At 58.8% G+C, this 64,828-nt stretch overlaps 3 protein-coding genes across 4 annotated transcripts; 1 reads left to right on the top strand and 2 right to left on the bottom strand.

Annotated features, from left to right (window-relative positions):
- Nucleotides 1–4,168: 4,168 nt before the first annotated feature.
- Rrp1 (ribosomal RNA processing 1) lies at nt 4,169–19,431 on the bottom strand. 2 transcript variants are annotated; one of them, XM_070030788.1, is made up of 14 exons: nt 19,215–19,431; nt 15,255–15,369; nt 13,665–13,747; nt 12,642–12,699; nt 11,216–11,301; nt 10,366–10,427; nt 8,999–9,128; nt 8,851–8,915; nt 8,543–8,754; nt 7,089–7,168; nt 6,362–6,459; nt 6,123–6,142; nt 5,220–5,339; nt 4,169–4,703 (listed from the first exon to the last, which is right to left on the bottom strand). In XM_070030788.1, exons 3-14 carry the CDS (start codon nt 13,692–13,694, stop codon nt 4,411–4,413), a joined length of 1,254 nt encoding a protein of 417 aa, XP_069886889.1. In that variant the 5' UTR covers nt 13,695–13,747; nt 15,255–15,369; nt 19,215–19,431; the 3' UTR covers nt 4,169–4,410. The 2 variants fall into 2 exon arrangements, with proteins under 2 accessions (XP_069886889.1, XP_069886888.1); XM_070030787.1 differs by lacking the exon at nt 19,215–19,431 and having other exon boundaries at nt 15,255–15,411.
- A 111-nt stretch (nt 19,432–19,542) lies between these two features.
- Nucleotides 19,543–22,935, top strand: Cstb (cystatin B). The gene is made up of 3 exons (XM_070030786.1): nt 19,543–19,711; nt 22,313–22,414; nt 22,637–22,935. The coding sequence occupies exons 1-3, from the start codon at nt 19,643–19,645 to the stop codon at nt 22,763–22,765; spliced, it is 300 nt and encodes a 99-aa protein (XP_069886887.1). The 5' UTR covers nt 19,543–19,642; the 3' UTR covers nt 22,766–22,935.
- Nucleotides 22,936–25,624: 2,689 nt separating this feature from the next.
- Pdxk (pyridoxal kinase) lies at nt 25,625–58,096 on the bottom strand. The gene is made up of 11 exons (XM_070030784.1): nt 57,905–58,096; nt 44,013–44,067; nt 42,213–42,317; nt 40,580–40,663; nt 38,138–38,184; nt 35,894–35,979; nt 35,079–35,124; nt 34,038–34,149; nt 32,981–33,117; nt 29,897–29,963; nt 25,625–29,728 (listed from the first exon to the last, which is right to left on the bottom strand). The coding sequence occupies exons 1-11, from the start codon at nt 57,989–57,991 to the stop codon at nt 29,616–29,618; spliced, it is 939 nt and encodes a 312-aa protein (XP_069886885.1). The 5' UTR covers nt 57,992–58,096; the 3' UTR covers nt 25,625–29,615.
- Nucleotides 58,097–64,828: the final 6,732 nt, after the last annotated feature.

Here is a 64,828-nt window from a genome sequence, read left to right as displayed (position 1 = left end):
CGCACACACACACACACGGCAGCGCTGAGGAGAGAGGCTGCAGCCAGCTTCCCACCGCGGCCCACCCGTGACCTCCACCTGCTCCGCAGTCAGGCCATGCCAGGGGCACCAGCCAGGGGCCTGGACTTTGGTCTGGGGTGCACAGCTGCTCCTCAGTGGGTGAGCCTGGCGCTGCGGTCAGGAGGGAGACCCCATGAGCAGTTTGGCAGAGCTCACCTACACCCCTGGAGGCGGTAAACTCCCTCTGCCCCTGGACCCTGGGTCTTGCAGATCCTGGCACATCTAGCACATTAGGGCAGGCTTGGCCTCAAGAGTGGTTATGGTGATAAAGCAGGCCCCTGCCTGTCCTGGGCTGGTGGGAAGGCGGCGATGAGGGGCTGCTGGCCCCTCTTTCAAACCACCAGCACGCAGACCAACGTGGCCAGGCACCAGGCGTGCCGCTCCACCCCGTCTTCTCTCCCAGGGAGATCGCGGCTGAATGAATGCAGGGGCCAGGCCCCATTCCCCTCCCATAGGGGCCTCAGACTGGGCCAGACGGTGAGGGTGGCGTCCCTGCTGGGGGAGAGGCAGGCCAGGAATCAGAGCAGGGGAGAGGGTCCCAGCCCAGGAAGGGAAGCCACAGACAAGAGGGCCACAGAGACCAGGGATGGAGAGGGAGGCGAGGCCAGGGCGGCACAGCACTGGGGAGGGCCTTGGCTCCAGGAGACCCACGGAAGAGATGATGGGGAACCAAGCCGGCATCTGAGTGCCAGGGACAGTGCAGGCACCCTCCGTGGGCACACGGACTCGGACCACAGAAACAGAGACAGACCCTAAGTTAAGTCACAGCGACTACTACTCATTTTGTGTCCACCTGCCTAGGCTGTGGCACCAGGTTCTGGCAAACCCCAGTGGTTTCTGGAAGACACTCAGAGCTGAGGTGCACGTCAGTAGACCCTTAGCCAAGTGTGGCAGGAGACTGTCAGAGAAAGAACGGGAGTCCTGAAGATAGGCAGTGTGAGCCAGAGATGGTGCCAGGCAAGGCGCTAGCTGCAAGGAAGCATGCCTGCCGGAAGGGTGGGCTCAAGGCTGCCTACACGCTGGGCTGCACCGTCACCGCCTCCAGCTTTATCCTTACTGTCCGCTTTTGGCTGTGCAGTCGTTGCCGCCTTTATTCTCATTCTGGCTATTCTTCTATTGACCCGCGAACAGGGCACTCCTTTCCAGTCCACAGAGCCGGCTTCTCTGAATAATAAAGACCAGGGCTGAAGATTAGATGTGCGCAATGCCCCAATCAATCTATCACCTGATGTGACGCTGCCTCCAGAAGCTCCTGCAATTTCACAAGCAGTTTTGCGGTTCACTCATAGTAAATACAGAAATTTGAAATTTCCAGATACGTTACAACAGGCAGAATTAATGAATTAAACCACCAGGAGTTATCCCAGAAGCACAGAGTTCTAGAAAAAGGGACCCCTAATAATGAAAGGAAAAATTCCAACAGTTACGACTAAGTTTGGTCTAGCTTACATTATAGGGAATAGATGGTGGTTTCCCACAAGATATAAAGTTAGTGACATCACATTTCCTGAGCCGACCGATGAACCTTTGCCTTATACAGGCGTTTATAAAGATGAAAATAGATAAATGTAAAAGAAAAAAAGACTATCTTGGTACTCATTAGATTTTATGTAAAGATTAGGTAGATCTAGACCATTGTGGTGTTTATTATCAAAACAACAAGATAGTTTAAAATAACAATTAGAAATTCATGTGAAAAAATATTAGGATCAAAATCATAGGAAACAGAATGCCTGGCTTAACCTGGAAGTAGTTTTTAGGATGGTTTCAATGGGCCTTGAAAATATATGGAAAAAAATAAAAAGAGTACAATATAAGTACAGCCCTATCTTAGGTTTGTTAATTATTAAACATAAAAGGCTGAATAGAAGATGCATTGTATTAAACAATGTGCTAGACTTGTCTTGCACTGCTTAAACAGCTGGTGGGATAGTCATCATTTCCATGTAACCCATTTAATGCTTTGCTTTTCTTAAAAATTATGTGCTTATCAATAGGAAGTGTACTCATTACCTTGCTCATGTAACTGTAACCTCTGTATAGTATCTTTACAATAAAAAATTAAAAAAAAAATAAACGGTGCTGCAGTCTTGAGCTGCAGACCTCCCGACCCCCACCCCCAAAAAATTATGTGCTTAAAGAATCTATGTCGCGGGGCTGGGAAGGTGGCTCAGTGGTAGAGCGCTTGCCTTGCATGCCTGAGGCCCTGGGTTCGATTCCTCAGCACCACATAAGCAAAAAGAAAAAAAAAGCCGGAAGTGGCGCTGTGGCTCAAGCGGTAGAGCGCTAGCCCTGGGCTGAAGAGCTGAGGGACAGCGCCCAGGCCCAGAGTTCAGGACCCACGACTGGACCCAAAAAAAAAAAAAAAAGAATCTATGTTGCAATCACACAGTGTATAAAAATGTTAACTCTCCTCAGTGAAGATACACTCCGATGCAACTCTGTGAGTCTGTGTCTGTCACTTCGCCGACTCCTTGCCGCCTGTCCCGCCGGTCCCAGTGCCCCGGCCCAGCTGCTCCGTCGCAGTGGAGCACTCACAGCTGCAGCCGTGCCTACTGCTGGCCTGCGGGTCACAGCTGGACAGCTGTGTCCGGTGCAGCCGCTGTCAGGGAGTTCTTTAGTGAAACTGTTCCCAGCAATTCCACCCCTGGAAAACCAATGTCCACACTCAGACTCCTGAGAGGCTCCAGCGGACGCAGCTTACCCTGTGTCTGGACGGGCAGTGTGCAAACGCCACGGTGCCGCGGAGGCGGCCAGGGATGAGGCTTTACCACGCCGGGTGGAAGGAGCTGGGCGGAGCCATGTCCTGGGTGACACCGTGACCGCCACCAGCAGAGCGGGAGCTGCAGGAGGAACAGACGAGAGGCTGCGGGCGGCAGGGTGGCAGGCTTCTTCTGGGTAAAATGTCCCAGAGTGGACAACGGCAGCAGCTGCGCACTCCTGAAAATGTCCTGAAGGCTCAAGCACTGGCCACTGAAGGCCGCCAGTGAGCCAGTGGGCGGGGGGGACGCCCACCTCACCCGCGTGCCCGTGGGCTGGCTGGCCCCGCTCTTCAGGCAGCTGTCGGTCACCAGGCTGCCCAAAGCCGCAAGCAATGGTGACCAGTGAGCCAGCCCAACATGGGACAAGGGACGTGTCTCCCAGGCACCACAGTTGCTGGAGAGGTTCTGTACAGAGAAGACACGTGCACGGCACAGCCGGGACAGTCAGCAGAGGCACCAAGGGCCTGGCACGCGAGTCATGGTGCCAAGCTTCGAACCACGATCCTCAGCTCAGCCTCCTGAGTAGCTAGGGTTACAGGTGTGAGCACCAGCGCCAGGCAACCTGTCATCTGTCTGTACCCAGTGGCAGGGGTCGCGGGCATGCACTGCCTTGTCCACCTGTTTTTCTCCACTCCTGCGGCTTGAACTTGGCCTGAGCGCTGTCCCTGAGCTTCTGCTGCTCAAGGCTGGCGCTCCACCACCTGAGCAGCAGCGCCACTTCCTGCCTTCATCATGTATGTGGGACTGAGGAATCAAACCCAGGGCTTCACGCAAAGCACCATACCACTGAGCCACCTTCCCACCCCACCTCCTCACTTTCTGACACACATCACTGTCCCAGTGTGAGTGCCCCAAGAGCGGCCGTCCAGGGTGGGCAGGGGGCAGCCCCGCAGGACAGGGGCATGCGCACTCACGGCACTTTCCTTCGGCAGGTGGGTGGACCAGAGTTCTCACAAGTTGCACTGGGTCATCTGTAACCTCGGGACACAGCACGACCCTCCTCCCCTCGGCCTCTGGTCTATACCCAGGGGAGACGCGGGGACAGCAGCAGGGCCCAGGGACCCAGCCCCACCGACGGAGTGAGAGCAGAGCCCACCTCGCGCTCCGGCGCCCACCAGACCCCCAACCTCAGCCACGGCCCCAAGAGAACAGATCAGCAGCAGCTACACTCTCCGGCAACAAGCCTGGGAACCCTCCACCTCAGAGCCCCAGCCGGCCCACGGAGGGACCAGGCCAGGCCGCCCGGAAGGCGCACACTCCACTCCCACAAAGCCAGACACAGCACAGGCTCTGCTCCAGAGCTGCCCGCCACCTCACGCACACTCCACCAACAGCAGAAACAATGCTGCTCTTGTAAGGCGTTTATTTTGTGGGGAGCTCAAGGTGGGTGATCTTGAATTCATGATCCTTCTGTCTCATGTAGCTGGGATTACAGGCGTGCATCACCACACCCACTGTGGGTAGAATTCCACCTCAGGAGTGTCAATTTCTGATCCAACAGTCATCATACACAGGCCTTAGCTCAAGGAAGGAATACTCTCGAAGCTAGCAGAGAGCTCAGGAGCATGCCCAGGTACTCTGCCTTTATTCAGCCCAATGCAGATGAGCCGTGCAGCCCGGCTCCAGCTTGTCCAGGACTGGCCTGGTGGCCTGGTCCCTCCCTGCCTTCCAGTGTGCGCTTCCGCTTCCTCTCTGGCTGCTGCACGCCGGCCTTCTTCGCTCTGGCACCTAGCAGCTGCCGAGGCTTCTTCCTCCTTTCCCCGTGAGCCCCTCTCCGGCGGCCAGCCTCTGCCTGCTCTGCAGGCCTGCTCCTCTTCCCGCTCCTCTTCCTCTTGGTCTCCATGCCTGGGTCAGGACTCAGAGCCTCCTCCTCTCCTTCCCCTGGTGAAGCCGCCCAGCTGTGAGCGCACGCCAGCCCCCAGCCAGAGCAGTGGGCAAGGGTGCTCACGCCAGGGTGGACAACGTGGACAGTGCCGTGCCCCCAAGCCCAGGCCCCAGGGAGGACTGAGACTCCAGAAAGAGGACAGACCGGGGCGGGGGGGGGGGGGGGGGGGCGTGGAACCAGTGTGGTCCAGGGAGTGGCTGAGGTGACTGGCCAGAGCCCAGGCGCTGACTCCCAGGCCCCCAGAGGGACCCAGCAGCTCTCCACGGGGGGGGGGGGGGGGGGGGGGGGCAGGGAAGACTTTCCGACCCGGCCAGGGGCACCCCCCCCCCCACCGCCTGGGCAGAACACACCCCCCTCCACACAGAGGGCGGGACGCCGCCAGGCAGAGCACAGGCCCCTGCAGGGCAGTTCCAGCGGTGGCAGCCTCCAACCCATGAGTGGTGGGAGCCCCCAGGTGCCCACCAGGGGGGACAGCGAGGCTGCTCCCCTGCCTCCCCTGCCTCCAGGCCTACCTCCCTCCGGGGGGGATCTGGGCAAACTCTTCTTCTTCTTCTTCTTCTGCTTCCGCTTACGCCTCCCTTCTAGTAGCTTCTTGTAGGCTCTCTCCGGGACGTCGTCCTCAGGGAAGCTGCCTGGGAAGGCGAGGTGGGCTGGGCGCATGTGCACAGGGCCGCAGCACTGCACAGGGTGACCCAGGCCAGAACCAACCCGTCCAGTACCCATCCTTCACACCACGCCACCCCAAGGCCAATTCCTGGAGCTATATAAGGCCAAGGTCTACAACGGCCTGGGCTGGGCGTGAGGAGACGCAGGCAGGAATGAGGCCACACCCTGGCAGGCCCCTGTGCCCTGAGAAGCCAGGCCAACAGGCACACGTGCGACCACCTGCACCCACAGATGCTCATGTTTGCCTTGTGTGATTGTGGCTAAGAATCCCAGGCTTCTCTGCCATGCTGGCTTTGAACAGGCCTCCTCAGAGCTCAGCCTGCCGAGTAGCTACGCTTACGGGCATGCGCCACTGGCAGGCGGCATCGTACATGTATTTTAGGCATCAGGATAGGTGAGCTGGGGGGTGGGCGTAACAGACAAGGTGTCATCCATGGCATCTGCAGCTGCTGCATAAATGCCCTTCGGCTTGGCTGCAAAACCTGCCAAAACCTCCAGGGAGCTTGTGCACGTCAAGTAAGTATACACCACACCAGAACCTCGACACCTTCCCTCCCCACCCCCCAGGCCTGTGATGGATGCATGCCTGTGACACCTCTGTGCAAATGGAGAAGGCTGGTGGCATCCCGCGGCCCCACCCTGCTCCCCCAGAGACCATTCGCACCATGATACGATGTGCATTCGCGCACGCGCACACACACACACACACCCCCGTGGGTGGCCACTCAAGTGTCCAACCCGATCCTCACCTCCAGCCAGCTCCTGAAACCTGTAAGAGAAGACAGACACTGTGAGCAATAGCCGGGCTCTGCGGGGGGACACACGGGGGGACACACGAGTGGCAGTGGACAGAGCTGCGGGGCCTGCAGACACCCCCTGCAGAGGGCAAGCAGCCTGCGCTCCCGCCCACCCCACTGCCGCCACTGGAGGACAGCGCCCAGAAAGCGTGCGAGGCACAGGCAGCCGGCCTGCACCGGCTTCAACTCACTTCCGGATCACTTTGTAGAGCCGCTTCCTGTTCTGGGAAGGGATGCTCTCCTGACTGGCCAGCTCGAACAGTCTGTTAGCAACTGCCTCGTAGTCAAACTGTTTCAGAGAGACGTGGCGTGGGGGGGAGCGGGGGGAGGGGGAGCGGGGCGCGAGGTCAGCCGCCTCCCCAGACCATGACCATGCAGGCCTCCCAGGTGGGAAGGTCCTGGGTCCAGCACTGGCTTCTCTGCTCAACCATGATGCCATGTGCTGTCCTAACCCTTCTGGACAAATGGCACTGCAGCCGGGACGCGCCACGCTGCTGCAGGGCAGCACAGCCTAGCCCAGCCCACAGGCACGGCACCTACGGCCTCAGCCCGCCTAACCTCTGCCAGAAACGGCAGCACCAGCGCAGTCACGGGCACATTTAAAGCCCCGTAACACAACCCGACAGGGAGAGGGGGAAGGTAACCCAATGCCGCCGTTTCAGCCAAGGGACCAAACCTTCCTTGACGGGCGTGACAATTCCCACCTGCCGCGTCACGTACTGGCCACTTAACACAGCCACCTCACTGAAGCCCAGCGTGCCCACGAGGGGCCAAATGCCAGGGGAGGAGGCACCAGACGCCGCAGGAAGCACAGGATGCCACGAGGCGAAGTCGGGCCTGGCTTCTGTGCACCTCAACATCTGGCTCCCGTGGACAAACAGACGGAGGGACCCCCCTCCCCTCCGCCCCTTGGCCTACCTGAAGTACGGGGCCGGTGTTCTCCCCGTCCTCTCCCGTCTGCCCCTTGCCCACCTCAGGGTCAGCCCTACGGGTGGAGCCTAGAACAAGAGACCAAGGAACCCACAGCTGCATCGTGTATGCGACTCCAGAGCCAGCCTGGGCACCCAAGGCCCCGTGTGCCTTGCGTGTCAGGGAGCATGGCCAGATGGCCCAGGATGTCTTGCAAGGTGCCTGTGCCATCGGAGGCCTTCATGAAGGCAGCAGAGTGAGGGCCGAAAGCCCAGCCTCAGGTAGACCCTTTTGGCACCAGATCCAACAGTGAACAGAGGACCTGAGTCAAGGCTCCAGACACAGCCAGGCCACGGCCACCGCTGCTGGCCCTGTACAGCCATTTAGAAGCAGTGCATTTGGCTGTGCCTTTACCCTCCCCGCTGAGTCAGGCACGACCGCGGCCTGGGGCAGAGCGGCCATCAGAGCACAGCTTCCATCCCAAAGGGGTGGGGCCAGGAAGGAGGACCAGAGAAGTGACTTATGGAAGGCAACAAGGCAGAAGGCTGTGGTACAGCACTCGCCTTGCACGCGCAAAGCCCTGGGGTCCAGGCCCAGGCCCCAAAAGCAGAAATATGTACGTTAGGTGTCCAGAGAATGACAGGGAGACAGAGACCCAGGGGCAAGGTACCCAGGCTGCTGGGTACCCGAGCAGCCCGTGCCATGTGTGGGAGCTGCGAGTGGCGAGCACGCACAGCGGGGCTGAGACAGGTTCAGGGAGCAGAGGAGACGTGCGCTGTCAAGTACTGTGAGCCAGGCACCGGCGGCTCACTCCTGTAATCCCAGCTGCTCAAGAGGCTGAGATATAGAGGCTCAGTTTGAAGCCAGCCTGGGCAGAAAAGTCCTCAAAATTAAATCTCCACTTAACCAGCCAACATGTTAGACTGGAGGTGTGGCTAAGTGGCAGAGCATAGCCATGAGCAAGGAAGCAGAGCAAGAGCTCAAGGCCCGCATTCAAGCTTCATTTACCAGTACACACAGGCGTACACACACACACACACACACACACAAAGCTTCATTACCAGTACACACAGGCGTACACACACACACACACACAAAGCTTCATTACCAGTACACACAGGCGTACACACACACACACACACACACACAAAGCTTCATTACCAGTACACACAGGCGTATACACACACACACAGGCGTATACACACACACACACACAAAGCTTCATTACCAGTACACACAGGTGTACACACACACACACACACACACACACACACACACACACACACACACACACACACACACACACACACACACACACACACGCGCAGTCTTCCGCTTCTGGGCCACAGTGGACTACGGGTAGAAGAGCCGCAGGACTGGCGGGAGGCAGTGAGACCCACCATCGGGAGCTCCGGGGCTGGCCGGGCCGGTCCTGGAGGCGGTGTGTGTGCTGGGGTCCTCACCTGCAGACAGGCTCCTGGATGGCGTGTCCTGTCCACGCTCAGCCTCAGCACCATCATCATCATCATCGTCATCGTCGTCGTCATCGCCAGCCGAGCCCTCATCCTCTCTGCTCTGCGCATCCAACTCGCTCATCAGGTCTTCGATGGCCAGCGGGGCCTGCTCCACGATCGCCTCCAAGATGCCCCGGGTGATGTTGTGCAAGACCAGGGAACTGAGGGCAGGCAGCGCACACGGCCCGTCGTGCGGGGCTCAGATCCCCGGGCAGCACCACCCCACCACGCCCCACAGCCCCGGCGGCCACACTCACTCCTGCGTGCAGGCGGCAATCCTGCAGAAGGGGTCGATGAGCTGCAGGTTCTGGTCCGCGGTGAGCTGAGGGGAAGGACACAGGAGAGGTGGGCGGGGTCAGCCCTGGGCACAAGCACGGGGCCCGCCGGCCGCGGTCGGCGCCTCACCTCTGCAGCGCCCACTTTGCTCAGCTCCTCCAGGAAGATCTCCAGGAAGTGGCTCTTCACCCCATTGGGGGCCTCGCTGTCCGGGTGCAGGATCTCAGTGGTCAGCAGATCTAGCAGCTGCTCAACCAGTCTGAGGAAGAGAGAGGACAAGTACAGAAGCAGGCGTGGGGGACACAGGTCCCGGGAGCCCCTGCTCCCTACGACCCAGGGCCTGGGGAGAACACACCGCCCCTTCCACACTGCAGGTGAACCCCGTGGATCGTCCCTGCAGCACAGAGAAGTCCCGCAGCCACAGGGTTATGAGGCCACACTGCACCCTGCGCAATCACACAGTTTGTCCCTGTCCCATGGAGAAAGGCTCCACCCCCTGCAAGTGGTCCTCTCTGTCCCTGGGGGCAGGTACCGCCTGGGCAGACGTGTTGGGTGAGGACAGTGTCCAGCAGGGTTGATGCCACAGGCCACCTGACATATCCCAGGACCGCTGCACGGAGCCCTGGCTCCACTCCATGCAGGCAGTAGAGGTACGCCACTGCTCTTCCGGGCACCCAGGGCTGGGTCGGAGCCCAGAGAGCACTAGATAGGAAGCAATCTAGGTGCACCCCAAACTAGAGTGCTGACAGTGCAAACTCCCACCTGGGACTGGGAAGGGCTTTTCCCAAAGCCCCTCAACGGCATCTACAACAGAAAACACCGAGGTGCTATCAGCCTCAGAAAGAAGGAACAGAGGCCAATCTGGTGCAAAACCAAGAGACAGATGCCCAAAGGCCAGCAGGAGACACCCCTGGGGGAGGGAAGAGACCAAGGGTCTTCCCAAGACTCTCATGGCAGCTACTCAGGAGGCTGAGATCTAATGGATCACGGTTCAAAGCCAGCCCAGGCAGAAAAGTCCATGAAACTCTTATCTCCAATAAACCACAGAAAACCGGAAGTGGTGCTGTAGTTCAAATGGTAGAGTACTCGCCTTGAGCTGAAGAGCGCAGGGACAGTGCCCAGGCCCAGAGTTCAAGCCCCACAACCGACCAAAAAAAAAAAAAAAGCCTTCACTGCCCTGCACTGGTGCTCACAGCTACACTTTAGCTACTCAGAGAGCTGAGATCTAAGGAGGACAGTTTGAAGCCAGCCTGGGGCAGAAAAGTCCACGAGACTCTCATTTCCAATTAACCAGTAAAAAGCTGGAAATGGAAGTAGAACACCAGCCTTCAGTAGAAAAACCCAAGTGAGAGCAAAAAGCCCTGAGTTCAAGCCCCAGTGCCGACACAAAAAGAAACAAATGCTTTCACTTCCAGTATCTTTAGAGGTACAACATCTCCCTACAAGAGAAAGTGTGTGCTTCCGCACTGCCTGAGCCCCCTCGCTGGGCGACTCACCGCTCTTCCCATCCTCCACTCTTCACAGCCTTGAAGGACTCGTTCAGGACCATCCGCATGAGCTTGGGCACAGAAGGACTCAGTTAGTAGCAGCACAGCACAGCCTACCAAAGCCTTTGGGAAGGGAGGGGAGGGGAGGGAAGTGGAAGGGGGGGAAGGAGGGAGGGGAGGGAAGTAGAGTGAAGAGGAGGGAAGGACGTGAAGTAGAGGGGAGGGGTTTTCCTTCCTCCACAGATAAACACCACATGTCCACTGCAGGTCAGATCACAGGAAAAAGGGACAACAAGGACATGCAGCCTGGCAGCCTGTGTAGGAGCTCGTGCGCAGCCGGAGCCCCGCTCCTGGCACCCTGTGGGCCTGCAGTGTGCCCCGTCCCGTTCCTCAGAGGGTCAACCCAGAACCAGGCCCAGTGGCTGAACTGGGCTACAGAGGGACAGGGACAGGTCTTGCAGATCAACAGCTTTTGCTGGACCCCAGCATTCACCCAGCTATGCCATCTCAGCATGGGGACTTTGCTCAGGACCACGTCTTGCAGAATGACACGCATACAGGTGGCACCTGGCTGGGCCCACCTCGTGTCCCCCTGACACTCCACAGCCTGCGCCTCTCACGCCAGGCAGGCCTTACTCTGAGAGTGAGTACCCGTGCACCCACCCTGGCCACCCAGGCCTGGTCTGGGGAGGCACCTTGTGCCCTGGTGTTGCTGGCCACAGCCCCTCAGGCATTGTCCCCAAGGTTCACTGCCGACTCCACCAGGAGGCGCTGTCAACTCCACTTATGCACTTTGGGGACGACACCTGCTGGGCTTGGACGGGGACCACTGAGCTCAGGCCTGGGTGTACGCCCTCACCATGTAGAACTTGTCCAGGCGCAGTCTGTCGATGCCGGCCCACTCTCGGTTCATGGTCTGCCAAAAGGCCTGTAAGAACAGGTGCCCTAGAAAGAGAGCCCAGTTAACACCATAGCGGGCGGGTGGTGGGGGGAGATGGGCGTGGTGCTATGGAGAGACGCAGTCACCGATGGGATGGGGGCAACGTTCCCCAAGAAGTGCCAGCTTCTCAGAAGGCAGGCAGCCTGGCCTTTCCCAGCTTGTGCACTGGGCTAGACATGAGGCCAGCAATGGGGCTGGGGCTGGGGGTTAACGGCACAGCACTCCCCCTAGCACGCACAAGGCTCTGCGTTCAATCTCTAGTACTTCAAGTAACAAATCAGTAACCTAAGTCTTGCTTTAGGCATTGCAGAGAGAACACAGCATAGCTCAGCAAAATTGCCACGGTGTTTTCCCAAAAAGGCTCAGCGGAGCTAGGCACCTGTCATCCTAGCTGCTCAGAAGGTTGAGATCTGAGGATCTCACTTCAATGCCAGCCTGAGTAGTAAAATCCATGAGACTCATCTCCAATTAACCACCAGAAATCTGGAAGTGGAACTGTGGCTCAAGTGGTAGAGTACTTGCCTTGAGCTGAAGAGCTCAGGAGCAGTGCCCAGGCCCAGAGTTCAGGACCACTGACAAAAAAAAAAAAAAAAAAAACAGGCACAGAGGGAACAATATGGACAGCAAGAGAAGTGGGAACGGGGCCGTGTGCCCCGGCGGGCTGGGCTGAGGCCCCCGGCTGCAGCGGGACTGGCAGGAGGGGTCATGGAGGCAGCATGACTGATTGCTCCTACCCCAGATACAGAATCAACAATCAGACAAAGACCACCAGGGGCCTGTGCGAGGCCCCAGCTTCTATCCCTCACATCTCAAACACCCAAAAAGAGAGACTGAGACAGATTCTCACAAACTGTGTGCTCACCACTGTCTACGATGCAAGGAGAAGCCACACCCACAGCACGGGCCCACTGTCCCTCATCAGGGCTGCCCTCAGCCCAAGATGCAGCCCCACAGCTGGGCTTCACTGGACCAGCGTATGGACATCAGGACATTTAAAGGCTGCCGGAGGAGTCCAACGACTGGGCAAGGTGAGAACTACTCATCTTGGTCAGAAAAAAACGAAGGAGTTACGCCCAATACTCACGGCTACCAGGTCTAAAATGCAGTCTAATTCTACACTACCACACTAGCTTTTCCTTTGCACTGTAGAATGCAGGACCCCGCCTGTCATTCCAAAGCTGAATCTATATCTAAGCAAGCACAGGCAGAGCACTGGGAGTACATTCTACCCAGGATGTGCAACTCCAGGTCTTGGAACATAAAGGTCTGTGTTGTGTGCCTTTGAGCCTAGGAGACTCTGGCCACTCACAAAGGAACTTGCTTAATTTCAGCTGTGTGTACTCACGTGCCTCAGTGGTCTGAAATGCATGAATGAGCTGGGCAATGGTCTTTCCCAGTTCTTCCTGTGCAAGAAAGAACAAAAACTCCCTCAGATCCTGAAGCATGTTGCACACAGTGGGTCAACACACCACTGTCCATTCACTCAGCAAAGAGAACTGGCCTCTCAGGGCTCGGCCTAAGGAACCAGTTTTCTGCTTCTCCACTAAAGCCAGGACAATGACCACCCCATAAACAACAGCAGTCACCACCAGCCCGGGTCACTCAGGCTGTGTCCTGTCCCAGGAGCTGTGGGATAGCAGGGGCATGGGAGAAATGGAAGCCATGGGACACAGCCACCTCGCATCAGGAAGCAAGGCTAACCACATCCAGGTGTGCATGTCTCCTGGTATCAAGCATCACTGGAAACATTTGCTACAAGGAAGGCTCCAGAACCTCCTCTTGAGACAGTTGTTTAGCCGGCCTAGAACATGGCTTCTCTTTGTATGTAAGTTCCCCAGAAGCCTTTTATTCTGTCCCTTGAATTCTGTTATTTCAAGACTGTTTTCTCCAGGTTCTATAATCTCCATGCCTGTAACCCTAGCTACTCGGGTGGCTGAGATCTAAGACGAAGTCTGGAGCCTGTCCAGGCAGATAAATCCATGAAACTATGTCCAGTTAACCAGCAGAATGCCAGAAGAAAAGGTACGGCTCATGTAGTAGAGTGCCAGCCTTAAGCGGAAAAAGCCAAACAAGAGAGGGGTCCTGAGTTCAAGTCCCAGTAACAGCATGCACACAGGCAGGCACGCACACACAACTGGATTTCAACCAAATCAGGACACTCATGAAACCCACCTGACCTGCAGGGCCTGCTGCCACTGTCACCATGGTAACAAGCCATGCTAGTCCTCAGCCAGTGCCACCAAAGGCAGGACCCTGGCAGCTGCCAGAACAGGCAGGTTCTGTTGCGCGGCCCTCTCCAGCACCGCTGGCCCTGCTATGTGGTCAGCCATGTGCTCGAGTCCTCCATCCACTCTTCCCCGATGCTCACCTGCAAGAGCGGCTTGTCCTGCATCCACATGCAGTAGAACAGCCCCTTCCATATCTTCAGCAACTCGTCGTGTGTGAAGCCACCTGCACGGTAACAGCAACGTTAGACTAGAGGACTCCTGAGCGTGACCGGGGGAACTCTGGACCTGGCAGGCCGCGGGGGACACTGCGCCCCCCCCGCAGGCCTGCAGCTCTTCCCCATGCCTTCACACCCCGACAATAGGCAGAACCCAGGCGGGGTGAGTGAGCAGGGCAGCGAAGGCAGTGGCAACTGGCAGCAGAGGGCCTCTGCCCACGGCTTCGCGTCAGGCGGCCGATCAGCTAGGCTAGCCAAGGAGGGAGGTAGCCGAGATCCCTGCTGAGCTTCCCGATGCCAGGTGGAGGCCCTGTTTCCAGGGGCTTGGACCGGACTGTGTGTGGCGAGAACGCGCAGATGACTGGGGCTGAGAACCGAGGGCGCAATGCGCACGGAGCCCGGAGCCCGTTCTCGGCCCGCGTGGGGCTGGGGCGAATTCGAGAGCTAGCGCCAAGCTACCAACGGCGGTGAGGGCCAGGGCGGACTGCTGGGGTGCGGGCTGAGGGGCGGGCTCCAGGAGGTGTGCGCGCGCGGGGAGGGAGGTGTGCGTGCGTGGGGAGGGAGGTGTGCGCGCGCGGGGAGGGAGGTGTGCGTGCGTGGGGAGGGAGGTGTGCGCGTGCGTGGGGAGGTGTGCGCGCGTGGGGAGGGAGGTGTGCGCGCGGGGAGGGAGGTGTGCGCGCAGGGAGGGAGGTGTGCACGCGGGGAGGGAGGTATATGCGCGTGGGGAGGGAGGTGTGCTCGCGTGGGGAGGGAGGTGTATGCGCGTGAGGAGGGCGGTGTGCGCGCGTGGGGAGGGAGGTGAGCGCGCGTGGGGAGGGAGGTGTGCGTGCGTGGGGAGGGCGGTGTGCGCGCCGGGGAGGGAGGTGTGCGCGCGTGGGGAGGTGTGCGCGCGTGGGGAGGGAGGTGTGCGCGCGTGGGGAGGGAGGTGTGCGTGCGTGGGGAGGGCGGTGTGCGCGCGTGGGGAGGGCGGTGTGCGCGCGTGGGGAGGGAGGTGTGTGCGTGGGGAGGGAGGTGTGTGCGTGGGGATGTGTGCGCGCGTGGGGAGGGATGTGTGCGCGCGTGGGGAGGGAGGTGTGCGCGCGTGGGGACGTGTGCGCGCGTGGGGAGGGAGGTGTGCGCGTGGGGAGGGAGGTGTGCGCGTGGGGAGGGAGGTGTGTGCGTGGGGAGGTGTGCGCGCGTGGAGAGGGAGGTGCGCGCGTGGGGAGGGAGGTGTGCGCGCGTGGGGAGGGAGGTGCGCGCGTGGGGAGGGAGGTGTGCGCGCGTGGGGAGGGAGGAGCGCGCGTGGGGAGGGAGGTGTGCGCGCGTGGGGAGGGAGGTGTGCGCGTGGGGAGGGAGGAGCGCGCGTGGGGAGGGAGGTGCGCGCGCGTGGGGAGGGCGGTGTGCGCGCGTGGGGAGGGAGGAGCGCGCGTGGGGAGGGAGATGCGCGCGCGCAGCGGAGGAAGGTGCGCGCACGCGGCGGGCCTGGCAGCAGGACCCGCCCGCCCGCCCGCCGGCCCGGCTCCGGCCTCGGCCTACCTGCGGCCCGCTGGGTCCGGGCGACGATGTACTTCCGAAGCTTGCGCACCGCGCGGTCCCGGGTCACCTGCTCGTTCCCCGCCAGGCGCTGCGCCAGCTGGATCTCGGGCGGGAGCTGCACTCGCGACACCATGGCGTCGGCGCGGGGCCCACGGGACCCGACGCTCCGGTGACGTCACGCGCGCGGCGTCACAGGCCCGCGACGCCGCCGGCGTGCGCGCCACCGCCGCCCCGCGGCTGCGCCTCGCTACGGCGGCCCCGCGGGGAGGCGCGCGGCTGAGGCCGCCTCGGGGCGCCGCCGCCCGCCCGGAGCGAGCCCCAGCTCCATTTCCAGCCTTTTCTGTGTATGTGGTACTGAGGAATGGAACCTGGGCTTCATGCATGCTAGGCAAGCACCCTCCGTTAAGCCACATTCACAGCCTGACCATTTTATTTTTGAAGTCTTGGTTTACTGAGACAGGCAAGGAATTGTGCTCTGGGCGACCTTCTCTTTGCCAGGCACAGGGATGAGAGCTGGCAAGCAGCTTCCCCTCGCCTGCCTGTCTCAGCTTTGCCCACACAGCTAACCCGCAGTACACAGCCTTGCCCATTCTTACTGAGGTGGCTTTGTCTGCCTCCACAGGTGTTCCCCTCCTACTAGTAACACGGGGGCACCTGTGACTCAGCTCCAACAGGCAGCAACCTGACTTCCAGGGACTTTCACCCAGGGCGTTAGAAGATATGGCCACACAGCCTGAGTCAGGATCTTGTATAGCAGGTGTACCCAGAAATCAGCTGCCCCAGTGTGGCACAAAAAAACTGCTGGATGAACATGGCTGAGGTGTTTCCTTTTTTCTTTTTCTTTTGGTTGGTTGTGGGGCTTGAACTCTGGACCTGGGCACTGTTCCTGCACTCTTCAGCTCAAAGCGAACACTCTACCACTTGAGCCACAGCACCACTTCTGGTTTTCTGGTGGTTAACTCGAGATAACCTGCCCGGGCTGGCTTTGAACCGAGATCGGCCCGGAGCGGCCTGCACACCTCCTTCCGGACGGCGGCCTCGCTGCGCCTGAGATTGGAGGATCGCGGTTCAAAGCCAGCCCGGGCAGGAAACGCCGCGAGACTCATCCACGAACACCAGAAAACCGGAAGTGGATGGGCTGGGAAGGTGGCTCAGTGGTAGAGCACTTGCCTTGCGTGCTCGAGGCCCTGGGTTCGATTCCTCAGCACCACATAAGCAAAAAGAAACCTGGAAGTGGCGCTGTGGCTCAGTGGTAGAGCGCTCGCCTTGAGCTGAAGAGCTGAGGGACAGCACCCAGGCCCAGAGTTCGGGCCCCACGACCGATGAGAGCTACGGGGAGGGAGGGGTGAGAGATGCCCGACCACGCACAGAACACCAGGCAGACGGAGCTCCTGCACCCCGCCGTGAAAGTCGCTTGGGGGACATAGCGAAGAGAGGTTAGACGGTAGGGCAGAAAGGTCGGGCGGTGTGGGCCTGTTGAAGACGGCCCCAGGCTTGCCGACCTGCTAGAAGTGCTCACAGGCTCTTTGTTACTGGACCCTGCTGGCCTCCGGCCAGGGCAGGCCACGGGAGACGGAGGACAGTCGTCCAAAGTTGAAGTTGCCCCGTGGGTGGAAGATGGGTGGCAGTGGCTTGTGGCCAAATGAGCAAATCTGATCCTAATCAGCTTGTCTATTCAGGAATTGTCAGTTCTGGAAATCTTAAGGCTCATTATTAGTCATAAGACACTGTTCATTTCTGCAGATCAGAAACAGATGAGGGGGAAATAGAAAGTAGCTGCTGTTAACTCGTGTAGTTTTTAAATTTTTATTTTTATTGTTATTATAAAGGTGATGTTCAGAGGAGTTAGTTATGTAAGTCAGATGTTTCGTTTTTTTTTTTTTTTGTTTTTTGGTCGGTCATGGGGCTTGAACTCTGGGACTGAGCGCTGTACCTCAGCTCTTCAGCTCAAGGCCAGTGGTATACCACTTGAGCCACAGCATCACTTCTGGTTTTCTGGTGGTTTATTGGAGATCAGAGTCTCACAGCATTTCCTGACCGGGCTGGCTTTGAACTGTGATCCTCAGATCTCAGCCTCCTGAGTAGCTAGATCGATAGGCGTGAGCCACCAGTGCCCGGCTAATGAGTAATTTCTTTGTGGACAATGTCACCCCTTCCCTTGCTTTCTCCCAGCTTTTCTCTCCCATCCCAACCTACAAGTTGTATAGTTTATTTTCAACATAGTGTCTAGTGAGTACCACTGGATAGTTCTTTAATTAGCATATATTAGTTACAGGAGGAATTTCATTAGGATATTTTCATCCATGTATACAATGTATTCCAACCAATCTTTATCATGTTCCCTACTCTACTTTCACTTTTTTTTTGGGGGGGTCTGGTCATGGGGCCTGAACTCTGGGCCTGGGCGCTGTCCCTTAGCTCTTCAGCTCAAGGCTAGTGCTCTACCATTTGAGCCACAGTGCCACTTCCGGCTTTTTTCTTTTTGCGTATGTGGTGCTGAGGAATCAAACCCAGGGCCCCAGGCATGCAAGGCAAGCGCTCTACCACTGAGCCACCTTCCCAGCCCCTTTTTCACTTTCTAAATCTTTTTTTTTTTTTCTGGTCCTGGGGTTTGAACTATATGCTTGGGTGCAGTACCTGAGCTTCTTTTGCTCAAAGCAAGTGTTCTACCACAGCACCATTCCTGGCTTTTTGAGTAGATTCTTGGAGATAAGAGTCTTTCCTTCCCAGGCTGGCTTGGAACCATGATCCTTAGATCTCAACCTCCTAAGTAGCTAGGGTCACAGGTCTAAGCCACCAGCACCTAGCTCCTAAAACAATTTCAATAGGTATAAGGCATTTTCACACATGAAAACACTTCAGCTGCCAGGCACCGGTGGCTCACATCTGTCATCCTAGCTACTCAGGAGGCTGAGATCTGAGGATCTCGGTTCAAAGCCAGCCCGGGCAGGTTATCTCGAATTAACCACCAGAAAACCAAAAGTGGTGCTGTGGCTCAAGTGGTAGAGTGTTCGCTTTGAGCTGAAGAGTGCAGGAACAGTGCCCAGGTCCAGAGTTCAAGCCCCACAACCAACCAAAAGAAAAAGAAAAAAGGAAACACCTCAGCCATGTTCATCCAGCAGTTTTTTTGTGCCACACTGGGGCAGTTGATTTCTGGGTACACCTGCTATACAAGATCCTGACTCAGGCTGTGTGGCCATATCTTCTAACGCCCTGGGTGAAAGTCCCTGGAAGTCAGGTTGCTGCCTGTTGGAGCTGAGTCACAGGTGCCCCTGTGTTACTAGTAGGAGGGGAACACCTGTGGAAGCAGACAAAGCCACCTCAGTAAGAATGGGCAAGGCTGTGTACTGCGGGTTAGCTGTGTGGGCAAAAGCTGAGACAGGCAGGCGAGGGGAAGCTGCTTGCCAGCTCTCATCCCCGTGCCTGGCAAAGAGAAGGTCGCCCAGAGCACAATTCCTTGCCTGTCTCAGTAAACCAAGACTTCAAAAATAAAATGGTCAGGCTGTGAATGTGGCTTAACGGAGGGTGCTTGCCTAGCATGCATGAAGCCCAGGTTCCATTCCTCAGTACCACATACACAGAAAAGGTTGGAAATGGAGCTGGGGCTCAAGTGGTAGAGTGCTGGCCTTGAGCAAAGGGCAGCTTGGGGACTGCGTCCATGCCCCGAGACTGGCAAAAATAAATAAATGGTCAATTCAAAGATCTTTTTTTTTTTTGGGTTGGTCAGTCGTGGGTCTTGAACTCTGGGCCTGGGCGCTGTCCCTCAGCTCTTCAGCTCAAGGCTAGCGCTCTACCACTTGAGCTACAGCGCCACTTCTGGTTTTCTGGTGGTTTATTGGAGATAGGAGTCTCACGGTCTCTCCTGCCCGGGCTGGCTTTGAACCGCGATCCTCAGATCTCAGCCTCCTGAGTAGCTAGGATGACAGGCGTGAGCCACCGGCGCCCAGTCCAAGAAGTTACCTTAAGGAAAGTGAATGCCCGGACAGATGTGTCAGAATGTCCCTCACGGAGTTTCGAAGCAGCTTCCCGGCCCCGCGTCCACCCACAGCGGCTGGAAACCAGCAGGGGTCGGAGGGGGGCGCTACAGGCGCTCACGGGGTAAGAGGACAGCAGGCCGGCCCCCGGGGCCCCGGAGCTGGGCCCGGCCCCCCGCGCCCGCCCTGGGCCCGGGCACACCGAGGGCCTCCGCCCGAGGAGCCGCCCCAGCGGGGAGCCGCCCGGGGCCGGAAGCGCGGGCGGGCCCCGCCCCGACGGAAGCCCCGCCCCGGGGCGTGGCCGGCAAGGGGTCTTGCGGCCCCGCGTCCCCGCGCCACTGTCACGGGTTCTGCTCCGCCCGGGTCTGAGTCCGCGCCGCCGCCCCGCCGCCGCCCCGCCGCCCCGCCGCCGCCATGATGATGTGCGGAGCGCCCTCCGCCACCCGGCCGGCCACCGCCGAGACCCAGAAGCTCGCCGACCAGGTGAGCGAGGCCCGGGCCCGCCGGGCCGGGGCGGACGCTCGCCCTGCGCTGCGCTCCCGGCCCGCGCCGCGTCCGCCCCGGCCGGGAAGGCAGCCCAGCCCGGCACTTCCGCCGGAGTCGGTGGGGCCCGGGAGACGGGGTGGGGGGAGGAAGAGGAAGAGGGGAGACGGACGGACGGACAGACGGTCGGTCTCAGGCGGTCCGCAGGGGTATCGCGGGAGTCCTCTGCTGTTCTTACTCCCTTGACATCCCCTCCAAAGGCAAGCCCGTCACCCCAGCACCTGGGAATCTGACGCGGGAGATCCAGAAACCCAGGACAGCCGAGCTACAGGAGAGACCTTGTCTCAAGATGTAAGAAGGCCGGGCGCCGGTGGCTCACGCCTGTCAGCCCAGCTACTCAGCAGGCTGAGATCTGAGGATCGCGGTTCAAAGCCAGCCAGGGCAGGAAAGCTCGTGAGACTCTTACCTCCACTAAACCGCTAGAAAACTGGAAGTGGCGCTGTGTCTCTAGCGGTAGAGCGCTCGCCTGGAGCTAAAGAGCACAAGGACAGCACCCAAGCCCAGAGTTCAAGTCCCACAACAAAAAAAGTCAAGATGAGTAAGATAGGACAGGCTGGGTGTGTGGCAGCGTGGAGGAACGTCTGCTTTCACAGAGTTAAAAACAACAAAAAACAAAACCAGCCGGGCGCTGGTGGCTCACGCCTGTAATCCTAGCTACTCAGGAGGCTGAGATCTGAGGATCGCGGTTCAAAGCCAACCCAGGCAGGAGAGACTGTGAGACTCCTATCTCCAATAAACCACTAGAAAACCGGAAGTGGCGCTGTAGCTCAAGTGGTAGAGCACTCGCCTTGAGCTGAAGAGCTGAGGGACAGTGCCCAGGCCCAGAGTTCAAGCCCCATGACCGACAAAAAAAAAAAAACAAAACAAAACAAAAAAAACCAGGCCAGATTGCAGAACCAGGTTCTGCCTCAGTTTCCCCATTTGCAACACAGTATCCTTATAGGTTGGATAAGTGGAAGGGGCTAGCAAGAGTTCCCAGAGTCAGCATACCACACTCCCTGTGATACTGTTGATTAACAAGGTTGAGATTCTTGGGCTGGGAAGGTGGCTTTGTGGTAGAGTGCTTGCCTAGCATGCATGAAGCCCTGGGTTCCATTCCTCAGTACTACAGACACAGAAAAAGCCAGAAGTGGCACTGTGGCTCAACGTGGTAGAGTGCTAGCCCTGAGTAAAAGAGGCTCAGGGACAGTGCCCAGGCCCTGAGTTCAAGCCATAACACTGGCAAAAAATAAAATTAAAAAAGAAAGCCAGGCCCACCAGTGGCCTATAGCAGCTACTCAGGAGGCTGAGACCTGAGGATCTTGAAGTTGATCATCTCCTCAAAGACAAAGATTCTAGAAAACAGAACTGGGTCAAAAATAAGTTTACTATTTGATTCAGAGTGAGTCAGCCTCTCTGTTGTAAAGAAGCCACCCTTTCCACCCCTACACATCCTGCCTACACCCCACCCACAAAGATCAACCTGCACACTGCATCATTGGAGGTAAGAGTCTCTCAGACTTTCCTACCTAGGCTGGCTTTGAATCGAGATCCTTAGATCTCAGCCTCATGAATAACTAGGATTATTGGTGTGGGCCACCAGCACCGGGCTTGAGATGCAGCTTTGAAAGGTGAAAGCTAAGAGTGTAGGTCAGTGGTAGAGCATGTGCTTTGAATGTACAAGGGATTGGATTCAATCCCTGACACAAAAAACCTAAACTGGACACCAGTAGCTCACATCTATACCCTACCTACTTAGGAGGCTGAGATTTGAGGATCATGGTTCAAAGCCAGCCTCAGCAGCAAAGTCTATGAAACTCTCCAATAAACTTCCAAAAAAGCCAGAGGTAGAACAGTAGCTCAAGTGGTAGAGCATTAGCCTTAAGCAAAAAAAGCTCAGGAACAGCACCTGAGCCCTGAGTTCAAACTGGCACCACACATTCACCAAAAGATGAGTTAAAAATGATACTCCGTGGGCTGGGAAAGTGGCTTAGTGGTAGAGTGCTTGCCTAGCATGCCTGAAGCCCTGGGTTCAATTCCTCAGTACCACATTCATAGAAAAGGCCGGAAGTGGCGCTGTGGCTCAATAGATAAAAGAGAACTAGCCTTGAGTACAGAGAGGCTCCGGGACAGTGCCTGAGTTCAAGCCCAGGACTGGTAAAAAAAATAAAAGTAAGTGGTACACAGTTCCAAATAAACTGCATGGTAAGTGAAAAAACACTAGTTATACGGTGATACCGTAAGAGAAAGGGTGAAGAACTAGTGGCACTAAACTTGGGTAGAACAGACATCTGTGGTTCACGCCTGTAATCATAGCTACTGAGGATGTGGAGATTGAGGATCGCTGTTGGAAGCCAGCCAGGGCAAGAAAGACCAGGAGACCCTATCCCCAGTTAACCACCAAAAAGCCAAAGTGGAGCAGTAGCCCAAGCGGCACAGTGCCAGCCTCGAGAGCAAAGCGCAGGGCCAGCGCCCGTAGGGGTGGAACTGGGAGGGGCCTGTTTGTCCTCCGTCACTGCGAGGTCACTGAGTCCCAGTCCTTGTCCTTCCGCACTCCCCCAGGTGAAACAAGAGCTGGAAGAGAAAGAAAACCGCAAGTTCTCCGTTTTCAAAGCTCTGTCTTTCAAGAGCCAGGTGGTGTCAGGGACGAACTACTTCATCAAGGTGGGTCTGGGGTTCTGGCCTGCCCTGGAGTGTGGTGCTCCAGGCACAGTGCCCATGGGCACTGTCCTTACAGGAGGAGCTGGGCGGGGCCCGGGGTGGGTGAGCTGGCCGCGCTGCGCACCGGCTTCCCGGGCAGGGGTGCCGTTACAGCTGAGCAGAGGTCTGTGGCAGCGGCCCCAGCCCTCCCAGGACTGAGACTCCTCTGCACCTGTCTCCCACCAGGTTGACGTGGGGGGTGAAGAATTTGTGCACCTGAAGGTGTTCCAGAGCCTGCCTCATGAAAACAAGCCCCCAGCCTTGTCCGCCTACCAGAGCAACAAGAGCCAGCAGGATGAGCTGGCCTATTTCTAGTCCCGCCATGCCAGGGGACCGGAAGGCAGTGTCGGGGTTGACCTCTGGGGTGCGGGCACCTGGCTGAGCAGCGTCTCTTACTTCTGTCCTGTCCTCAATTTCACTATTGATTTTCTTTCTCACAGTTAATGATCATTATTTTCAAAGTCAAATATATTTTTTAAAGTCAATACTGCCTTTTTTGGGGGGGGAGTAGAGTAGGGGGTTTGCACAGGGCTTGAACTCAGGGTCTGGGTGCTGTCTCTGAGCTTTTCTGCTCAAAGCTAGAGCTCCACCACTTGAGCCACAGGTCTACTTCCAGCTTTTTGGTGGTTAGTTGGATAGACTTTCCTTCCTGGGCTGGTTCTGAACCACCATCTTCAGGTCTCAGCCGCTCCAGTAGCTTGGATTACAGGCATGAGCCACCGGTGCCCAGCCCGTCTTCTTTATCTTGGAATTTCTTTTTGCCTTCATCTGAAGTCGGGGTGGCCCCTGGCACCGCCCGAGGCCTGCCAGCGGCCCCTGCTGCCTGGGAAGGAGGAGGCCGTCCCTCGCAGAGCAAGTGCCAGTCAGGGGCTGCCCAGGCTCCTCAGGCTGGCACCGCCGGGCGGCGGGCCCTGGCCCCCAGCCCGGCCTCCCCCTCCCCACCACGCACCGCCTCCCGCACTGTGTGTCCATTCCCACTCTGGCCACGCGAGGTGGCCCTGAGAGCTAAGGGTGTCCTCATGGCTGGGGGAGAGCCGGGCGAGGAGGGCTGCCGCAGGGCAGGCCGGGGGGCCGGGGGAGGCTGGGTTCTCCGCAGCTGGTCACCGGTAGAACCGGATGCACTTGGTGCAAGAGAAAACGGCAGGCCTGTTCCAGTCCGGGCCGCAGCCCCGGCCCCGGCCGCCCCTGGCTGGGCATAGCTCAGGACACCATCTCTCCTGCCCGTGCTCCCTCCCTTCCCGCAGCTGAGTGCCAGGCTGAGCAGAGCTGCACGAGTCACCTGTGGCTTCCACCCCTGAGCCAGAGTGCCTCCTTCCCCACCGCGACGCAGCCCTGCACCCTGCGAGGCGCTAGCTCATCCACCAGCGTCGGTCACACGCCCAAGCTTCCCGCCTTGTGGACAGCAGGTGTGCCCACGTAGCCAGGTGGCACTCTGGCAGGCCAGACCCCGGGGAGTGGGCCCGGCAGGGGTGCCAGCAGGTCCGCTCACCTGTGGCGTGCCGTGGATGGCACCCCTGTGCCTCTGTCCAGGACAGGCGAGCTCCCCGCTTCTGGGGGGGGCAGCTGTCTGGCCTAGTATGGCAAGGGGCCAAGAGGAGCTGCTCCCCCTCCCCCCACGGCAGTGGGCGCCACCCTCCCCCCCAAGACCAAGTCATCAAAGAGCAGAAGTGCCCAGGCCACTCTTGCCTGGCACCACCCTGGGCTCTGGGGCCAGGAATGCAGCCCAATGGACGCAGCCCAAACGCACAGGCCCGCTGAGCACACCCAGGGGCCTCAGGGCCCCGGGAAGGCTGCTGGGCCCTGGCAGGACGAGGCTGGGGCTTGGCTAGGAGACACCCCGCACCGGCAGGCGCTGTGGACGCCCTCACTGGCGGCTGACAGCCACATCCAGGTACCGCTGGGTCAGAGGCCTGGCTCGCAGGTCAGGCGAGCAGCGTCCTGTCCGGGGCATCATCAGTCACCAGTGGAGCCTGTGACCTGCCTCCATCAGGTTCCACGTTCCTTTGGATGTGAGTCCAGCCGGGGACCCGGGGCACCACAGAGGGAGGCAGGCTGCAGGGGGGCCTAGAGTGCGCTATGGACACAGGCCGCAGCCAGGTGCCAAGGGCTGCTGTGCCCCCCCCCCCCGTCCATTTGGAATTGTATGAGTGCACAGCTGCCACAGGACCCTTACCCATGAGGGTGGTAGCTGCAGCCAGGCTACTGCAACTGCTGTGTCCTGTAACACTGCAAGTGGCTAGGCACAGGCCACCCTGCCCGCCCGCCCGCCCGCCTGCCCAGCCGTCCTCACGCAGGGCACCCAGCACCCCCGCTGAGCACCAATGCCCCTGCCTAGCAGCCATGCTGTCGGGCTGCTGAGGCCTCCCGCAGGAAGGCGTGGGTGAGTTCTCAGACCATGTGTCCACAGCCAAGAGCAACACAATGTCGCCACCCAGTCACGCTGCAACTCTGAAACCCTAGCAACTCACAAGCATGAGATCTGAGCATCGTAGTTTGAAGCCAGCCTGGGCAGGAAAGTCTGTGAGACTCTTATCTCCAATGAACTACTAGAGCAGGACATGGAGCTGTGGCTCAAGTGATAGAGCACTAGTCTTGAGCACAGAAGCTCAGGGACAGTGCCCAGGCCCTGACGTCAAGCCCCGACTGGCACACGCGTGTGTACACGCATGTGCGTGTGCATGCACGCGCACGCGCGCACACACACACGGGGCTGGCCCTCAGAACCTCACAGGGTGGGGCTGGGAAGGTGCCCCACCTCTCTCACCCACAAGTTTCCGTCCCCCCCCTCACCCCCGCACCCAGGCTCCCCCACAGGGAATCTGGGCCCCAGGCAGGGGACAGCCCACCCTCTTCCCTCGTGGTGGTAACAATGGCTGGTTTGGAGAGAGTTCCAAGGGAGCAAGAAATCACCATGCCTAGCCGAGCACTGGTGATTCATGCCTGTCATCCTAGCTACTCAGGGGGCTGAGGTCTGAGGATCACAGTTCAAAGCCAGCCCCGGCAGGAACGCCATGAGACTCTTATCTCCAATAAACCAGTCAAAAACCCAAAGTGGCTCTGTGAGTCAAGTGGTAGAGTGCTAGCCTTGAGCTGAAGAGCTGAGGGACAGTGCCTAGGTCAAGTTCAAGCCCCACGATCAACAACAACAACAAAAAATCACCAGGCCAACACAACTGCCATGAAAATATTTATTTGTGGATAATCACGAAAGTCAACAGGACCATCACAAAACAGACACGATCTCCACGGGCTCACAGCGCCCGAGTTTACGAACCCCACACAGGACAGCGCACAGAGCTGGGAGACACTGGCACAGAGGCCACCTGCGTGTGCCCCCAGGGCGGCAGGGCCTGGAGCCCCTCCCAGGAGGCCCGCCAAGACCTGCCAGCACCCGGGCCTGTGGCAGCAGCGCCAGCTTCCCGCTGGTTTAGTTGTGCAATAATTGGACTAAACTCCAACTACAGGTCTACACTAGGAATGAAGCAGCTATGAGGCCCGAAGCAGTCAGCGTCCTTGCACACTTCACGCTTCTGGGGGCTGTGCGAAACACAAGGAGAATTCACTCCCCTGCCAGAGCGGCTGAGCTCATCGGGACCATGGCTTCAGGAACTTGGTGTCTCCCTGACCACAGCTGGGGTGGCTTTGTCTCCACTTTCCTGCCACTCAGACACCCTGGGACGCTGCTGGTTCCAGTGAATCATTTTTCTGTTCCACTGGCTGCCCCTCCCCAGCCCCGGATCAGGCACGGGGAGCTCCGGTCTCCCAGCGAGGGCACCGCCGCCCGCCCAGGGCTGCCCAGCTCCGTGGGCAGGCAGCGCAGTGCGGCTGGGCCGGGGCCACGCTGTCCTCTGTTCCCACCCACCTCTCCTTCTGCCCTCACTGCTATTTCAGAAGCAGCCTGCGGGGCGGTGACACACCTCCAGCCAGGGCACCGGCCCCAGGGCCTCCAGAATTTCCTACCCCAAGTGGGTGGCCTATTCCAGGAAGATGGGGAAGTGCCCTGTGGGAGGGTGCGGGGAGCGGCACGGCGCGGCTCCACGCTTCATCATGACTCTGCATTGGGGGCCCACCCCTTCCTCACAGCCCAGGGCCGGGGCTGAGATGGAACCAGAATCCTGTAGGAACACAGCCTGGCACAGACTGTGGAGAACATTAAAACCCTGCCCCGTTCTGCCAAACACTAAAATGAAAAGCAAACGGGAAAACGCCTCTTTTGAGTATGTAGCCAGAGCCGGCCTTGAATGTTGAATCCTCCTCCCTTGGTCTCCCGAGCACTGGGATTACAGAGGTGTGTGCCCACATCTGGAAATAGCTTTCAATTAGTAAAAAAAAACAACTTTGAAATGCTAAAGTAACTCATAATAGTTTTGAACAAATAAACACAGAGTTGTCCTGAAGGCGAAATATCGAGTAGAAGACATTACTTTTAGTTGGTCTTTGCACATTTAGAACAGAAATATCTTCACCAAGAACAGACTGCAGCCAACAGCGAGACCCACACACACCACCAAGTCCCACACCCAGCTGCCACGGAGGAAGACGGAGGCACGGCCTCTTCACGGGGGGCATGGCGAGACCGCAAGCCTAGCTCCCACCAACGGAGAAAGATTATGCTCCCAAGAAATAACCGTTTCTCCAGAGGGGCTCTGCTGTTTTACTCATGGGCCTGGAGGACCACAGGGACTGGCCTCACCGCGACCTCTGCTGGTGGGGGCCAGAACTGCACCGCTGGTGGCAGAAGCACCAGCGCCTGCAGGCCAGCGTGGCCTGTTGGATTGGACACCTCTCCACACTGAAGCAGGCACACCAAGTCCCACCACAGCCCCAACGCCCTCCACCGCCACCTGCGGAGGCAACAGTGCTCCCCGACCCGGGCCCTCGGGCAGTGCTCCCCGCAGACGGCCTGCGGTATCCACAGCCTGACATGCTCCTCTGACAGAAAGGCTTCATGGGACTCGCACACAGCTGCAGGGGAGGGAGGGAGGGAGGGAGGGAGGCCCTGGGGCCTGGCAGCAAAGAAGCCGGGGTGGAAGCCCCAGCAGCCGCACCCTGCGGACGGCAGTGGGCCGGGGCCGTGGGGCCCCGCCAGGGCTTCGCAAGGCACTACCCCAGTCATGTCTCAAACTCCAGAGCCCCCCTCTGGGGCTACGCGTGTGCTTAGAGTTCTGAGCAGGTCCCTGCTGGGCAAGGAGGCTGCCAGAATGGCTGGGAGGGGGAGGGGCTCCTCCGCAGTCCAGCCTGGTGACACAGGGGCCTGTGGACCCCGGCAGCCCCCGGCCCCGCTCGCTCCCTCCCTCGCTCACGCTCGGTGGCCTCCACAACCAAGTGACCCTTTAAAACCTGGCTCTGACAAGCTTAAGAAAAGGACACAAAGCAAAGCACTCTCCGCACAATCACTAACTTACACTGCAAAAATAAGAGGCACGAGTTACCTTGCAGGACTAAGCAGGACTCTAAATGGATCTTTAAAGTAGTCCTTCTCAGTTTCAACAGCTGGTTAAGGAAGGATGGAGCGCTTTCCGCTAAGGAAGCGGCTGCCCGCGCCCTCGCTCCTCCAGCTTCTCTGACTTGCTAAGCTTGTGTTACCGCACCCATCTGGAGCCACGCCGGGTCCACAGCCACCTTCAAGGGACCCTCGACCCCAGGGCTGGGGCACCAGGGTCCCGAGACCTGCACAGCTCAGGTCCGCTTTCTGGGCAGGGGCTTAGGACCTCACACACATGGGACGAACATTCAGCACAGTGCCTCCCGCTTCCCCTCGCCTGCAGCTCCATCCCCGGCTTGAGTCAGGAAACCACACTGCGCCGCACCACACGGCCTGGGACCCTTCCCCACCTCCCTGGAGATGCACACAGGCACTGCCCCCAGGCCTGTGCTTGAGGTAGGGGACGTCCCTCACCCATCACCAGTGGCCACATGCCATCCTGGCCACTGCGTGGTGTGGAAGGCCCCATGGAGGCGCAGGTGACTGTGGGCAGGAAACACAGGTCTGCTCTGCTTGGCAGCAGGGAACCAGCCAGCCGCAGCCAAGAAGTGTGGACCCCGTGCGTTCAGACGCCCAGGGGGCGCGGTCATGGGGGGAGGAGTGGGGCCGGGCCCCCAGGGACCAGCGCCTCCTTGCGTGTGCCACTCCAGATGCCAATAAGATCCTCGTGTTCTTGCAGTGCTGCAGACAGAACCCAGGCCCTCACTGAGCCCTGCCCTGGGCCGAGCCACACCCAGCCTGCTCCCAGTTCCTCACCTGGTGAGGCCGACTCCGGTGGGAAAGACACTTCTGAAGGAAGCAGATTTCCCAGAACCCGGGCATAGGGCTGCGGGGTGGGGGCAGGCCAGAGCCAGAAGTCCCACTTGTGGCCATGCCTGGTCCCGCTGAGCAGTGGACGGCTGGACTTGTGTCCAACGTACACTATAGCCTCCAATGTCGCAGGCTACTCTGGAGTCTGGCGGCTGCCCCACCCCAGGGTGACACACGTCCCCTTGGAAAACTCGCGAGGGGAGGAGTTGGCAGTGAGGGCCGCTGGCCCCGCACAGGACACACACGGGCTGGGAGTGGAGTGCGCCCCGCGGGCAGAAGCCTCCCCCGCCTCCCTGCGGTCTACACACGCAGCGCCGCCACTCGACAATCGCAAGGCAGACTGGGAGCGTTTGGACAAAAACCAAACGCGGCTCCTCACGTCTCAAACCCCCTGAGCAGCAGCAGCACCCTGTGCACGGGTGTGCGAAGGCGGACGCACTGACCACCCTGTCCTCACAGGGCCCGCCTCGCGGACCGCACGTCCCAGAGGCCCGGGGAGCAGCAATGAAGACACGAGAATTGCAGCGGGCACAGGACGGAGACCGGGGTGACAATACAGGTATCTGGCGATCTCAGCCAACGGCCCAACACAAGGTCCCCTGGACGGCAAGCGTGGGTGCCCGCGGGACCCCGAGCCGGTCCACACACAGCTGGGCCAGAGACCAGGTTTCCAAATCACAAATTTCTATGACAGCTTTGTGGGTTTTTGGAAGAGCACAGTGGCACGTTTTCACAATTGAGACTAGCGGAGACCCGACACTCATGAAGGAACAATGTCAAGTTTAGGTCGTGGCTCTAAGGCAGACGTCAGGTGTTTTTCACAGGGATGAACATGAAGACGCGGCCGCGCTGTGCGTCCGAGCGCGGCCCTCACAGCACCGTGGCCTGTACAACGATCTCGGGGTCCTCGATGTCCTTCTTGCTCTGGACCATCCTCAGCTCCAGCTGTGCCGGCCTGGGCTTCTGCCCTTCCCCGGCCTGAGCTTCAGGGCGCACAAGGAGTAGAGGGCACCGCTGGGAAGCCGGCGGCGGGACATCGGCCCTCCTCCCTTCCCGTCAAGCTCCTTCTCCCTGAACTCCCCACCTGGAAGGGCTCCACACCTCCCCCCACAACCCTAACAGCAGGGGGGAGGGCAGGGCCGGGGCGGTACCTTGTGCATACTGCATGGTCCTCTGCAGAACGTGGTGCATGGCAGATACAGTCTTCTCACAGGCCACCTGCAGGAGGAGAGATGCTGTGCCCCGGCCTACCTGCTCTGCTCCTGGATGCCAGCCAGGAGGCCGAGGAGGAGCCGTCCACTGTCATACTCGCTCCTGCCAGGGCCGGGGATGGCCGCCACAGGACAGTCCTCCACAAAGATGCCGGCTGCTACAGGATTTTTGTTGTTGCTTTTGTGGGGAGGGTCAATTGTGGGACTTGAACTCAGGGCCTGAGCACTGTCCCTGAGCCTCTTTGTACTCAAAGCTCTACCACTTGAGCCACAGCAACACTTCCAGCTTTCTGGTGGTTAATTGGAGATTAGACTAGGCTGGCTTTTTTCAAACCGAGATCCTCAGATCTCAGCCTCCTGAGTAGCTAGGATCACAGGTGTAAGCCACCGGCGCCCGGCTCAAGTGCTAGTTTTGATGCAGAATGTACCCTGAGGTCCACGGGTCTTAGTCCTCAGGTCATTGGGGCAAGTACCCTCTAAGGGGTTTCCTGTTTCCTGACCACCCAAAGGTGAACAGCTTCCTGTCCCATGTGTCCATGCCATAACACACTGCCCCAAAGCAACAGGGACAGCGAGGACTGGCCAAACCCCGCCCCTCTTCAAGCACATTATCTCGGGTATTTATTCTGTTCCAGTAATAGAGAGCTTAGTGCCATGCTGAGCACCGGGCAGGTGTGTGTGCCGGGCAGGTGTGAGCATTGCATGCTGAGCACCAGTCTGGGCAGGTGTGTGCGCTGGGCAGGTGTGTGCGCTGGGTAGGTGTGAGCACCGGGCAGGTGTGCGCGCCAGGCAGGTGTGAGCGCTGGGTAGGTGTGAGCGCTGGGTAGGTGTGAGCACCGCATGCTGAGCACTGGGCAGGTGTGCGCACCAGGCAGGTGTGTGTGCCAGGCAGGTGTGAGCGCCGGGCAGGTGTGAGCACCGGGCAGGTGTGCCAGGCAGGTGTGAGCGCCGGGCAGGTGTGAGCACCGCACGCTGAGCACCAGACAGGTGTGCGCGCCAGGCAGGTGTGAGCACCGGACAGGTGTGTGCGCCAGGCAGGTGTGAGCACCGGGCAGGTGTGTGCGCCAGGCAGGTGTGAGCACCGGGCAGGTGTGAGCGCCAGGCAGGTGTGAGCACCGGGCAGGTGTGAGCGCCAGGCAGGTGTGCAGCAGTAAAGTCACCACCTCCCTCCAGACCACACAGGCCTCATAGGAAGAAGCTGTTATCTCAGGACTTTGTTAACCTTGCAGAGTCCCAGGTTTAAAATAAAGCCAGACTGGAGGCATGGCTCAAATGGAAGAGCACCTGACAAGTCTAACAAGCACAGGGTCCTGCATTCAATCCTCAGTACAAAAAAATAAAGCGCCAGGAGCTGGTGGCTCACGCCTGTCATCCTGGCTACTCGGGAGGCTGAGATCTGAGGATCTTGGTTCAAAGCCAGCCAGGGCAGGAAAATGCATGAGACTCTTAGCTCCAATTAACCACCAGAAAACCAGAAGTAGTGCTATGGCTCAAGTGGTAGAGTGCTCGCCTTGAGCTGAAGAGCAAAGGGACAGTGCCCAGGCCCAGAGTTCAAGCCCCATGATCGACAAAAAACAAACAAAAAGTTCCCAGGATTAACTGTTTACAAAGACGCTCAGCAAGGAGTGTGACCTGCCAGCCAGAGCCCTCCGTTCAAACCCCCAGACCCTCAAAGGAAAGGTTCTGTATGGGAAAGACCTAGCAACTCAAGGCTTGGGAGGCTCAGCAAGTGCACAGCACTGAACCTGAGTCACAGGCTTGGGACTGTGAAGTAAGAACTCCTCTGGGCAAGCCTCCGCCAGCCCAGCCGGCTACACCCCACAGGTGTGGCTCAGCCTCTGCCTGAGGGAGGAAGGAGGGGCGGTACGGTGAGGAAATCCCACATTCCAGCCTCCCGGTCAGGACTGCAGTGGGCCTGGTGCACAAAGACCACAGTGACCCCTTCATTTTACAAATAAGGAGCCAAAGACAGCTGGTCTACCTGCCGGGAAGGGGGCACCACACAAGGGCAGGGCCAGGGACCACTTCCAGGCCCCCACTTCTGATTCGTCCCTCCTAGAGTGAGCAGGGACAGTGAATGGAACAGGGCACAGGTGCACAGGTGCACACTCTACCACACCCCGGGCCAGTCCAATCCTGTTGTCAACCATCCGCTGTCAGCTGAGGGGGCCTCCCTCACAAACCACCTGATAAGCGGTCAGGACACCACAGCCCTGCAGGAGTCCAAGAACCAAGGGGCACAGCAGCAAGCATTCCAGAGCCAGCAGCTTACCTGGGCCGCCTCCCGGCCCGGCGCAGCTGGCCCAGTCTGCGCCTAAGCAAAGCCTCTGTGTCTGTGGAAGCGCGTGCACCGTGTGGACAGACAGCTCCATGCTAAGGCCACACGCCCTGTCTGCCCAGCCCCCCTCCTCGGGGTCGGCTGCCAGCAAACACACTGGGATCGGATGCCTTTCGGGGGGTATGTCCCCGGTCACTAGGAATGAAACGGGAGCCGCACCAGGCTCGGTCGGCTCCTCCCTGACTGGCTTTTTGAGTGTGAGTGTGGTACGTTCTTACCTGGCTCTTTCACTCAAGGCTGGCGCTTTAGCACTGGAGCCCCAGCTTTTTGGCTTTTTAGTAGTTAATTGAAGATAAGCCTCATGGAATTTTCTGTTCAGGCCGGCTTTGAACTGAGGTATCAGACCTCAGCCTCCTGCCTAGCTAGGTCACAGGCATGAGCCACCAGTGCCCGGTTCTGAGCTTTTTCCAGAGGCACTGTGGACGAATCCAGGGCTCTGCACTTGTCAGTCAGGCGCTCTATCACCAACCACATCTTTGGGCCCCGTGGGTCCTCAACACTGGCTTACCCCCGCCCAGCAGGATTCTCGTCCCTGCTTCCCCAACGGGAGGGGAGAGAGCGCAGTCCCCGGGGCCGCTCTCCTCACCCTCTCTGGGGCCAGTGCTTGGACCCAGAGGTCGAGCCAAGCCTGTCCCCCTTCTTGCCCAGGGTGGCCGGGGCCGCTTAGGAGCTGCGAGTAGGCTGACCTTCAGGTTGTCCGGGTGCTTGTGCGTCCACGCGAGGAGCATGGCGGCAAAGAGGTCCCCAGTGCCCACGAAGACGGCATCCACCTTGCGCATCTCCATGCGGATCCGCTGGGTGGCCGTGGAGCCGTCGGGCCTCCCTGAGGACAAGGCAGCAGGTCACTGGCTGTGACTTGCCCCCTGTCCCCCCAGCCGTGGTAGCACGGTCAGCCCGGGGCGACCTCCTTCAGAGTCCTGGACCCCCAACTGCCACATGCGGCCTGAGAGGATGGGAAAGCCTGGAACTGGAGCGGGTGGACCGCTGCCTGGATGCACTCAAGTGTGTGTGCGCGTGCCTGGGCACATACGTGTGTTCACACACGTGACAGATGCAGAGCAGGGAGACCACAGCTGCAGTGCCCACTAGGGCCAGTGGGTACAACCTGGAGGTCACCGTCTTACCACAAGACCCGCTGCCCTTCCTTGCCACTAACATCATTCAGTGAAAAGCAGTCCAGATGGTCTATTTTTGGCCAGCTCTGGACTTGAACTCAGGGCCTGGGTGTAGTCCCTAAGCTTCTTTAACTCAAGGCTAATGCTCTACCCCTTGGACCGCAGCACCAGCTCCGGCTTATCCTGTGTGTGTGGTACTGAGGAATGGAACCCAGGGCTTCATGCATGCTGGGCGAGCGCTCCACCTCTGAGCCACCTTCCCAGCCCCATCCAGGTGGCTTTTGTGCAATCAAGCTACCCAGCCAAGCGGAAGGCTGCTTCCTGCGGGCGGGGCACAGGCCCAGTCCCGAGGCCTGTCCACCTGAGCCGGTCTGTGCTGCCTCCCTGGCGCAGGGCAGGACGGGCCGTCAGGAGCCAGCAGGGAGACGACGCAACCCTGGCAGCACCAGCACCCCCAGGCCCAGCGCAGGGTGCCCTGCAGGTGCCCTGGCCCGACCCCCAACTCCATGAAATTAGCCATCTACTGAGAAAGACACGACTTCCCTTTGCCAAGCCCCAAACCAACCCTGGAGCTCAGAGGTCAGCGGACTGGGCCGCGGGGTGGGCGCCGGCCCGGGGTGGTACTTACGCATCCTCTGGCTGCCCAGGGCGATCAGGTAGTCACTGCCCCGGGGGGCGGGCAGGTCAGAGCTGGTGATGACCACTGTGTCGGGGCCCATAGAGTGCAGCATGTCCATCACCTGCGGGGACGCGGGGCCTATCACACCGTGGCCACGCCCTTCGCCTCCACAGCTCCCTGTGGCTGGCCTGCGGTCACTCGCCGCGAGGGGGGCCGGGCCGGGCCACCAGACACAGCAGCCCGGGGCAGGCCCGAGATGGGACCAGGGGGAGTACCTGGAAAACCACCACCGGCCAAGCCCACCCAGGACAACCGAGGCCCCATCTTCTGCTGGGGTCACTGAAACAGTGAAGGTGAAGAAGCCAGGAGCCCCATGCCAGCCTGGACAGGCCCACACAGGTCCCCGTGGGCCCTCACAGCAGGGCAGGCCGGCTGTCCAGCCACCGTGACAGAGACGACTTCTCTATCAGCTGGCTTTGGCCACCCTCTTGGAAGCCCTTGTCCTTCCTGAAGCCCTGCAGAGTAGGGCCCCTAGGTGGGCACTGGGGCCACAGGCCAAGCCCAAGTTGGGATGTGACTCTCTCTCTTTCTCTCTCTCTCTCCACCCCCCCCCACACAGTGTCACGCACGACATGACATACAGTGGGCCCTAGGATTCTGTGGAGAGACAATGCTGAGCTCCACAGCGCCCAGCACACAGGAGGCCTCTGCGGATGCGTGGCTGCGGAGGCTGACCCAGCCCCTCAGATGTGACTCAGACAAGGCCACAGCGGAGGGACCACGTCCCACTGTCCCATCGCTAGGACGCTGTCCTCCTGGGGGGACTTGGACCTCAGAGCACAGTGCTCGTGGGGACATGTCCCAGCCGCTCAGGACATCACGTCAGTGCTGCAGGGATGAGCGGAGCGGACCAAGGCCGCTGGGACGGCGGGGATGGAGTGTCAGCGGTGCCAGTGGAGCAGCGGGAAAGCAGCTACGCTGGGCCACGTCCTCGGGGTGCCAGCCTCGACTCCCCCCAAACTAGGGAGCAGCTCTCAAAGGTCTCCTTACCACTAGCGCTTCTTCCTGGCTGTGGATCTTTCTGCCGCTCAGCAACCTGGAAGACAGACGAAAGGACACAAGGTGAGCCGCTGCCTGGGCCTGGCCGCCTCCCCAGGGAACCAGCTCAGCCTCCGCCGGCTGTCACAGGGGCCCAGGGGACCTGGGGGTGGGGGGGCGGGCGGGTAAGAGTGGGTTTAAAGGGAAATGTTGCACAGGACAGGGGTTGGGGAGGCCCAAATTGTGTTGAGAAGGGTGGAGAACCGCAGGTCAGAGTCTGCCACCCACACCGCAGCACCCAGCACCCCGCACCAGCCAATTGAGAGTGCCACAGAATTCCGAGGACTGTGAATACGTGCCATTCGCCCAGGAGGCCACCAATGGCTCAGGGTCCCCAAGTTGAGATGGACCTAGTTGAAGGAATCCCAGCTGCCAAGAGGCCAAGAGTCTGGGGCCCACACGGCGTGCACCTCTCGTGCTGAGCGGGCAGGGCGGCCTCCTGCTCTGCGCCCCCGTTTCCCAGGGCTTCCCCAGCCGCAGCATGGCAGCCTCCTGCTCTGCGCCCCCGTTTCCCAGGGCTTCCCCAGCCGCAGCATGGCAGCCTGTCGCCAGGCGCTCCGGCCCCGCGTGCCCTGGCGGGCCAGGACGCCTCCTTCTCCCTGGCGTGCCGTGCCCAGCCCTCACCAGTCCCAGCCAGCTGTCAGCTCTGCTGCCTCCTAGAGGCGAGGCCAGCCCCCTGCAGCCTGGCTGAGGCCTGGTGGGGGTGGGGGTGGGGACAGGTGGAGAATGTGGGTGCCAGGCTGATGCGCGGGTGCTGAATTACTTACTCAGCCTCGAACTGGTTGGGAGTTATGATGTCTGCCACCGGCACCACTTTCTCCCTGTACACTGGAAGGAGGTCCTCTGGAACGTACTGGAGAGCAGAGGAGAAGGCGGGAAGGTCACCACACAGGAAGGGCAGAGGAGGCTCGACCCAAGCACTCGGGACGGATCCCAGCTAGGGTCTGTGGGGACAACTGGGGCAGTGGAGAAGATAGCGGCAGGCACGGGAGCCCAGGGGTCACCACGGGTCCTGAGGTGGAGATGGGGGAAGGGATGGCACAAGGCCTCACTCAGGCCCTGGCAGAAGGGTGTTTGAGATCAAAGACCTCAGTTTGTGGGTCAATAGACTGGAAGACAAAGGGAGGGAGGGCGGCAGCCAGGAAGCAGGGGAAATGGCCGGAACAGAGGGAGCATCCCCGGCCAGGGGTGCTGGGTGCCCATCTGGCTCTAGGAATCTGACTTGCAGGTGACTTCCTCTCTCTACCCAGGTCAGGGCTATGTGCCAGTGTATCCAAGACTGGACGGGAGGAGCAGCTTAGGTGCTGAGAACTAGCCTTAAGTTAAAAAGCCATACACAAAAGCCGGGCGCTGGTGGCTCACGCCTGTAATCCTAGCTACTCAGGAGGCTGAGATCTGAGGATTGCGGTTCAAAGCCAGCCCGGGCAGGAGAGACTGTGAGACTCCTATCTCCAATAAACCACCAGAAAACCGGAAGTGGCGCTGTAGCTCAAGTGGTAGAGCGATTGCCTTGAGCTGAAGAGCTGAGGGACAGTGCTCAGGCCCAGAGTTCAAGCCCACGGCCAACAACAACAACAAAAAAAGCCACACACAGGCAGGAAGCTCTGAGCTCTAGGACAGCACTAACATACAAAAAAAAAAAAAAAATCTGGGAACGTGGCTCAGTGGTAGAGTGCTTGCCTAGCACGCATGAAGCCCTGGGTTCGATTCCTCAGTACCACATACACAGGGGTAGAGCGCTAGCCTTGAGCAAAAAGCATTAGGGACAGCGCCCAGGCCCTGAGTTCAAGCCCCAGGACTGGCAAAAGCCAAAACAAAAATCTGACTTTGGGGGCTGGGACGTCAGCGGCAGCATGCTTGCCTAGCACTGCAGGGCTCTGGTTTGACCTCCAGCACTGCAAAGGGTGAAATCCACACTTGTCTGGAGGGAGGAGCCAGCCATGCTTTTTCCTAGAGAGCCCTGAGAGGCAGTGTTTCTGTCACCAGAGTCCAGCACATTATCTCAGGTCCAGACTGGCCTGGGCTCCCAGGACTAAAGCAACCTGAAGAAAACCAGGATAGGCCTGCAAACACCCTCGCGTGGACAGAGCCTCAGATCTTCAGGGGCTTACGAAAGCATCTTCTTGGGTCAGTTGAGCACGCTGCAGCGAGCAACAGCAAGAAAGGAGGGGTGGGCCTATGAAAAGAGCCTTCCAGCAAACAGGTACCAGAGAAAGTGGATGGAAGCTGGGCGCCGGCGGCTCACGCCTGTCATCCTAGCCACTCAGGAGGCTGAGATCTGAGGATTGAGGCTCAAAGCCAGCCCAGGCAGGAAAGTCTATGAGACTCTTACCTCCAATAAACCACCAGAAAGCCAGAAGTGGTGCTGTGGCTCAAGTGGTAGAGGGCTCTCCTTGAGCTCTTAAAGAGCTCAGGGACAGTGCCCAGGCCCAGAGTTCAAGCCTCACGACCGACAAAAATGAAAAGAAAAAAAAGAAAGCGGATGGGAAGGTAGCCTCTGAGTAAGCCAGCCATCTGACATAGGCGGGCGTCCACTGTCACCAGCCTCAGATGCTGACCAAGCAGGGCAGGGGGCCCGGGCCTGTCCAGCGCTGGGGTACCCCAAGCCCCGCCGCCTTCCACACCCAGGCATTCACAGCGAGCGATCGGACAAGTCACACAACACCAACGGAGGCACACGCTAGAGCCGTTCGGGTCTTAAACTTGGAAGGCTGTTCTTGTGAGCGCATGATTTTCGCATGTCTAAGTAGTCAGGAAGGAAACCATCAGACCAAAGGTAACGTGAAAACGATTGCAAACTCCACGCAGAAATGTTGTTGACACGGTCATCCCCATGGACCCACTGTCTGTGTCCAGGGCACAGCTGCACACGGCCTGGCGAGGCCGGCCTCCCCCTCCTACCAGAGGAGCCGGCAGCCCCGGCGGGAGCCTGGCCGGCACGCGGGGGAGGGCCCTACTTCCGGGGTCCAGCACAGCTGCGCGTGCGAGTCACGACAGCAGGGAAGACTCACCATGTATCCTTCGCCGCTCCACTTGTCCCCCATCACGGGATCACACACTGCAGAGACACAAGCCAGGTCAGCAGCGGCCCTCCCGCCGACCTCCACGTGACGTGCAGAACAGGCAGCAGGAACTTGGCCATTTCAGCCATTTTTTTTTGTTGCCAGTCATGGGGCATGAACTCTGGGCACTGTCCCTCAGCTCTTCAGCTCAAGGCTAGTGCTCTACCACCTGAGCCCCAGTGCAACTTCCAGTTTTCTTGATGAGTTGCACTCATGGAAGCTGGGCACCGGTGGCTCACGCCTGTAATCCTAGTTACTCACTGAGATCTGAGGATTGTGGTTCAAAGCCAACCTGGGCAGGAAAGTCTGTGAGACTTTCCAATAAACCACCAGAAAACTAGAAATGGCTCAAGTGGTAGAGCGCTAGCCTTGAGCTGAAGAGCTGAGGGACAGTGTTCAGGCCCAGAGTTCAAGCCCCATGATCGAAAAAAATAAGTCTCATGGACTTTCCTGCCTGGGCTGGCTTTGAACTATGATCCTCAGCTCTCAGCCTCCTGAGTAGCTGACAGGTGTGAGCTGCCAGTGCCTCGCTCATTTGAGTCTTTCTTATGCACATGAACCCAGTACTTCCATGCCATGTAACCAGCACTACCATTCATAGCCAAATGTCTTCTTCTCCCCAGGCAGAAGCTCTGGCTGGGACTGCAGGTGTGAGCCACTGGTTTGGACCACCACATACACAGCAGAGGACAAATGGCAAGCCATTTTCCTTGGTCTCATTCCCGGCCACGTGCATTTCTTTCTCTAAGGTGACTGGTTCTTCTGGTTGCTTTCTATGGACTTAGCGCTCACGCCTGTGTCTGAAACGGCACGTCCCAGGTCGCCCAAGCAAGCCAGGCTGCTCAGGCCTCGCTGAACACACCCCGAAGCCAGGCCTCAGTGTCCACCATGGTGCAAGCACATTCTTTCAGGTGTGAACCCCCCAGGGGGTGTATGCCCCCAAAGGGTGTGATTCCCCAGAGGTTGGGCCAGGTGTGAGTCCCCAGAGGGTGGGCAGGGTGTGATTCCCCCAGAGTGGGTTGGGTGTGAGTCCCCAGAGAGTGGGTTGGGTGTGAGTCCCCAGAGAGTGGGTCAGGTGTGAGTCCCCCAGAGGATGGGTCAGGTGTGAGTCCCCCAGAGGATGTGTGTCCCCAGAGAGTGGGTTGGGTGTGAGTCCCCAGAGGGTGGGCAGGGTGTGATTCCCCAGAGGTTGGGCCAGGTGTGAGTCCCTAGAGGGTGGGTCAGGTGTGATTCCCCCAGAGGATGTGTGTCCCCAGAGAGTGGGTCGGGTGTGAGTCCCCAGAGAGTGGGTCAGGTGTTAGTCCTCCAGAGGGTGGGTCAGGTGTGAGTCCTCCGAGGGTGGGTCAGGTGTTAGTCCTCCAGAGGGTGGGTCAGGTGTGAGTCCCCAGAGGGTGGGCAGGGTGTGAGTCCTCCAGAGGGTGGGCTGGGCGTGAGTCCCCAGAGGGTGGGCAGGGTGTGAGTCCCCCAGAGGGTGGGCTGGGCGTGAGTCCCCAGAGGGTGGGCAGGGTGTGAGTCCTCCAGAGGGTGGGCTGGGCGTGAGTCCCCAGAGGGTGGGTCAGGTGTGAGTCCCCCAGAGGGTGGGTCAGGTGTGAGTCCCCCAGAGGCTGTGAGTCCCCCAGAGGGTGGGTCAGGTGTGAGTCCCTAGAGGTGGTTCAGGTGTGAGTCCCCCAGAGGGTGTGAGTCCCCAGAGGGTGGGTCAGGTGTGAGTCCTCAGAGGGTGGGCAGGGTGTGATTCCCCCAGAGGGTGGGCAGGGTATGATTCCCCCAGAGGGTGGGCTGGGGGTGAGTCCCCAGAGGGTGGGCAGGGTGTGAGTCCTCCAGAGGGTGGGCTGGGCGTGAGTCCCCCAGAGGGTGGGTCGGGTGTGAGTCCCCCAGAGGGTGGGTTGGGTGTGAGTCCCCCAGAGGCTGTGAGTCCCCAGAGGGTGGGTCAGGTGTGAGTCCCCCAGAGGCTGTGAGTCCCCCAGAGGGTGGGTCAGGTGTGAGTCCCTAGAGGTGGTTCAGGTGTGAGTCCCCCAGAGGGTGTGAGTCCCCAGAGGGTGGGTCGGGTCTGCCACTGTCCAGCAGGCCGGGCCTCTGCATGCTCAGGAGACCTGTGCCAGGTGAGGGCTGCGTGTGCAGATCTGCCGATGCTGCTCCTGCTCCAGTGCCCCAGAGTTGGCACGTATGGCTAACCCAGACGTGTGCTCCCCCCACGCTGGCCCTGCCCTAAGGGCCCATGTGGTCAGCACCTGTAGCCTACGGCTCACACACCCATGTGAGCTCCTTGTGGAGCCTGGAAGGCTCCTCCCTGGAGGCCCAGTCAGGGGAGGCGGAGCAGGAAGGTGGGAGGTGACCAGGGATAGGAAGGGGCGGAGCCACCCCTCCTTGGGCTCAGAGCAGTCCAGGACTCACCGTACACCAGCCTGGAGTTCTGCTGCTTCAGCTCCCGCACAATGTCCACCACAGTGGCCAGGAAGGACTTGTCCCTTGTGTAACCTTGGGGAGAGAAACCCAGGCATGTTCCAAACGGGTCCTCACCCACCTCCCACAGCCACAGCAGCAACAGCACCAGGCTGCCCAGGTGAGGGACGCAGATGGACAGACACCAGCTGCCAGGGCAGGCCTGCCCAACCAGTCTACAGTTGTGACACGTGACCAGTGGTTCCCAAAAGACAGGTGATGTTGTAAAGGAGTGAACTCATGAGTGATTGGTAAAGGGTCTGCTTGTTTTTATCTGGGCGCTAGTAGCTCACACCTGCAGTCCTAGCTACTCAGGAGGCTGAGATCTGAGGATCACTGTTCAAAGCCAGTCTGGGCAGGAAAGTCCATGAGACTTTTTGTTGTTGTTGTTGGTCATAGGGCTTGAACTCTGGGCCTGAGCGCTGTCCCTCAGCTATTCAGCTCAAGGTGAAGGTTCTACCACTTGAGCTACAGCACCACTTCCGGTTTTCTGGTGGTTCATTGGAAATAAGAGTCTCATGGCCTTTCCTGACCAGGCTGCTTTGAACCACGATCCTCATATCTCAGTCTCCTAAATAGATAACTAGGATTACAGGCATAAGCCACTGGCACCTGGCTTCCATGAGCCTCTTATTCCACTAAACTACAGGAAAAAGCCAGACAAGAGTTGTGGCTCACGGGGTAGAGCACTAACTTGAGCAAAAGCAGCTCAGGAGTGCTTGCCTTGCATGCATGAGGCCCTGGGTTCGATTCCTCAGCACCACATAAGCAAAAAGAAAAAAAGCCGGGAAGTGGCACTGTGTCTCAAGTGGTAGAGTGCTAGCCTTGAGCTGAAGAGCTGAGGGACTGCGCCCAGGCCCAGAGTTCAGGCCCCAGGACTGGATCCAAAAAAAAAAAAAAAAAAGAAATATCCAGCAAGTAAGTCCATGAGACTTTTTTTTGTGTGTGTGTGTGTGGGGGGAGTTGTTGGTCATAGGGTTTGAACTCTGGGCCTGGGTGCTGTTCCTCAGCTCTTCAGCTCAAGGTGAGCACTATATTCAAGTCACAGCACAACTTCTGGATTTCAGGTGGTTAATTGGAGATAAGAGTCTCACAGATTTTCCTGCCTGGGCTGGCTTTGAACCATGATCCTCAGATCTCTGCCTCCTGAGTAGCTAGGATGACAGGCATGAGCCAGCAGCACCCAGCTCATGAGACTCTTATCTCCAATTAACAACTCCAGAAGTGGAGTAGCTCAAGTGGTAGAGTGCTAGTCTTGAGCAAAAATGCCCAGGGACAGCACTTAGGCTCTGAGTTCAAGTCTCAGGACACACACCACAGATCGCACAGAAATATGACAAATGAAACTCGTGCCAAGTGATAAAGGGTCACCCGTCTTGAGCCCTTTCCACCTGCCCCTCTCAGGGCTGCAGCCCCGGAACACCCGTGGTCTAAGCCTGGCACCCTGTGACAGGTCTCCAGACTATCAGGGTGGCATACACAGCCTCTTCCCACAGGAGGCAGGGACCGGGCACAAATCCATGGAGGGGGCTCTGACCCCACCCAGGCTGAGAGGTCCCCAGGGCCTGGGGCCCGGGCCCCTCACCTGTGAGCACGTAGTCATACTTATTCACGTTGTTCAGCTTCAGACCTTCGTACAGATCGTGGAGCTCCTGGGAGTTCAGCACGTGGCCCTTCCAATGAGCATAGCCTGTTGGGAAAACAGGTCATGCAGGCCTTGTTACGCATGGCCACAGGCTCCCGGTGACACTGCCGCTCCTGAGGCTGGCAGGTGGATGGCTTTCTTCATGGGCTGGCCAAGGCATGCACGAGGTCATTCAGGAATGTGCTTCAGTGGCCCCCAACCTGTCTAAGCGGACCTGCCCTAGGGTGCTGGTGGGACGAGAGGCTTACACCTTCCCATGCAGTCTCCTGCTGGATTAATCCAGTTCAGTGGGTACTCAGCACCTCTGGGGAGCCTGTGTCCTCGGGACGGGACGTGGGGAAGGAGGTCACTGTGCCCCAGCAGGTAGAGCCTCATCCCATCCCTGACCCACCCCCCTCCCCCACAAGCTCATTAACGTGCAGTGACAGCAAGTCACAGATCAAAGCCTGAGCCAGAGAGAAGACCTCATGGGGCCGAAAGGCAATGCCTGGAAGCCACACCCGTCCTGAGTGCGGGAGCAGATACAGTCCTCAGAAACACGCGCAACCCAACACTAGTGCTCAAGCCACTTGGTGGGCTGCTTACTTGAATGTAAGCAAATGTTTCTAAAACCCAGGGTGGTAGCCAGGCCTGGTGGCTCACGCCTGTCATCCTAGCTACTTGGGAGGCTGAAATCTGAGGATCACGGTTCAAAGCCAGCCTGGGCAGGAACATCCAGGAAAGTCCATGAGACTCTTATCTCCAATGAATCACCAGAAAACTGGAAGTGGTGCTGTGAAGTGGTAGAGCACTTGCCTTGAGCTGAAGCGCTCAGGGACAGCACCTAGGTCCAGAGATCAAGCCTCACGACTGACCAGAAAAAAAAAAGAAAAAGAAAAACCCATGGTGGCAAAGCAGTTCTGGTGGCTGCAGGTTCTGCCTCCTGGGACTTCTCATCAGAGCACCCCGAACCCGCACCAGGGCCGCCCGCACTCTCCTCACGTATGCCACGCGTAGCCTCCTCCAAGAAACGCACACATGAGAAACCACTGGAAGGCCCGCAGCAGGCTGTGGCTGCTCCGATTCCTCAGGTTCGGGAGAATGTCAGGACAGGACAGGGCTGCAGGGAGCTGCAGGGGCTTTGCTCTCCTGCCACAGGGGCCTGGCTGCAGTCCACGTGCAGTGGGCTCCGCAGGCCGTGGGGCGGGCAGGGGAACCAACCCTCGCCCTGGAAACTCCAGGGCTTCTGAGTCCCTTGCCCTCAGTGCTGAGCAGCAGGTCCTGGGGTCCCCAGGGGCCAGATGGTCACACGCAAGCCCCCTCCCCATGGCACTGGTGTCAGGAGCCAGCTACCAGCTCACCAGGGGATGACTGTGGGGGACTGTGCCCAGGCCCACGTGTCACCCTGGGTGTGGCGGGCGCGTCACAGGGCTCACCATGGGATGCAGCTCTGCATCGCCAGCACTCTGTGAGGTCTACCTGCTGAACCCACGACCTTCCACAGGTGTGGGGTGTCCACTCTGCTTTGCCGAAGAGCAAACGGAGGCAGAGAGGTCCCGACACTTGTCCTGAGTCACACAGCTCCAGAGCAGCGCAGCAGAGATCCACACCCCAGAGTCCACGCCCCACAGGTGACCCAGAGCCACGCACCGCGGCATGCAGTGTGGTGGAGCAAGCACACAAATCCCTGGCTGCCGGCTGCTGGCAGCACGGCTCCCAACGCCGTCTCAGTCCTGCCCTACTGCTGCCCCAAGGCCTTACCTGTGTGGTTTGAAAACTGGACAGAGTTCACTGCATCGATTTCAAATCCCAAAACCTGCAGACAAATGGCAGGGACAGGAATAAGAGCTCTGATCTGCTGCCCACAAACTCACTGCAGGTGCCCAGAGATGCCTGGGCACCAGCTGGGGGAGGGGCAGCACAGACTCTTGGCCGGTACACTGAAACAGGAAGTCCCCCCCCAGGCCACTGGACACTTGTACTGCCTGGGTGTCCCCCCTGTTCTTTATGTAGGGAGGAACCAGCCCAAGGGGCCACACAGAGCCCTGGCCCAGCTTTCTGGGATTCACTGAGGGTTCATGGATGGTTCTGGAGACCCCATCAAGTTGAAGTGCTCCAGGAAATAACGTCATGATTGTCCAGACTCACTGAGCCAGGCCTTGGGCCGCTGATGTTGCAAGCACACACTGGGTTGCAACGCGCAGCTGGGCAGCAGGCGGCCAGCCCCACCTCCTCCTGGGTCAGCTGGGAGGAAGCCGGCCCCACTCCAGGGCCTGAGGTCTCCCTGGAAACCAGCAGGGCTGCCAAAGGCCTGCCACTGAGCCAGCCTCTCAGTGGCCCTGGTGGGCGGCTGGGGTTGCGGGAGGGCGGGGCTCCGCCGCTGGGGAGCCCCAGCTTCAGCCGTTCACTCAGTGCACAAGGCAGCGGACAGGACGAGATTCAGAGTTACAGATCCTATCTCCTTCCTTCCGTGGCGGGCTGGAGCGTGGCAGCTCTCGCCCCATCCTCATGTCCCTCCGTCGGGGGCAGCTGCTCCCACTGCCCCTGGGAGGCTGCGGGCCGGCCACTTGCCCATTCCACCAGGAGAGCGTGGTGGGGACGAGGCCTGCCAGGCCCGCCACACGGCCCAGGGTGCCACTCCAGCAGCCCCCAGACCCCCACAGCCCACAGCAAAACCTCCAGCCCCGGGTCCTGGACCCCGTGTGAGGGCCCACGGTCAGGAGGGCTCTTCGGAAGCCAGAGGGGGGCCCAGCGCGTGGCGCGGAGTGCTCATGCACTCTCAGGAGAACGGAGGACAGCCGGCGATGCAGGAGGGAGCGCGCCCAAGCCCTGGAGGACGCCATCGCCCCGCACGAGGTCGGGGGCCATCAATGGGCTCCCCCAGGATCTGTCCTGACACTGAGCCCAGACCTGCCCCCCGCCGAGAGCCACAGGCAAGGCCCCACATGGGACCTGACGTGGGGACCGAGCGCCCTGGCCCCACCAGGGAGACTCAGCGGGGCGTGGCATTCACTGAGGGCTGCCCCGTACACGCCCGGCCACCTGGACCGGTGTGAACCAGCCCGCCACCTCCCGGGCCCCCCTCCACTCACTGCGTCCTGCCATCTCTGGCCCAGCGGCCATCCTCCCCCAGAGTTGCTGCCACCATCACATGACGTCCTGCCCCCCGCTCCCACCACCTTTCTGGAAGCTGGCCCCTCACCCGGCTCCGTCCCAGGAAGGACCTCCTTTCTCCATCTGCACTGCTCCCCATTCTGCCAATGGCCATGCCCAAGCCTAACCCTCCCCTGGGGGGCGAAGGGTCGCCTGTCCCTGCCTCCCCCCAGCAAGGCGAAGTTCACTCCACAGCCCGGGCCATCCAAGGGCAGCAGCGCAGAGCTCAACCGTGTGTGACAGGCACCGACAGGCACGGCGTGGGAGTCAGGGTCCCAGGGTCCAACGGTCACTCATTCCATCCACTGCTGCTAGAGAAGACGTGCCCACGGGGTGTGGGGCGGGGAGGAGGGGAGGAGCTAGAAAGTCTGGTAAGACCAACATCAGGACCACCAGGAGGCAGGAAGGAACTGAGACCCTCCCCTGAAAACCCGGGACAGGAAGCAAGGAAGCAAGGTGAGAGATGGCAAGGAGCTCGGGGAAGCAGAAAAGAGGCCTTCACAGCACACAGTTCTGGAGGCCTAGCCAGGGGTGGAGAGGAAGTGAGCCACCTCACCCCACAGCTTCCCAGATGGGGCAGAGAGGCAGAGCAAGACGCGGCAGGGCCGGAGGTCACGGGACAGAGCGAGGCACAGAAGGAGAGACGGTGGGACGACAAGATGGCATCTGGTATGGCAAGCTGGGCGCCAGCACTCACACCTGTCATCCTAGCTACTCAGGAGGCTGAGATCTGAGCATCAAGGTTCAAAGCCAGCCTGGGCAGGAAAGTCTGCGAGACACCAAAAAGCCAGAAGTGAAGCTGTGGCTCAATTGGCAGTGCAAGTCTTAAGCAGAATGCACAGACACAGCGCCCGAGGAGCTGAGGCCCAGCCCCAGGGCCACCCCCCCTCCCCCACGACACACAGACAGACAGACAGACAGACAGACAGACACACACACACACACACAAAATCTGGCGTGGTGGCAGGAAGGCAGCTGACCCAGAGCTGGTCACATTGGACTCTGCCTCGTGGTGTCTACTCTGCGCTACTTCATGGAGCTGTTTGCTTAGGATTTGTGTTCAAAAATGTTACAGCGGGGCCGGGCGCTGGTGGCTCACGCCTGTAATCCTAGCTACTCAGGAGGCTGAGATCTGAGGATCGCGGTTCAAAGCCAGCCCGGGCAAGAAAGACCGTGAGACTCCTATCTCCAATAAACCACCAGAAAACCGGAAGTGGCGCTGTAGCTCAAGTGGTAGAGCGCTCGCCTTGAGCTGAAGAGCTGAGGGACAACGCCCAGGCCCAGAGTTCAAGCCCCACGACCGACAAAAAAAAAAAAAAAAAAAAAAAAAAAAAAAAAATGTTACAGCGGTATTATGACCATAGTAACAGAATACAAACTAGCTCTGAAGCCAAATGTGTACAAATGGCTTTTATTTCTTCACCCCATACCACTCACAATATCATGAACTCCTTCAACTCCACTCAAGTCTGATGAAACAGGTCTATAAAGCAATGATGGCACAAATCTTGGAAATCCTGCCAAGATATTGTGCTCTGCTCTTTCTGCTTGGGTAGATAATTAATCCTCTGAAACTGGCAAGTGTACCCGAGGAGGAAGTTGCTATTTTCTGCTTTTAATGACGGCGCAGAGCCTCTGGGCCGGCATCTCCATTTCAAATCCTGGCTGATTAATAAGTGTCACATGCTCGTTTCAGCATTTCTAGCGTCCACTTATCCACCAAGCCGCATTTGCAAGGCATGGCCGGGCTGAGCTCCGCGGTGGGCCCCTGGGCCCCAGAAGGAGCCTGCTGTCCCTGAACTCTTGTCCCTAGCAAAACCCACACTCCTGTACTCGGTAGCAGGACGGGGCTTGTCTGCCCACCAGCAGCTCCCCCAGGGCACCGGCAGGGGGGAGTGAACGGAGGAGGGTGGGGGAAGACAAGGCTCCCAATCCACTTCTCCCTTGGGAAGAACGCCTCTTCCCCCACCCTGTGCCCTTCTTCAGAACCCGGGCAGGGATGGGGCCTCCCTCATGGCAGGTGAACCCTCTTTACGGTGTTGCCGGTCCTCCCAGAATCCTGCATCACACCTGACAGGCCTGCGGCTTGTGAGTCCTTTCACCCATGTGTACCTGTTAAAGCCGGCACTTGGATGCATCCATTACCACCTCCAAGGTACCTCTGTGTTCTTACACGGCCTCTTCTCTCCTCCCACACCTGGCTGAACAGCCAACTCCATTAACTATCTGCTTCCTAACGACCCCGTCCAGCTTTGGCCAGCACTCTGCTGCCTCACACACCTTGTCCCCTGCCCTCGCCCCCAGGGGACAAAGAGACAAACTTGAGTTGTGGCTCAGGTCAGAATGGCACTGACCACACACACACACACACACACACACACACACACACACACACACACACACACACACACACACACACACACACACACACGAGCAGCCGCCCAGTACACACACACACACACACACACACACATACACCACACACACACGTGAGCAGCCGCCCAGTAGCCAGGGCAGAGGCCTCCCTGCCCCTTGGCAGTCATAAGCCACTCTTGGGCCACCTGGGCACGAGCTCAGTCTGTGTATTGTCTTGCAGGAGAATCACCTGAAGTGCCCTGGGGGCCCGGTGGCAGGCAGGACTCTACGAGTAGTCCCCTGGGTCCTTGCTCACTCTGTGCCCCTCCAGTAGGGTGAAACCTAGGGTGTGAGCACGCTCCGGCCTCCGGGGTTATCCCCACGCGTTCCACCTGGGAGCCTCTGAGAGCAGCCTCTGCTCGGGCTGTGGGCAGAAGAGGACACTGGAAAGGTGAAAAGGAAGCAGGGCTCAGGAACGGCAGCTGCTTGGAAATGGAGGAGACCGCGTGAGGAAGGCAATTGTGCGGCCAGTTTTACATGCGTCACCGAGCCATAAAACTCACAATTCTAATTACTTCAAAAGCAAATATCATTAGTAGTCCAACCTGCCATCTCCTAATTACTAGCCTCTCCATTCTCTATGTCCTTGAGATTTCCGTCTGTGTGGTGGGACACTGCATGGTGGCGGTGACAGAACATTGCCTCCAAGCCAACAGCGCCGTCCTGCCACAGTGAAAGTGTCCACGCCACAGAAACTGGCACAAGTACCAGACGTCCATCCCTCATCACAGTGAAAGCGTCCACGCCACAGAAACTGGCACAAGTACCAAACATCCACCCCTCATGCTGCCCCTAACAACCAGCACGCCACAGGCTCTTGGTCCAGAGCCACATAACCAGACACATGGTACATATCTGTAAGCAAGATGTCAGCACTCAAGAAGCAGAGACAGAAGCCCAGCACTGTGGCTCACGCCTATAATCCTAGCTACTCAGGAGGCTGAGATCTGAGGATCATGTTTCAAAACCTCTGTGAGACTTATCTCCAGTTAGCCATCAGATAACTGGAAATGCTGCTGTGTCAAAGTGGTAGAGCATTAACCTTGAACAAAAAACCTCAAGGAAAGCACCCATGCCCTGAGTTCAAACCCCACAACCAACCAAAAAGAAAAAGAAAGCTGGGTGCTGCTGGTGGCTCACACCTGTAATCCTAGCTACTCAGGAGGCTGAGATCTGAGAATCCTGGTTCAAAGCCAGCTGGAGCAGGAAAGTATGTGACACTCTTATCTCCAATAAACCACTCAGAAAACTGGAAGTGGCACTGTGGCTCAAGTGGTAGAGTGCTTGCACTGAGCTGAAGAGCTGAGGGATAGCGCCCAGGCCCAGAGTTCAAGGCACATTAACCACAAAAAAAAAAAAAAAAAAAAAAAAAAAAACTAAAAGGAAAAGAGAAAGAAAAAGAAAGAAAGAAAGAAAGAAAGAAAGAAAGAAAGAAAGAAAGAAAGAAAGAAAGAAAAGGGAAAGCTGGGTACTAGTAGCTTTGTAATCCTAGCTACTCAGGAAGCTGAGGTGTGAGGATCATGGTTCAAAGCCAGCCTGGGTAGAAAAGTCTGTGAGACTGATCTTCAATTAATGACCAAAAAGCCAGAAGTGGAGCAGTGTTTCACTCAAAGCACCAGCTTTGAGTGAAAAACCTAAGGTATAAAGCTTAGGCATTGAGTTCAAGTTCCAGCACCAGCACCAAAAAAAATAAATAAATAAAAAATAATTTAAAAAAAAAAAAAAAAGGAAAAAGGAAAAAGAACTGGTTGTTTTGGCCAGGACAGAGTTCTGCCAAGAGGACAGGTAAATATGCCAGCTGTCCCGTGCCCCTGCCTGTGGGCTGATCTTCCTATTGCCACCTATTGCCGGTTGACTTACCCCCCTTCCGTACCTGGCCTCCACGCTACCATCACCCCGCTCCTGGCTCCATCCAGTCCAGCTGCACCTCACCCCGGCTCTGAGGCTCCCGCTGCAGTGCAATGAGGCCCAGACCCCTGTCAGCGCCCACTAACAGCACAGCACCCTGAGCACGAATCCCACGCTGGGGCCTCACAGATGCTGCTCACTTTCTTTTCTTTTCTTTTTTTTTTTTGTCTGTCAAGGGGCTTGAACTCTGGGCCTGGGCGCTGTCCCTGCACTCTTCAGCTCAAGGCGAGCGCTCTACCACTTGAGCCACAGCACCATTTCCGGTTTTCTGGTGGTTTATTGGAGGTAAGAGTTTCATGGACTTTCCTGCCTGGGCTGGCTTTGAACCGAGATCCTCAGATCTCAGCCTCCTGAGTAGCTAGGGTGACCGGCGTGAGCCACCGGCCCCCAGCTTGCTACTCACTTTCTACACCTCCCAAAAGCTGGGCCTCTGTGCCCTCCCCGCTCCTCCTCTCAGCCCAGGAGGCAGCCGCCCTGCCTGACCCACCCTCATCTCCACGGGTTCCCCATCTGCAGTCAGTCAGGCTCCCAGACCACTACTACCTGTCTCAACGCTCTCGTGAGATCCTCCCTTCTCATCTGCCTGGCATCTTGGATCCTGTCTCCACATTCCCTACAGGCCCAGGGGCACTGCATCCTTTCAGAGCTCCACACCCTACTAAACACTTTGTCTTGGAGCTGGGTGTGGTGGTGCTCACCCATAATGCCAATGCTCAGGAGATGGGGGCGGCAGGATCATGAATTCAGAGCCAGCCTGGGTTAAATTCTGAGACCCGGTCTCAGAAAAAATGGAAGTGGGAGCAGAAGAGAGGGAGGGAAAGGAAACCTTGCCTCTGACTTCCGCTGTACTGTTCCCGGCCCTATGTAGGGTTCTTGGGGCTCAGGGCTCCCCACTGCCCACAGGCCTGAATGCATGCCAAGCCCGGCCAAGACCCTCAGGCCATACTTACTACAGAACAATGGGTGCCCCAGTCAAGAAGTCTGCTGGAGCCAGACGCCGGTGGCTCACGCCTGTAATCCTAGCAGCACAGGAGGCTGAGATCAGAGGATCGTGGTTCAAAGCCAGCCCTGGGGAGCTGGGAAGGTGGCTCAGCGGTAGAGTGCTTGCCTTGCATGCCTGAGGCCCTGGGTTCGATTCCCCAGCACCACATAAGCAAAAAGAAAAAAGCCGAAGTGGCGCTGTGGCTCAAGTGGTAGAGCGCTAGCCTTGAGCTGAAGAGCTGAGGGATAGCGCCCAGGCCCAGAGTTCAGGCCCCACGACCGGACCAAAAAAAAAAAAAAGACAAAGCCAGCCCTGGCAGGAATGGCCATGGCCATGAGACCTTTTTTTTTCTTTTTTTTGGTTGTGGGGCCTGAACTCTAGCCTGGGCACTGTCCCTCAGCTCTTTAGCTCAAGGCTAGCACTCTACTATTTGACCCACAGCGCCATTTCCAGCTTTTTCTACTTATGTGGTAATGAGGAATGGAACCCAGGGCCTCATGCATGCGAGGCAAGCGCTCTACCACTGAGCCACCTTCCCAGCACCACCCCTCCCCACTCTTAACCTCCAATTAACCACCAGAAAAACAGAAGTGGCACTGTGGCTCAAGTGGGAGAGCACTAGCCTTGAGCTGAAGAGCTCAGGGACAGCGCCCAGGCCCGGAGTTCAGGCCCCACGTGGGCTAGGTAGATCTCAGCTGTCCACGACAGCCAGAGGCTGCCCTGCTGAGAGGTGCACCCAGGCGCTGCTGGGTGACAGCCGTGAACTGGGAGCCATTCCTGGGTCTTGGCCTGTGCCTCCCCCCTGAAGATTGCCTGGCAAGAGGCATGAGTGGGGGTGGCGGTATGGGAGGAGTCAGACCCTAGGAGAATGCACCTAGAAAACGCCTCTCAGAGGAAGGAAGCCGCTCAGCCTGCAGCACCCCAGGTGGTCAAAGCAGAGGCAGAGTGACAACAGGAAAAGCTCCTGGCCCCTGCCTTTGTGCAGGAGGAGCCCAGGGAAACAGGAGGAGCCCAGGGAAGCAGGAGGCCCAGGGGCGGAGCAGAAGCAGGGACGCGGGAAGCTCTCCACCCCTCCTTCTCCTGCCACCCCCTTCCTCCCGCGCGCCCTGCAGCCGCCGCCCCCCTCTCCCGTCCCCAGCGGAGTCCGCCCGCCTGCCTAGCGCATCATCAGCCCCTGCACAGAGCATCCGAGCATCCGAGGCTGAGGATCCTCCCAACTGGGGGAGGCCGAGTGACTCAACAGCTGGAGTGGGAGAGCTCTGGAATATTCCAGTATGGTTCCTCCACCCAGCCAGGCCACCCTTGCTCGAAGCATCCAGGGGCAGAGAGGAGGTCTGGACGTGATCCCGGAGGGGTCCCCACCCGGGAGCATCGCACCCTGGCTTCCGCTTTAGTCTCCTCCACAGGAGGCCAGTGGGCATTTGGGATGTGCTGGGCAGCACCGCAGGCAAGCTCAGGGCCCCAGCCCCTCCCGCCGCCTCCAGCCACGGCACCGGCAGCTCTACAATCCGCCTCTTCCCACACCTGAGCTCCAAGGCGCACTTCCACCTAGACACGGCCTCCACGCGTGGCTCACCCCACGTGTGCACCCGGGCCTCTTCTGACCCACGCACTCGCTGTCAGGAGGCAGGGCCAGGCAGGCCGCTCCCAGCTGCTGAGCAGAGCTGCGGGGTCTGCTCCGCCACGCCTAAGGGAGGGGTCCTGCCCCGCTCCCGGCCGTGGGCAGCTGCGACCATGGTCAGGCCTTCTGCAGACTCTCCAGGCTACAGAGGGTCACGGACAGCCAGGCTGGTCAGCTGCCCAGCCAGATCCTGTCCAGGTCCTGTGCTTCAGGGCAAACAGCTGCGTGGGGGCTGCGGGGCGGCGCCCGGGGCGGGGAGCCACCCCCATGTGAGTCCCCCTCCTATCCCTCGGCAGGCATCCCGCCAGGAGCTGGGGTCCCCTGGAGCCTCGCCATCTCAGAAGCTGGCCAGGAGGGCTGGCCTGACCCCTCCACAGCTTCCTCAGTGGAGTTGTCGAGGAGATGGCTTTCCCGAGAAAGGGGATGGGACAGGAGGGCGAGGGCAGCCCTCCCGGGAAGGACAGGCGCAGGGTGCACAGGCTGGCCCCAGCTTGGAATCCCATGGGGCCCAGGGTAGCCGGGAACAGGGAGGGGCCGGAGGCCTGGGCACTGTGCTGTGGCTGGCCCTCCTCACCACCTCTGCTTCCTGGAGAGGGGGAGTGGACGCCCCCACCCACTCTTGGACTGCCCAGGACCGCACACCAGAGGCTTCGCGAGGTGCACGCAGGCCACACATGGCTGCACACGGCCGTCAGCAGGCCGAGCACGCGGCTCTGCAGGCGTAGCCCTCACCACCTCCACCGCACGCCGAGCGTGGGCAGAGTGACAAGCACCACGTCACTACACCTGTACAATGCTCACGCACGCTGACGTGAAGCGTGCACACACTCAGGCTTGCACACACAACGGCGCATGCACAGTGCCCACCACACGTATGCACTGCCAGTCATACTTGCACACTCACACAGGACACACGCTCACCCACATTTATGTCCAGTCACGTTTACATACAGCCACACACGTACACATGCTCACCAGTACTCACGCACATGCGTGCTCATATTCGTGATTACACACACAGACACAACACAGACACAGACACAGACACAGACACAGACACGGCCCAGGCCAGAGGAAGGGGAAGCAGATGAGAAAAATAAGATTCAAACACTCTCCTTAGCAGCTAAAGAGTACAAACAGAACTTCACCCCAAACTCAAGGAGCCACAAGACAAATGCCACTTCCAGCTCAGAGTTGGAAAGGTCAAGGGTAGAAGCAGTTTTGTTCCTTCTCAAAGGAGAGTCTAAACCAGATCAATGTTTCCAGGCCTGGACCACCGTCTGGACCACAGGCCCTAAACCAACCAAGCTATCTATCCACCCTATAGCCTCCGGGGGCCAGTACGGCAGGGGTGTCCCATGGTGTGGCCCTGCTGTTTCGATTTTGAGGTCAGACTCCCAAAGTCACTGTTGGTGGAGCACGGTGGGTGAGCGTGTGGCACCCGTCACTCCCCGAGGGCCCTCTTCACCTCCACCGCCATCATGGAAGTCACACATGTCTCAGACGCCTGCGCCCGGGGCAGCGGCTCCAGAGGTCCACAGGCCCAGGCCACCTACCCAGCTGAAGGCACAGGTCTGGTTCATCTGCCCCAGAGGACAGACGCTGGCACGGAGGCCCATGACCATGCTCAGGAGACCCAGCTTGGCTGGAGGCCCAGGAGCCACGGCAAGACGGACAGCCAGGCTGCCCCTCCCCTCCAGAATAGTCACCCTGAGGTCACCAGACCCAGGCTCTCACTGCACCCTACACTGGGCCACTGTCGACCTTCTCTGAAGGCTCTTCTGACCCACAGCGGACATGGCAGGCCTGCCCAGGGAACTCGTAAACATGCCTGTATTTGGAGAAAAGATCTTTGTGGGGCTGGGAAGGTGGCTCAGTGGTAGAGCGCTTGCCTTGCATGCCTGAGGCCCTGGGATCGATTCCTTAGCACCACATAAGCAAAAAAGAAAAAAGCCGGAAGTGGTGCTGTGGCTCAAGTGGTAGAGCGCTCGCCTTGAGCTGAAGAGCTGAGGGACAGCGCCCAGGCCCAGAGTTCAGGCCCCACGACCTGACAAAAAAAAAAAGAAAAGATCTTTGTGGCTGCAAATAAGTTAATAAAGATTTCAAGATGAGATTGTCCTGGATTTTCTGTGTAGACCCTGGATTTCGTGACAAGAAGCCTTAGGAGCAAGGGCAGAAGGCAGGCAGACGGGAGCAGGTCAAGTGGCAGAGAGGAGCCACGCAGCTAGGAGCCTGGGGACGGCCAGGGACTACCAGAAGCGGGAAGAGGCAGGAAGGATTGGCCTCTGGAGGAAGCAGGGCGCTGCTGAACCCCAGGTCCCAGACTTGGGGTCTCAGATGAGCAGAGAATAACTGTGTTTGAAGGCAGCCGGTCTGCAGCACGGTGGTGACATTCTAACAGGTCCCGAGTTTGTTCCTCCATATCCTTACCACCCTGGCAAGCCACAGAGCACAAGCAGGGCTGGGGGCTGCCCTGGGCACCCTGCCATCTCTGCCACAGGGCAGGGGGCTGCACACGCAGGAGCTGCAGAGTCAACACACCCGCAAGGCTCTGCAGACACCCACGAGACTCAGGAGATTCAAAGCCCAGTCCTGGAGGACTCATTTCCGGAAGTGGGCGAGAGGACCGTGCAGCTAATGGCAAAGAGGCAGTGGGCTTAATCTCCAGCATGGCAGACAAACGAGAGGGGGAATGTGGGTTGTAGTGGTTCGTGGCTATAATCTTAGCGACTTGAACAAGTCCGGCAGTCAGATCCGAGAGACTTTGACATCAAAAGGCCCTGAACTGAGTTCAAGCCCTAGTTCCAAAACACAAAAAATAAAAGACTGAAAAAAAAATAAGAGCCTGGTGGAGTCTGGGAGGGGAGGCAGCAGGGCTTCTTGGCTTCAGCCCTGTTTTTCTACACTCTACTATGCAGGCCCAGAACAGCTGGAGGTCCTTGCACTCAGAAGCTAGTTGGTGTCCTGGATTCAGCCCCGTCTGCGGGACAGGGAAGGAGGCCATGAAGACCACAGCATGCCCCACCGCGCGCCTGCGCCTCAGCCTCACGCCCTCCCCCTCCCCCCCCCCCCCCCCCCCCCCCCCGCCACCTGCCTGCCGCCGCCTGCCAGCTCTGATCAGATGCAGAGGTTCCCCTCAATACTAAAATGCCCAGAAACAAAAAACCCAAAACAGTGTGAACGTTCTGCAATCTTCTCTTTGTACATTTTTCTTGGCCCAGGGAAGGAGGCTGCACAAAAACAGTGAGGCATGGGGCTGGGAAGGTGGCTCAGTGGCAGAGCGCTTGCCTTGCATGCCTGAGGCCCTGGGTTCGATTCCCCAGCACCACAAAAGCAAAAAGAAAAAAGCCAGAAGTGGTGCTGTGGCTCAAGTGGTAGAGCGCTCGCCTTGAGCTGAAGAGCTGAGGGACAGTGCCCAGGCCCAGAGTTCAGGCCCCACGACTGGCCCCCCCCAAAAAAACAAACAAACAAACAGTGAGGCTTGCTGGGCTGGAGCAATGAGCAGGAGACCGGGGCCAACTGTCCTGAGACGCGAATCTGTTCCATGCCAGAGCCATCCACCCTCCCGAGCCACGGGCACCTGCCACACCCAGGACTAAGGATGGGACTCCTCTGCACTCTCCAATCCCCAGCTGGAGTTCCAGGACAAGAGGATGCTCACCTCATGACATCACCTCGGGACACTCACAAGCGACCTCTCATCCCTGGTCTCCCAGAGCAATGTTAGGAAAAAACCTTTGGGGCCCTTTTCTACCTTTTCTTTCCTCATATTCAGCTATGTAGACAAGACTTGAGATGTCCATGGTGTACAGTGTGAATCAAAATTAAGAATATAAGCTTGGGGCCAGGCGCCTGTGACTCATGCCTGTAATCCTAGCTACTCAGGAGGCTGAGATCTGTGGGTCATGGTTCAAAACCAGCCCCGGCACAAAAGTCTGTGAGACTCTTATTAACCACCAGAAAACCGTAAGTGGTGCTGTGGTTCAAGTGGTAGAGTGCTAGCCTTGAGCTGAAGGGCTGAGGGACAGTGCCCAGGCCCAGAGTTCAAGCCCCATGACCACCACCACCAACAACAACAACAAAAAGTGAACTAACCCACCCCCACACCGAGGTCCCCACTAGAAGCTCTGGACCTTCGAGGAGAGGCCTACTCTAGCCCGTAGAAGCCTTGTTCCTAAGAGGCACCCACCTCCCCAGATGGGGCTGGGGAGCCCCCTTCCCTCGAACAGCTGGACACCCTGTCTTCATTCTTGGGGTGGAAGCTGAGAGCAGGTGCCTGGTAATTTAGGAACAGAGGATCCTGCCAGGAGCTTCCAGGGAAGTGGAGGAGGGGACAGTTTATCCAGTGAAGGAGGAAGAGGAGGGCAGGAGTGGTGTGGGGAGGAGGGCCAGGACAGAGGCCTCAGGAGCACTGTGCCTCGGCCCAAGACCGGAGGCCTGCTCAGGCTGTACTGCTCCGGGACCCTTGGACCCTGGGACCCTCACCTTAGTGACCCTGCCAGACACTCCCCACTCCCCTCCCTGTCCCCCTGCACCTTTGGACTTTCCACCCACATCTCTGTGCTCTACTGCCAGGTGTGTCAGCCACAGGACAAGCCCTCAGACTCTGCTCAGACTCAGCCCCCGTCCTTCCTCCGGGGCCACCGTGCCAGGTGGGCCCTCCTCACCTCTCCTGGGCGGGGCTCAGCAATGGGGCATGTGGAACAGGGGTCCAGGCCCAGCCACACCGGCGGCCTCCCCTCCCCTGCTCGAGGACCCTGCCACCAGATAGCCAGGCCCAGCCAGGCTTCCCGCTAGCCAGCCAGGCAAGGGACACCGCCTACTCCAGGTCCTGTCCTGGCCTCAAGGCCCACGGAGCCCCAGCCAGCCTCGGCCCGGGCCCGGCCCCCAGCCACCGCCCCGAGGCCGTTCTCGGCCTTGGGCAGAAGGGAGGATCCGCGGCCCAGAAAGGATGGAGCCACCTGGCAGGATGCTGGGGGCTGCACCGTTGCCCCACCGACCGCCCCCAAGAACCGTCGGCCGAGCGGGTCCCGTTCCCCGCCCCCCGCCCCGGGGTGGGAGGGACGCGGCCGAACCTGGGCCCCGCAGGTGAGCGCGCCGGGGCGGCCTCGGGTCCTCCCCGGCCGCGGGGCGGGTCCCCCCGCCTCCCCCGGTCTGAACCCCCCAACCCCACCTCAGGGTCTGCGCCCACCCCCCCGGGGTCGCTGGCCCGGCTCCGTCCCCCCCCGGGGTCTGCGCCCACCCCTCCACCCCGGGGTCTGCGCCCCCGCCCCCGTGGGGTCGCCGGCCCGGCTCCGTCCCTCCACCCCCCCCGGGGTCTGTGTCCCCCCCCAACTCCCCCGGGGTCTGCACCCCCCCCACCCCGGGGTCTGCGCCCCCCGCGCCCGTGGGGTCGCCGGCCCGGCTCCGTCCCCCCGGAGTCTGCGCCCTCCACCCCCCCGGGGTCTGCGTCCCCCCACCCCGGGGTCTGCGCCCCCCCCACCCCCCCGGGGTCTGCGGCCCGGCGGGAGCGCTGGGCCGCGCCAAGGTCACGGCTCGGGCCGGGGCGGGTTACGTAAGGCGCGGCGCGCGTACCTGCAGCGGGAACGTGGCCGCCCGGTTGCCCACGTAGCCGCGGACGACGTGGCTCTGGATGGAGAGCACGCGGCACTCCGGCTCCATGCCGGCCGGGCCGCGCGGCGCGGGGCCGCGGCTGTCGCCGGCTCGGCCGCTGCTGGCTCGCTCGCCTCCCCGGGCTCCCGGCGCCCGGCCCCGCGGCTGCTGCGTCCGCGCGCGGCCCCGGCTCGCGCAGGCGCCCGGCTCGGACGCGCCGCCCGCCTCCTCTGACCTCAGCCGGCGGCTGCGAACCCGCGAGTCCGCGCGTCGCGGGGCGGGGCGGGGCGGGGCGGGGCCCGGGGTGGCCACGCCCCCGCCCGGCCACGCCCTCCGGGCAGGGAAGCGCGGGACCGACCCCGCCCGCCGCTCACTCATTCATTCATCCCTAGTTCCGCCTCGGTCCTCGGGCCGGTGCAGCGGGACGACTCGCTGGTGCCCGAGGCCGAGCGGAGACGGGGCCGGCAGCCGGGCCCGGGGAGGGGGTCGCCGCGGCCCCACGAGTGGCTCCGCAGACCCGGAGCTCCCCTCGCCCCCGGCCGGGCGCGCGCACCCCTCTCCCTCCCCTCCCCGGGAGCGCGCACCCCTCTCCCTCCCCTCCCCGGGAGCGCGCACCCCTCTCCCTCCCCTCCCCGGGAGCGCGCACCCTTCTCCCTCCCCTCCCCGGGAGCGCGCACCCTTCTCCCTCCCCTCTCCGGGAGCGCGCCCCTCTCCCCTCCCCTCCCCAGGCGCGCGCACCTCTCCCCGGGAGCGCGCGTCCCTCCCCCTCCCACCTCCCCCCCCCCGGGCGCCCTGGGTGGTGGCACCGGAAGCCCGGCTAGGCTGGTGCGGAGCCGCGACACGAGGCGACCTCACGGTCGGGGAGGGGGAGGGGCCGGGCCGGGGCCCCGAGGCCTGGGTCTGACTCCAGCATCCACTTAAGAAAGATCGGCCTGCCCATGTAGTTGTAACTCCTCTGTACAGTATGTTCACAAATAAAATTAAATTAAATTAAAAAAAAAAGAAAGATCGGATCGCTGGGTGACAGCAGCTCCTACTACTGAGCATACATAGTTCCTGCTCCCACGCCAGCCTTGCAGACACCCAGTGAGCCGTGATGAAACTCGAGAAGCGGCCAGAGGTGACAGTGTGACCAGTGCAGTCCCGGAGCCTGCAGTGCCCCCCCCGCTGCCCCCCCCCCGCCCCGTCTGATGGACGCCATCTCCAAAGCTGACTTCACCCCTCCCCACCTGCCACCTACAGCCCTCCCTTCTCACCCCCATCAAACCCAAAGCACCAGGAGAGAGGAGCAGAGGCACGAAGGCACGGGCCTCGCGGAACTACTAGCCAGAGGACTCCGCTTTCCGAAGGGAAAACTCAGGAAAGCACACTGCTCAAGTTTCATGAGCTCTGCACCCGTCCCCAGCAGTCACACGGAGACGCCGAGCTGGCTGCTCCCAGAGGGGCCCACAGGCCCACCCAGGAGCTGTCCTCTGTCCCTGAGCCTGGCTCATTTTTAGCTCTCCAGGAGCTTCTGAGACACCCAAGGGGAAGAGCCACCAGTCAGAGCAGTTGAATCTGGTATTTTTGTGAGAACTTGTCAGTAGCCACTAATGATCAAAGTCCAAACCTTTCCTAGATGATCCAGAGAGTAAAAACCTTCCGGAAACTGGATCTCTCTTGACAAAACACTGCCAAACTGGTGAACTAGGAGCCACCTCATTTTGTTGTTGTTGTTGTTGTCCTCAGTCCTGGGGCTTGAACTCCAGGCCTGGGCACTGTCCCTGAGCTTCTTTTGCTCAAGGCCAGCACTCTATCACTTGAGCCACAGTGCTACTTCCAGCTTTTTCTGCTTATGTGGTACTGAGGAATGGAACCCAGGGCTTCATGCATGCGAGGCAAGCACTCTAACACTGAGCCACCTTTGCAGCCCACCATCCCCTTTCTGTGTGTCAGGGGGGCTCCTCCTGTGGCAGGCCCAGGTCAGCTGGTCCTGAGAAGGCAGGCAGGCCCTGGAAGGGTGGCCCTCCTCTGGGCTGTACCACTGCACTGGCACATCAGAAGGACCTTAGGGAGACGCTGGCCCTGGCCCTGGGGAACATTACTTCATGGTGAGAGCCAGAGAGTAGGGCTAGCAGGACAGTTCGAGACAAGGATGGGCCTTGGGCCTTGAGCACTAGGCTCTACCTGAACACCAAGGAGAGGTCTCACGCAGCATGGTCTGTCCCTGAAGACCGGGTTCCCTCAGACTTCCGTCCTTGTCTTTTATCTAGATTCCCTGGTCCTGGTGGAAGTCCTACCGCTGCTCTCTTAGGGGACAGATTTAGGAATGTTTCCTAGCTCCAGAAAATTTAAGAAGCTCACTCCTCACAGGCTTAAATTACAGTTTTAGAGATTTCATGGGGCTTGAACTCAAGATCTGGGCACTATCCCTGAGCTTCGCTTCTTTTGAGCTTCTTTTGTTCAAAGCTAGCAGTCTACCACTGGAGACACAGCACTACTTCTGGTTCTTTCTGTATATGTGGTACTGAGGAATTGAACCCAGGGCTTCATACATGCTAGGCAAGCGCTCTACCACTAAGCTACTTTCCCAGCCCCATCCCCAAGCTTTCTTGCTCAAGGCTAGTGCTCTGTCACTTTGAGCCACAGTGCTACTTTCTGTTCTGATGGTTCATTGGAGATAAGAGTCTCACAGACTTTCCTGCCCAGTTGACTTTGAACCGTGATCCTCCTCGGATCTCAGCCTCCTGAGCTGGTGGTGTGAGCCACCAGTGCCCAGCTGTCATTCTTTTTTTGTTGTTGTTGGTTGTAGGGCTTGAACTCTGGGCCTGGGTGCTGTCCCTCAGCTCTTCAGCTCAAGGCTGGCGCTCTACCACTTGAGCCACAGCACCACTTCCGGTTTTCTAGTGTTTTTTGTTTTTGTTTTTTTTTTGTCGGTCGTGGGGCTTGAACTCTGGATTTTCTAGTGTTTTGTTGGAGATAGGAGTCTCATGGAATTTCCTGTCTGGGCTGGCTTTGAACTGTGATCCTCAGATCTCAACCTCCTGAGTAGCTAGGATGACAGGCATGAGCCACCGGCGACTGGCCCAGCTGTCATTCTTAGTTTTAGGGTAGGTGGAGGTTAGGGAAGTCACCAAGCTTATCTCCCGAGAGTTTATCTAAAATCAAGATGAGCCCAGGCTGGTGGCTCATGCCTGTCATCCTAGCTACTCAAGAGGCTGAGATCTGAGGATTGCAGTTCGAAGCCAGCCTGGGCAGAGAAGTCCATGAGACTCTTATCTCCACTACACTCCTCAGAAAAAGCTGGAAGTGGCATTGTGTCTCAAGTGGTAGAGTGCTAGCCTTGAGCACATAGAGGCTCAGGAACAGTGCCCAGGACCTGAGATCAGGCTCCAGGACCTGCAATGAATAAATAAAATAAAGTTTGATCCTAGGTCTGATACAGAGGTGGACAGTACTTTCCTATTAAATGCAACTAAAAACAGTCCAAGGTAACTTTGGATTTTCTTTTTGTTGTTGCTATGCAAGTGTTCTAGAACTGAGCTACATACCCAGCTTTTTTTTTTTTTTTTTGTCGGTCATGGGGCTTGAACTCTGGGCCTGGGTGCTGTCCCTGAGCCTCTTCAGCTCAAGGCCAGCGCTGTACCACTTGAGCCACAGCATCACTGTGGCCACTATCTTTTGAGATTCTCCTGTCTCCTAAGTGCTGAGATTACAAGCATGTGTATCATGCCTGGCCAGTTTTGGCTCTCTATCTACAATGTCCCTCTCTCCACCATAATGATGTTTCTACTCAGGCATAGAATTAAGACACTATTTCAAAAATAACACCAAAAAAGTATTGGTGGAGTGGCACAAATAGTAGAATACCTGCCTGGCAGGCAGGAGGCCCTAAGTTCCAACTCTAGTACATTGCTCTCTTCCTCCCTGCCCTAATCGAGAAAAAGAAATAAAAGGAACAATAACAAAAAAAAAAAAACAAGCAATCATTTATGAAAATGGGCAAGAGAAAGAGGCTTGGGCTTGCCACCCATGGTGGTACTCTACTATAATCCCAGCTCTTGGGAAGTTGAGGCAGGAGGATTGGGAGTTTGAGGCCAGCATGCATTGTTATGATGCTGTTATGAGACTCTGTCTGAACAGGTTTAAAAAAAAAAAAGAAAGAAAAAAAGGAAAGGCTGGGAACGTGGCTCAGTGGTAGAGTGCTTGCCTAGCATGCATGAAACCCTGGGTTCCATTCCTCAGTACCACATACACAGAAAAAGCAGGAAGTGGTGCTGTGGCTCAACATGGTAGAGTGCTAGCCTTGAGCAAAAGGAGCTCAGGGACAGTGCCCAGGACCTGAGTTCAAGCCCCAGGACTGGAAAAAAGAAAGAAGGAAGGAAGGAAAGAAAGAAGGAAGAAGGAAAAAGAAGGAAAGGAGAGAAGGAAGGAAGGGAAGGAGAAGGAAGGAAAGAAAGGAGAAAAGAGAGAAGGAAGGGAGGGAGAAGGAGGGGAGGAGGAAGAGAAGGAAAGAGAGAAAGAAGGAAGGCGAGAAGGCAGGCAGGCGACCAGGCAAAGAGAGGGCTCGGCCTGCCATGGTAAGTGTGTGGCAAGGGGCTGCGGGAGGGGAGGCTGGTCTAGCAGGTCGTCCAGCAGTCTGACTGCACACATTTCAGACTTTCCTCAGCCCCAGCGTCCCGGCACTGGTGAGGAGTTTGAGTCTACTCCTGGCAGGGATGGGGGCTCTTTCCTAGAGAACCTCATCTCCTGCTTCTGAGAGACAACAGGAAGGTCAGAGTGGCCTTGTTGCATCTGCTCAGCCAGGTGTCCTCACTCACAGTGTCAGTGAGCCAGAACGGCCCTGTGTCCCGAAGGCCTCCAGCTAGCAGACAAACTGTTCCCGCCACACAACGAGATGTGAAGGCCGTTCTGACCTGGGCAGAGCATGGATGGACCGAGACATTATATGCAGTGGGAGAATCCAGATACAAATGAAAAATGCCTGTAGGAACCTATTTTCATGAAGTCCCTAGGGTTGGCAAATCCCTAGAGGCAGAAAGGAGAAGGTGGGTACAGGGGCTGGGGAGCTGCCGTTGAGTGGGGACACACTTTGTTTGGAAGATGAGAAGTTCTAGGGACAGATAGTGATGATGGCTGTGAAGCTTGGTGAGTGTATTATTTATTTATCTGGACCTGGGCGCTGTCCCTGAGCTTCTTTTGCTCAAGGCTGGCACGCTACCACTTGAGCCACAGCGCCACTTCTGGCTTTTTCTGCTTATGTGGTGCTGAGGAACGGAACCAGGGCTTCATGCATGCGAGGTGAGCACTCTACCACTGAGCCGCCTCCCCAGCCCCTTGTTTTATTTTATTTTATTTTTTTGCCTGTTGTGGAGCCTGAACTCTGGGCCTGGGTGCTGTCCCCCAGCTCTTCAGCTGTAGACCAGCGCTCTACCGCCTGAGCCTCAGCCCCACTTCGAGCTTTTTCTGATTATGTGGTGCTGAGGAATCGAACCGAGGGCCTCATGCATGCAAGGCAAGCGCTCTACCACTGAGCCATCTTCCCAGCCCCCCCTGGCTTTATTTTTTACAGGCAGGAAGCAGGGGCAACATTAACTGTAGTGTAGGCCACGTCCCCATTCTCTAAGACGATCTGGTTTAGTGAAAAGTCCGAGTGAGTGCGATGCTGAGGAATGCAGATAATATTGAACCCATCTTTCCGGACGGAGGTGGGGCCGTGCCTCTGCAGACTGCAGGGAAGGGCTTCAGAGGCGGGGCTAAGGGAGGGAGGCCAGTCCCCTCCCAGCCGTGGCCTGGTGTGGAGTTTGCCCCTGAGCTTGGAAGCTCACCAGCCACCTGCAGGGACCTGGCTGCCAAACTCAGACTGGTTTCCAACTCACCGCCGCCCTGCCTCAGCCTCTGAGAGCCAGCACTCCAGGCGGGAGCTATCAGGACCTGACTGGCCACATTACTGGAGACGGTCACTCCCTTGAGATTCTTTATTTCCAATCAACCAGCAAAATGCTGGACTGCAGCCATGGTTCAAGTGCATCGAACAAGAAGCCCTAAAGTGGAAGCCCCAATCCCGGCAAGATGAACATGGTCCTTTAGTCACACATGAGAACCCCGTGGGGTGGCAGCATCCGTGAGCAGCCGCCAGAGCGCCCCTCTGCTGGGGCGCCTTGCCCTTGGACTGTTGTTTATAAACTACTCAGGTCATGGTATCATGGAAAATCAGCCCCAACAGATTCAGATTCCTCCGGAGGGGACTGTAACAGTCACTTTGGGGGTCTGTGGGCAGGCTTGGAGGTGGTTCTGGTCGTTTGAGTTGGCCAGGCGGTAAGGGGACTTGCAGCCAAACCAGGCAAAGGATCCCAGGCCAGGTGGACCATGGAGAACATGGCCATTGGGGAAACACGGAGGAAAATGGCGCTTTGGAGAGGCTATAGTGAGCGGTGAGGCTGTGTTGTGGTCCTAGGGGGGAGGGGAGGGTAAGGCTTCTAAGAACAGGGACTTTTCCATCAAGAGAAAGCTTGGGCCCCAGGGGCTCACCCTGCTGGCCTACCTACTCAGGAGGCTGAGATCTGAGGATTACAGGCCAGGCAGAAAAGTACCTGAGACTATTATCTCCAATTAACCAGCAAAAAGCCAGAGGTGGAGGTATGGCCCCAATGGTAGAGCACCAGCCTTGAGCCTAAAAGCTCAAGGACATTGCCCAGTCAAAGCTCCAGCACTGGCACACAAATGGGAAAGAAGTAGTCACGTGAAACATGAGGCTAGCCCAGGCCCTGTCCTCAGCAGATCTCAGCACACAGCCCTTTGAGATGGAAGTTGCTTGCCTGGCTGTGTTAATAAATCTCATCACCAGCAATTGCTCTCAGGGGAGAAAGCAACTTCTTTCTGCAGCAAGCCAGCTACTGGGGACAACGAAACCTATCAGCCTTCTCA

The sequence above is a fragment of the Dipodomys merriami genome, unplaced genomic scaffold (assembly GCF_024711535.1).
Source record: "Dipodomys merriami isolate MVZ:Mamm:240054 unplaced genomic scaffold, mDipMer1.0.p SCAF_2, whole genome shotgun sequence".
In the NCBI taxonomy this organism is placed as follows: domain Eukaryota; kingdom Metazoa; phylum Chordata; class Mammalia; order Rodentia; family Heteromyidae; genus Dipodomys; species Dipodomys merriami.
Note: the sequence above shows the minus strand (reverse complement) of the source record. Positions and strands in the feature narration are given on the sequence as shown.

Coding starts and splice junctions, on each gene's coding strand:
- Rrp1 (XM_070030787.1), bottom strand. CDS start 15,387: ATGGTGTCGCGAGTGCAGCTCCCGCCCGAGATCCAGCTGGCGCAGCGC. Junction 10,428..11,215: donor GCCTGGACAAGTTCTACATG/GTGAGGGCGTAC, acceptor TCTGTGCCCAAG/CTCATGCGGATGGTCCTGAA. Junction 5,340..6,122: donor GTTTCAGGAGCTGGCTGGAG/GTGAGGATCGGG, acceptor TCGCCTTCCCAG/GCAGCTTCCCTGAGGACGAC.
- Pdxk (XM_070030784.1), bottom strand. CDS start 57,991: ATGGAGCCGGAGTGCCGCGTGCTCTCCATCCAGAGCCACGTCGTCCGC. Junction 42,318..44,012: donor CCAGTTTTCAAACCACACAG/GTAAGGCCTTGG, acceptor TTTTCCCAACAG/GCTATGCTCATTGGAAGGGC. Junction 40,664..42,212: donor GTATGACTACGTGCTCACAG/GTGAGGGGCCCG, acceptor TCTCTCCCCAAG/GTTACACAAGGGACAAGTCC.
- Cstb (XM_070030786.1), top strand. CDS start 19,643: ATGATGATGTGCGGAGCGCCCTCCGCCACCCGGCCGGCCACCGCCGAG. Junction 19,712..22,312: donor CCCAGAAGCTCGCCGACCAG/GTGAGCGAGGCC, acceptor GCACTCCCCCAG/GTGAAACAAGAGCTGGAAGA. Junction 22,415..22,636: donor GGACGAACTACTTCATCAAG/GTGGGTCTGGGG, acceptor GTCTCCCACCAG/GTTGACGTGGGGGGTGAAGA.